General features: G+C 44.8%; 2 protein-coding genes across 4 annotated transcripts in view; one reads left to right on the top strand and one right to left on the bottom strand.

Annotated features, from left to right (window-relative positions):
* Window positions 1–17,886: 17,886 nt before the first annotated feature.
* On the top strand, window positions 17,887–55,420 carry scn1ba (sodium channel, voltage-gated, type I, beta a). 2 transcript variants are annotated; one of them, XM_063199496.1, is made up of 6 exons: window positions 17,887–20,657; window positions 33,747–33,913; window positions 36,841–37,087; window positions 50,336–50,477; window positions 51,331–51,404; window positions 51,824–55,420. In XM_063199496.1, exons 1-5 carry the CDS (start codon window positions 20,600–20,602, stop codon window positions 51,395–51,397), a joined length of 681 nt encoding a protein of 226 aa, XP_063055566.1. In that variant the 5' UTR covers window positions 17,887–20,599; the 3' UTR covers window positions 51,398–51,404; window positions 51,824–55,420. The 2 variants fall into 2 exon arrangements, with proteins under 2 accessions (XP_063055566.1, XP_063055567.1); XM_063199497.1 differs by lacking the exon at window positions 51,331–51,404.
* Window positions 55,421–60,833: 5,413 nt separating this feature from the next.
* gramd1a (GRAM domain containing 1A) overlaps window positions 60,834–72,089 on the bottom strand; it is a 58,440-nt gene continuing 47,184 nt past the window's right edge. For both annotated transcript variants that reach the window (XM_063199493.1, XM_063199492.1), the window contains exons 15-19: window positions 70,689–71,012; window positions 69,982–70,075; window positions 65,340–65,447; window positions 64,881–65,001; window positions 60,834–62,328 (exon numbers count right to left, since the gene is read on the bottom strand). In XM_063199493.1, the coding sequence (XP_063055563.1) occupies window positions 62,221–62,328; window positions 64,881–65,001; window positions 65,340–65,447; window positions 69,982–70,075; window positions 70,689–71,012 (755 nt within the window). In that variant the 3' untranslated portion in view covers window positions 60,834–62,220. The remainder of the gene's footprint in view (window positions 62,329–64,880; window positions 65,002–65,339; window positions 65,448–69,981; window positions 70,076–70,688; window positions 71,013–72,089) is intronic.

Below are 72,089 nucleotides of genomic sequence, written 5' to 3'. Positions count from 1 at the left end.
ATTGAAGTTGATTAATAAGTTCTGTGTAATTGTCTGTAATCCTAAACCGAGCCTCCTAATAAAATGGGCTGAGAAATGTAGCCATTTGAGGAGATGGCTTGGACAAGCCTAACAACATTATGGCTTATTGGTTAACCCTTAACTGAATCAGATGTGATGTTTAGAGAGAAATGATTAATTCCCCTCATTCTCGTTCTTGTTCTCTCTCTCTCTCTCTCTCTCTCTCTCTCTCTCTCTCTCTCTCTCTCTCTCTCTCTCTCTCTCTCTCTCTCTCTCTCTCTCTCTCTGTCTGTCTGTCTGTCTGTCTCTCTCTCTCTGCTCTAATTGGCGCACAGCGCAATCACACATGTCTCCCGAATTTCTCCTGAATTCCGTTTCAAAAAGAATTGTGTGTGTGTGTGTCAAAAGTAAGCTCCCCTAAGCATGGTTTTATGTAATTGTTGACCCTTAGTGTGTGCTGTGTTTTCATCCTTATTTATATGGTGTGTTTTGGTTTGCAGTGGGAATTCCTTTTGCTGTGTTTTCTGTATTTTGTTTATGACTTGCTGTGCCTTGTTTGCCGTGAAAATTATAATTTATAGGACATTGCATTTTTTAGTTGTGGGTCTACAATTGCGTGCAACCAGCTGATTACCACCATCAGCTGATTATCATCACCAGCTGACTCTCCCCTCTAATGAGCGATGCGGCGCTGAAACAACTGATTGACTGAATTAACAAATAGGTGTGCAGGTGCGGAAGAGAGGGAGGCCGGCAGACGAAGCAGAAGGCAGCGAGGTGCGGGTGGAAAGGACCGACTCCAGCAACTACAGAAACGCCGAGGCAGCTGGCCGGTCGAGACGTTCTGGACTGAAGTGGTTGGTGGAGTCAACTAACGCACCAACCCAAGTTAAGTACCCGGCCTTGCCTGCCTGCCTTGCCATTACTGTGCTTGTGTGTGTCTGCTGCCGATATATCACTGATCAAGGGCTGTTTTCTGCCGTAGTGGGAGCCTTCCTGCCAGAGTCACACGCTGCTGCAGAAGCGGCCCAACGCGCACCAGCGGACCCGCCTCTCTGGAACTGAAGGCGGCTTGCGGGAGCGGTAGTAGGCTCGATCAGCTTCATCCGACGCTCAGCTGGTTGCTGGGCTATCGTTTCGTGGACTGTGCGCGCTCCCTCTGGCTCAAGTACAATAGAGACTCGTGCGATTTTGGACACTTTGAACTGTTGCCGCTCTTGCATTCTTTTATGGACAAAGCCGACTGAACTTTGGGGGGTGGTTCTGTGTGGTATTTATTTGTGCTTTTTTTTATATTGTAATGATTGTTTATGTTGTGCTTATGGGTGGGGTGATTGGTTGTGGAGCGGGGAGGGAGCAGGGATAGCAGTGGGTGACTTAATGTCGTGCACCTGTGGGCTAATTGGGGACGCGCTGTGGATCATTAGAGGTGATGGTGGCGTTTGGGAGTGGAAAGGAGAGAAATAGAAGTGGGAAGCACACGGTAGTTGTGCTGGGAAGGAGCAGAACGCTTTCCACGTCGAGTCGCACTCGCTGTTGGGGGGTGGTTGCCGTTCGTAGTCGCTTAGGGCTACCGGCGGCGAAGATAGACAGCGGGCAGCGTGAGAGAGGGCCGAGCTGCTAGGAGTGGAAGCTAGCGTGTGCCCCACGCCGAGCTACGCTCGAGGTTGGGGGTGGGTGCCGTTCGTAGCCGGTTAGGGCTGCCGACGGTGAAGACAGTTATCGGGGTGCGAGGTGAGTAGGGCCGGGAATTGTAGGAGTGTGGACTCAACGGTGCGACTTCCCAGCCAGGAGTATTCTGGCCTCCCATTCACCACCAGAGCCTCCACTCGCTTCTCAGCGTCATACCCAGACCCCGGGGGAGGGTCTCGTTGCTCCACGGGACAGCTAAGTTTTAAAACGATATCGAGTGTGTGTGTGTGTGTGTGTGTGTGTGTGTGTGTGTGTGTGAGCGTGTGTTTTAATTATGGCCATGTGTGCGGGCGGGGAGAGTCGCGGGGAAACCAATGTCATGTTATAGCCCTAGCCTATTGTGTGTACTATTTTGCATGGTTTATGGTGTGCAATACCCTTGTGGGAAAGGTATGGGGTTTGATGGGTACGCATGTTTAGCTCCAGTACTGTAGTGGGGATTTTGCATGTCTCGTGTGTGCCTTAAACCTGCTAAAGTTTGATGTGTGCCAGCATTCGAATTTAGTACCGTAGTTGTGTGGTGTGAATCCAAGTGTGCCGTGCCTTGGGGTTAATGTATTGGGGTTAGATGTGTGTTGCCCGTCAAATTGTGTACTGTGTGGAGGTGTGTATTTAATAGACTAGCCTGCCATGGTTTGGCCGTGTGGGACTTTGTAGTGGTGTGTACAGCCGCTGTTCCATGTGTTGATTCGCCCGCGGGCTCTGACCCCGCTTCGTCACAGGCCCTTTTAAATGAATTTTTGTAATAAATAAAATTGCTGTTTTTCCTCTCCAAATTGTTGTCTGCCTAGTACTCTGTTCTCCGACTCACACTCAAGGTTTATTACACTGGTGGCAGCGGTGGGACTCTTCCCTTACGGAAGTGTTTCTTTTTTTTTCATAAAACCTAGTGAGTGTGGTAAATATGTCGGTGACGGAGGATAGGCCTAATGAGGTTAGACCTGCCGGGTCGGGCGCTGTGGGGCGGCCTAATGCTACTGCACGACCAGTGTTTATGCCCGAGACCTTCACTGGTGTTGGCCGTGAGTGGTCTGATTGGTCCGAACAATTTGACTTGGCTGCAGAGGTTAATGGTTGGGATGACGACTTAAAATTAAAATTCATGTCCCTTTTACTCTCAGGTCGCGCTAGGGATATTTATAGTGGCCTGTCTGGTGACGCAAAAGGAAATTATGGCTTGTTAAAAGCAGCTATGGCTAGATGTTTTGAGCCCTGTGACAGTACAGACTGGAGTCGGGCTGCTTTTACTGATCGCCGTCGTATGCATAATGAAACTGCTCGTGAATTTGGAAATGCCCTTCGCCGCCTTGCCTTAAAAGCTTACCCCGCTGCTGACAATTCCACTCGTGATATGTTAGCTAGAGACCAATTTCTCACACACTTTGCAACTGGTGATTTTCGTATTACACTGCGACGAGCCAAGCCTAAGACCTTAGAAGATGCCATTGATTTGGCTGCTGAAATTGAGCTGCTTAAAAATTTGGAACAAACCCACCTGACGGTTGATGCCAAAGTAAGGGGAGTAGAGAATAAACCAAAAAGTGATGAACCAATGACAATGGTGTTGGGGATGGTGGAGGAGTTGAGGCAAGAAGTGAAGTCCCTTAGCACCACAGTGGGTAACATGCAACAGTCTATGCGGAATACTACATCAGCTGGCCAGCTTTTTAGGGTGCCTGGGCAGAACCCTCGAAGTGGTGCTCCTGTGCCAGGGCCTGCAAATAAAGCCAGAGAGGCTGGGGATGGTTGTTGGGAATGTGGGTGTACCCGACATATTAAACGTGACTGTCCATACTTGCAGGGAAACTACAGGGGGCAGGTACCATAGGCCCACTGCCTGCCCCCATGAGAGTTGGTGCTTATGCGGCCTCTTCAAGTTACCAGGGTGGCTCAGGATACATTGAGGCCAAAATAGGTGGGTCCGAGTCTCTTCTTTTGATCGATAGTGGAGCTACTCTGTCAGTAATACCAAAACAAATATGGCTTGACATCACTAAGGGGGGATCCGAACTGACTGGGCATCATGGGGAGGTTTCTGCTGCCAATGGTGGGCTTATGGGAATTTTGGGAAAGTGGCAAACTATCTGCCAGTTTGACTCATTGGCGTTGATCACAGAATTTCTAGTAGCTGACGTGCCCTCACAAGATATTCTTTTGGGATTCGATTTTCTAAATAAACATGGAGTCATGGTAGATTTTGGAAAGAATGAATGTCGCATAATGGGTAAAATGTTTCCCCTAATTGTTCCAGCAGAAATGGATAAGCCCCGCCCTGTGACTGTCCCGGAAGACACTGTAATTCCCCCCCATAGTGAGGTGATCATTGCAGGCAAAGTGGATAACCTGCTGGGGCCCGGTCGTGAGGGTATGTTGGAACCTGTAGACACTTTATCCAACCAGTGTGATGTAATGATTGCTCGGGTTGTTTGTAGAGTGAATAAGGGAACACTACCAATTCGAGTAATTAATGTGACCGAGGATACGCTTACCTTGCAGGAGGGCATGAGGTTGGGCACTTTACATACGGATATTGAGGTGGGGTGTGGGGCGGAGCCGTTAGATGAGGAGGATGGCTCAAGCCAACAATGGACTGTCGATTCGCTTATGGCGCAGTTTGGGTTGGGGGATAAGAATTTTTCTCCATCCGAACTCTCATCCATTCGTGCTTTGTTGGAGAAAAATGTGTCCGTGTTCAGTGAAGGTGAGGGCGATCTGGGGAGGACCCACTTAACCTTACATCAGATTGACACAGGAGATGCGATGCCCATAAAATTACCACCCCGCCGTGTCCCACTTCATTTACAACAGGAAGTGTCTGACCATTTAAAACTCATGCTAGAAAATGACATCATCCAGCCGTCCTACAGTCCCTGGGCTGCGCCTGTAGTTTTGGTGCGCAAACGTGATGGTGGCCTCAGATTTTGTGTTGATTATCGCAAATTAAATGATGTCACCAGAAAAGATGCGTATCCGTTGCCCCGGATTGACGATGCCCTTGACAGTTTAAATAAAGCCTGTTGGTTCTCTACTCTTGATTTAGCCAGTGGCTACTGGCAAGTAGAGCTGGACCCTAGGGATAAACATAAAACTGCTTTTATTACTCGTCAGGGGCTGTTTGAATTTAATGTCCTCAGTTTTGGTCTTTGTAACAGCCCTAGTACGTTTCAACGACTGATGGATCTGGTGCTAGCAGATCTTCAGTGGACCACTTGCCTCGTTTATTTGGACGATATTATTACATTTGGGCGCACGTTCCAGGAACATTTAGGCCGTCTTGATGAAGTGTTGACAAAATTACGCCAAGCCAATCTCAAAGTCAAACCTGCAAAATGTAATTTGTTTGCCACAGAGGTGCAGTATTTGGGCCACATCATTTCCTCAGAAGGGGTTAAAGCTGATCCTGCTAAGGTGGAGGCTGTACGCCAGTGGCCAGTGCCAAAAACGCAGACCGAGGTCAGGAGTTTTGTAGGCTTGGCATCCTATTATCGAAGATTCGTGCGGGGGTTTGCTGAAATTGCTCGCCCCCTTCACCAGCTCACAGAAAAAGGCAGGCGTTTCAAGTGGACGGAGGCATGTCAGGCAGCCTTTGAGCACTTGAAACGTAGCTTAATGTCAGCCCCTATCCTAGGGTACCCTGACCCCTCCAAAACATTCATCTTGGACACTGACGCAAGTGATGCAGGAATTGGGGCGGTGTTGTCACAGGAGGGGGGTGAAGGTGAACATGTGATAGCCTATGCTAGCAGAGCATTGTCTAAGCCAGAAAGAAAGTATGCCACCACTAAAAAGGAGCTGTTGGCGATGGTTACTTTTATAAAACATTTTAAGCATTATTTGTTGGGTAAGGAGTTTATCCTGCGTACAGATCATGCCTCCCTGAGGTGGTTGCATAATTTTCAAGGGCTGGAGGGGCAGTTAGCCAGATGGGTGGAGCAGTTGGCTAGCTTTCAATATAAAATTGTGCATCGCCCAGGACGAAATCACAGTAACGCGGACCCCCTTTCGAGACTGCCTGCATACTTGTCCCCACCCCAGGACCCTGAACCATCCTCCTTGACCCAGGGAGTGTCAGTCATAGCTGCTGTACAAAGTGTGCCCGCCAAGGTAATGTTGGGAGGGGAGGGGGATGAATTGACTCTGGCTCAGAGAGCAGATGGTGAGCTCCAGGCGATCATTTCTCTCAAGACTGGGGGGGATGGTGGTTTGCAGCCTCCAGACGAACTGCAAAAGTATGCGCTGGTGTGGTCTCAATTAAGAATGCAGGGCTCCCGGTTGGTGAGAGTCCCTCCACCCAACTCTGATGCTGCAAACCAGGTACAGGTGGTGGTCCCCGCTGCAATGGTGTCAAAAATCTTAAAGCAGCTACACAATGATGCTACGGGTGGTCATTTGGGTATAGAGAAGTTGCAGGCCAAAGTAAAAGATCGCTTCTATTGGTTGGGTTGGTTTGGGGATGTGAAGCAATGGTGTCGTGAGTGTGTGGATTGTGGATCCCGCAAAGCTGTTGGGAAACAATGGCGGGCACCCCTCCAATCTGTGGTAGCCTCAAGGCCATATGAAAGAGTGGCATTAGATATCTTGGGGCCTCTCCCTGAAACCTCCAGGAACAGCAAATACATTGTAGTTATAGGTGATTACTTTTCAAAATGGACTGAGGCCTTTCCCTTGCCTAACCAGGAAGCTGAAACGGTGGCCAAATTGTTGGTGGAACAGTGGGTGTGCCGGTTTGGAACACCAAGGGTAATACATACGGACCAGGGTCGTAATTTTGAATCAAGGCTATTTAAGGAGGTATGCGAGCTGCTCAATATTCATAAGACCCGAACATCAGCGTATCACCCTCAATCAGATGGAATGATCGAAAGGTTTAACAGAACACTGGCATCTATGCTGTCCCTTTTTGTAGATGATAACCAAACCAATTGGGACCTACTGTTACCTTATGTGATGATGGCATACAGGAGCAGCGTTCACTCCAGTACTGGTTTCACACCGTACAAAGTTGTCTTCGGGCAGGAGATTGTCCTACCTGTGGATGTAATGCTTAATCTGGGGGATGGGGCACAATTTTCTTCTGCTTCTGAATATGTGGCCAGATTACTGCAGACATTGTCTACGGTGGTAGAGGCGGTTAAAGGTCATCAGTCTAGAGCCTCCGGGAGACAGAAGGAGGCTTATGATTTCAGAGCCCACTTCCAGTACTATTCAGCTGGGGAATTGGTATGGGTTCGGGGTAAAGCTAAGAAAAGGGGACTTTGCCCAAAATTGCAACGAAGATTTGTGGGGCCATTTAAGGTCCTGGAGAGGATAACAGAAGTGTTGTATCGGGTGATGCCCGTGGAAGGGGGGGCAGAAATGGTTGTTCATTTCAATAGACTCAAACCCTGTCTTTCTTCTGCCCCAGAAGCTTCTAACCACAGTGATGCAGACACCCGAGGGGCCACGGGTAGCAGGCCTGAGGGGACCCAGCCACATGCCTCTGCAGCCACGCCAGAGGGTATCCGGCCTGAGGGGACCCAGCCACATGCCTCTGCAGCCACGCCAGAGGGTATCCGGCCTGAGGGGACCCAGCCGCATGCCTCTGCAGCCACGCCAGAGGGTATCCGGCCTGAGGGGGACCAGCCGCAGACCTCTGTAGCCAGGCCAGAGGGTGCCGGACCTGAGGGGACCCAGCCACCGACTCCTGCCGCCACGCCAGGGGGTGTGCGGCCCAGCGTGGACGAGCTGCAGACCTCTGCAGCCATGCCAGGGGGTGTTCGGCCCAGGGAGGCCCATCCGCAGACCCCTGCAGCCATGCGAGGGGCCACGGGCATTCGGTCTGAGGTGACCCGGCAACAGACACCTGAGTTGTTGGGAGCTGGGGCTGGGGTGCCCCCAGTTACACGTTTGGCGGGAGAAAACGGTGTGCCAGGACACTGTGGTGCCGCACCGAAATCCCGCAGGCCAGGCTGGCCTGTGCCAGCCAGGGAGCACAGAGGTGGTCAGGAGCCATTACGCGCTAGACCTATGCAGGCAGAGACAATGAGCCACTCAGCCAGAGCCGGGGAGGCGCAACAAGGGGCATCGCTACCCCGGGACTCATGCCCAGGGCGACTGAGAAGGCCTCCTGTATGGTCTATGGACTATGAAATGTGATTTCGACTCGGGGCGAGTCTACCTGATGGGTGGGGGGAGTGTAATGATTGTTTATGTTGTGCTTATGGGTGGGGTGATTGGTTGTGGAGCGGGGAGGGAGCAGGGATAGCAGTGGGTGACTTAATGTCGTGCACCTGTGGGCTAATTGGGGACGCGCTGTGGATCATTAGAGGTGATGGTGGCGTTTGGGAGTGGAAAGGAGAGAAATAGAAGTGGGAAGCACACGGTAGTTGTGCTGGGAAGGAGCAGAACGCTTTCCACGTCGAGTCGCACTCGCTGTTGGGGGGTGGTTGCCGTTCGTAGTCGCTTAGGGCTACCGGCGGCGAAGATAGACAGCGGGCAGCGTGAGAGAGGGCCGGGCTGCTAGGAGTGGAAGCTAGCGTGTGCCTCACGCTGAGCTACACTCGAGGTTGGGGGGCGGGGGCCGTTCGTAGCCGGTTAGGGCTGCCGACGGTGAAGACAGTTATTGGGGTGCGAGGTGAGTAGGGCCGGGAATTGTAGGAGTGTGGACTCAACGGTGCGACTTCCCAGCCAGGAGTATTCTGGCCTCCCATTCACCACCAGAGCCTCCACTCGCTTCTCAGCGTCATACCCAGACCCCGGGGGAGGGTCTCGTTGCTCCACGGGACAGCTAAGTTTTAAAACGATATCGAGTGTGTGTGTGTGTGTGTGTGTGTGTGTGTGTGTGTGTGTGTGTGAGCGTGTGTTTTAATTATGGCCATGTGTGCGGGCGGGGAGAGTCGCGGGGAAAACCAATGTCATGTTATAGCCCTAGCCTATTGTGTGTACTATTTTGCATGGTTTATGGTGTGCAATACCCTTGTGGGAAAGGTATGGGGTTTGATGGGTACGCATGTTTAGCTCCAGTACTGTAGTGGGGATTTTGCATGTCTCGTGTGTGCCTTAAACCTGCTAAAGTTTGATGTGTGCCAGCATTCGAATTTAGTACCGTAGTTGTGTGGTGTGAATCCAAGTGTGCCGTGCCTTGGGGTTAATGTATTGGGGTTAGATGTGTGTTGCCCGTCAAATTGTGTACTGTGTGGAGGTGTGTATTTAATAGACTAGCCTGCCATGGTTTGGCCGTGTGGGACTTTGTAGTGGTGTGTACAGCCGCTGTTCCATGTGTTGATTCGCCCGCGGGCTCTGACCCCGCTTCGTCACAGGCCCTTTTAAATGAATTTTTGTAATAAATAAAATTGCTGTTTTTCCTCTCCAAATTGTTGTCTGCCTAGTACTCTGTTCTCCGACTCACACTCAAGGTTTATTACAATATGTTATTGCCCGGGCATTTTAGTCTTTTGTTATAGCAATAAATTTGTAAACCGAATTTTATCTTGGCTCTTCCATTCTTCCAACAGTGGTAACTAATTTATGCTGGTGTCCGAACCCCACACTTTGTGTGACATATTTTACTGGCGTAGTCGTGCAGGAAACCAGCCCACTGTTGGAAAATGAGCGAGCCACGAGAAAGTAGTAGTAACCAATCTGCTCCACAAGGTGGTACTAGCAACCAACCAATTACGGCACAGTTTATTATGCCATGGTTTATGGGAGCCGCTTGGATTCCAAAATTTGATGGGGATAAATCTAAATTTGAAGAATGGCGGGGTCAGGTGGAGGTGATGCTAAGGGCCCAAGGACTAAATCCAGAACAGCAAGCAGACTTCCTGCTAGGTGCCCTGGAAGGAGAGGCAAAGCGAGAGCTACATCTTGTTGAATCCGAAAATAAGAATACTGGACAGAAAGTTCTTGAAGCACTAAAAAAACTTTATTCCAAACCAACTACTAAGGCAAAGTTGAGGGCAAATTTTTTTAATTGTAAACAACGAAGTGATGAAAATGTAAATGCATTTATACTAAGATTGCGAGAACTTTTCTCTAGATGGCGAGAACAAGACACAGCCGGCACGGAACAGAGGGATGACTTCTTACTAGATCAGCTAATGGTGGGCCTGCGCACAGGGCCTATTAAACAAGAACTGAGCCGGCAGATCCGGAGAGATGCAACCATGACCTTCGCCACCGTCTGCAGTGAAGCACGGGCCCTAGAACGCGATTTACAGGAGGAAGAAGATGGCACCTTCTCTCATAGAGTCACCGCCCCCACAAACAGAGACACTAAAGCAGACCTAGAGTCATGGAAGGACCAGATTCGTGAGGATCTGCGACAGGGGCTAATAGGTGAAATGAAGGAACAGATGAAGGCATTGTCAGCTGACCTCATGGAGGAAATGAAAGCACAGTTGGCCACTAGGGAAGTGCCCCCAGCACCTCGGGCCCCTCCCAGAGATCGCACGGCTCGAGCACCAGCAGGGCAGATTCGAGAGCGGCAGACAGCTGCACCCTCCTACCAGTGGGATGCGCAGGGCCGCCCCATCTGTCGAGCGTGTGGCGAAGCAGGACATGTGCAGCGCCATTGTCCCCACCGACCATCAGGAAGGCGGGATTTTTAAGTTCCCCTACGGCTGAGGGCCAAGTAGTGGGGGTAGTCACCCAGGACACAGAGCCCATAGTGCAACACAAGTCTGCGTTGATCGGTGAGTGCCCATATGTTAACATAAAAATGAATGGACAGTGTATACCTTTTGTGCTTGACACTGGTTCGCAGGTAACCCTGTTGAGCCAACGACTGTTTAAGAAATATCTTGAAAACACCTGCCTGACAAATGTTGATGAGACCCCCTGGTTGACGCTTCGCGCAGCCAATGGCCTGAAGATCCCCTATGTGGGCTATGTGCTGGTTGACTGTATGGTGGGAATTATCCATGTCCCCAGTATGGGGGTAATTATAGTGAATGATGATTGCCTGGGGCCAGAACAGGGGATACTGGGGATGAACATTATTAAACCTGTGTGGTCTGCTCTTGCGCAGGGAAGCCACCCTGGACTGTCTGCCTTCAAGACCACCATACCACTACTCGAAGGCCAAGCCTGGTCCAAGGCATTCACAGAGTGCCACAGGATTACCACCAAGCCCCCAGCTCCCCACTTCCAGGGCATAGCAAAGTTGCCCAAACAACCACCAGTGGTCATCCCACCCCAGTCTGAAATGATCATGTGGACACAGGTACCTGACTACCCCCTTAATCAGTCCTGTAGTGTGATTGTAGAACCCCTCCCTGACAATGGCTTGGATTGGTGTGTGGCCCGCACTGTGACCACTCTACAGGGCGGCCAAGTGGCCTGTCGTGTATGCAATCCCAACCCCTACCCGGTGGAGGTCCCACAGCGGCAGCCTTTGGCAGAAGTGACTGAAGTGGAACCATCCGATATCCAAGGAGAGCGGGAGCTGATCATCCACAGTGTAGCGACTGACGTTGTGGAGGTAGAGGTGAGGCAAATTGGGATCACTGGGGAAAATGATGTCACTGCTTCACATCCTGTGTTGTCCTTGCAGGGAGAGGGGTTGACCGCTACACAACAAGGAGAGATGACTGGCCTACTACGGAAATGGGCGCAAGTGTTCGCCCGCCATGATGAAGACTTTGGTTGCACTGGCATCGTTAAACACCAAATACCAACCGGCTCTGCAGCCCCAAGCCGGGAGAGGTATCGTCCAGTTCCACCAAGCCTTTATACAGAGCTGAGAGCCCTACTGCAGAACATGCTGGACAGCGGTGTGGTGAGTGAGAGTGCAAGCCCTTGGGCCGCCCCTATTGTGCTTGTGAAAAAGAAAGATGGAAGCTGGCGATTTTGTGTAGATTATAGAAAGTTAAACTCACTCACCCACAAAGACGCTTACCCATTGCCCCGTATCGAGGAGTCATTGACTGGCCTTAAAGCTGCAAAATGGTACTCCACGCTGGATTTAGCAAGTGGCTGATGTGGTAATATTCTCTCCTGACTTCAATAGCCATCTACAGCACCTAGAAGAGGTCTTCCAGCGCCTCCACCAGCATGGCCTGAAACTGCAGCCCACCAAGTGCCACCTCTTCCAGCGCCAGGTAACCTACCTTGGACATGTCATCAGTGAGGAAGGGGTAGCCACTGATCCAGCTAAAACTGAAGCAGTGAGAGACTGGCCAATCCCTCAGAATATGAAGCAGGTGAGATCTTTCCTTGGCTTTGCTGGCTATTACCGCCGGTTCATACCTGCATTCTCAAAAATAGCTGCCCCTTTGCATGCCCTCACCCGTGGCACTGCCACTCACAACAAGACGGCCTCCATTGAATGGTCACCGTCCTGCCAGCAAGCTTTTGAACAGCTTAAAGAAGCCTTGCTTAGTGCGCCTATACTGGCTTATGCAGACTTCACTCAACCATTCAGACTGTACACTGATGCCAGTTTTGAGGGTCTTGGAGCCGTGCTGGCCCAAGTGCAAGGTGGCCAAGAAAGAGTAATTGCATATGCCAGTAGGAGTCTGCAACCAACTGAGCGTAATGATCAGAATTACAGTTCATTTAAGTTGGAGTTACTTGGCCTGAAATGGGCAGTCACTGAAAAATTCAAAGATTATCTGTATGGCGCTGAATTTACTGTGTTTACAGACAACAATCCCTTGGTGCACCTGGACACTGCTCGCCTGGGCGCAGTTGAGCAACGTTGGGTGGCGCAGCTGGCCAACTTCAAGTACACTTTGAAATACCGCCCAGGGGCCCACAACGGAAATGCGGATGGCTTGTCCCGCCGGGAACATGGTGACAACGCCACACCTACCCACGTCAACCAAGTAGCTGCAGACGACCACCGGACATGGGCAGAACGACAGGAACAAGACCCAGTGCTGAAACAGATGCGGCGATGGAAGGAGCAACAGGTCCCACCAGCAGAGTCAAGCGACCCGTTATCCCCATATGCAAAGCAGCTGTGTAGAGAATGGGACCAGATGGTAGTCCGAGATGGGGTCCTCGGAAGGCTGCATCAGGAGGCCGGTGTTGTGGAGAGCTTCCAAGTCATCATCCCGGAGAAGGCTGCCAAGGAGATCTGGGAGGCCTACCATCAGAGCATGGGCCATCCTAGTGCGGACAGGACCCTGAAAACCCTACAACTGCGCTGCTACTGGCCAGGGATGACCCAAGATGTGAAGGAATGGACTGCAACCTGCCCCCACTGTGTCCTGACCAAAACTGGCCCCGAAGTAAGAGCCCCCTTGGTCTCAATCACAACTACCTACCCGTTTGAGGTCGTTGGCATGGACTACCTTTCACTGGGGCGACAAGAGGACAGGTACCCATACATTTTAGTCATGACTGACCTATTTTCCAAATATGCTGTTGCAGTACCCACCAGAGACCAGTCAGCCAGTACGACTGCCCAAGCCATATATAGGCACCTGATTCAAGTCTTCGGCTGTCCCGAGCGAATCCTCACCGACCGGGGTGCAGCCTTTGAGTCGTCCCTTGTGAAGGAGCTTTGCCAACTATATGGCTGTCAAAAGAGTCGCACTACCCCTTACCATCCCCAGGGTAATGGTGCATGTGAGAGATTCAATCAGACTCTGCTAGGACTGCTTAACTCTCTGACCGAAACTGAACATTCCCAGTGGCCCAACCAGCTACCTGCCCTAGTCCAAGCATACAATAGCACCACTCACAGCACCACTGGGGTGACTCCCCATTACGTGGTCTTTGGGCGACATGCCAGACTCCCTGTTGACTGGGCGACTGGGTTGCAGCCGGTGGCAGGTTCCCACACCTTGACTGGGTGGGTAAAGAAACACCAAGAAGCACTCAGCCATGCGTATCAAACGGTCCAGACCCGAACCCAGCATAGACAAGAGCTAGATCAAACGAGATACAACAGGCGGGCCAAACCAGCAACCTTGTTGCCCGGGGAGCGAGTACTCATTCGTAACTTCCGCAGAAGGGACAGAGGAAAGCTGAACTACAAGTGGTCCCCTGAACCATATGTGGTGGTCAGCCAGCTGCGAGAACACCATCCAGTTTATGTCCTCCGCCCTGAAGGTAAAGATGGTCCTACCCGCACTGTACACCGCAATAACCTTCGACCTTGCCCCTTGAATTTGTTGCAGGACCACCAGGTACCAGATGATCCAGAGCCCAGGACTGTTGATCAGCCTCATACCATACCCCCTCCCACATGGTGGCTGCCAAGACTAACTGTTACCCACCCACAGCCAGCCGAGAATGCCAGGGTACCAGCATTGACTCCTCCACCTGATTCCCCCAGGGTACAGGCCCCCCTGCCCAATGACTTAGACGACCCCGGTGTGCGGCGTTCCCAAAGAACAAACTTAGGCCTACCACCTGCCAGGTACCGCTGCCAATAGATGGTCGGGACGACCTCCATTAAAGAGGGGGGGGTAATGTCAAAAGTAAGCTCCCCTAAGCATGGTTTTATGTAATTGTTGACCCTTAGTGTGTGCTGTGTTTTCATCCTTATTTATATGGTGTGTTTTGGTTTGCAGTGGGAATTCCTTTTGCTGTGTTTTCTGTATTTTGTTTATGACTTGCTGTGCCTTGTTTGCCGTGAAAATTATAATTTATAGGACATTGCTTTTTTTAGTTGTGGGTCTACAATTGCGTGCAACCAGCTGATTACCACCATCAGCTGATTATCATCACAGCTGACTCTCCCCTCTAATGAGCGACGCGGCGCTGAAACAACTGATTGACTGAATTAACAAATAGGTGTGCAGGTGCGGAAGAGAGGGAGGCCGGCAGACGAAGCAGAAGGCAGCGAGGTGCGGGTGGAAAGGACCGACTCCAGCAACTACAGAAACGCCGAGGCAGCTGGCCGGTCGAGACGTTCTGGACTGAAGTGGTTGGTGGAGTCAACTAACGCACCAACCCAAGTTAAGTACCCGGCCTTGCCTGCCTGCCTTGCCATTACTGTGCTTGTGTGTGTCTGCTGCCGATATATCACTGATCAAGGGCTGTTTTCTGCCGTAGTGGGAGCCTTCCTGCCAGAGTCACACGCTGCTGCAGAAGCGGCCCAACGCGCACCAGCGGACCCGCCTCTCTGGAACTGAAGGCGGCTTGCGGGAGCGGTAGTAGGCTCGATCAGCTTCATCCGACGCTCAGCTGGTTGCTGGGCTATCGTTTCGTGGACTGTGCGCGCTCCCTCTGGCTCAAGTACATTAGAGACTTGTGCGATTTTGGACACTTTGAACTGTTGCCGCTCTTGCATTCTTTTATGGACAAAGCCGACTGAACTTCGGGGGGGTGGTTCTGTGGGGTATTTATTTGTGTGTTTTTTATATGTTATTGCCCGGGCATTTTAGTCTTTTGTTATAGCAATAAATTTGTAAACCGAATTTTATCTTGGCTCTTCCATTCTTCCAACAGTGGTAACTAATTTATGCTGGTGTCCGAACCCCACACTTTGTGTGACATGTGTGTATGTGTGTGTGTGTGTGTGTGTGTGTGTGTGTGTGTGTGTGTGGGCGACCCCAGGTGTCTTAAAACTTTGCTGACAGAAATACAGACAGACAGACAGACAGGGGAGTCATGGCAATACCTGGCCCAAACCCTTCCATGTGTCCTGGTAATAAATAGCTGTAGTGCAAGGAGCATCGGCCCACTTGCAATTTTCCACACATGGAATGGCCGTACAGATGATAGACTTAATCACCCTTTACTTCAAAACACTCTAACATACGCTTTCACCTTTCAGGCGACCCTTGTTATACGGTCCTGAATGCTTCAGCCTGGATTAGGTCACAGGATGTCAGTCTGTCACAAAGCTGTCAGTTGAAACAACAGTGAAATTGGGAAAACATTGTTGACTTACTCCAAATCAATGCCATACCTTTATTGCAATGGTCATCACCTGATAAACAGTTCAAAGAAATGCAGTGTTAATTATATTATATACAGTATATCACGAAAGTGAATACACCCCTCACAGTTTTGCAGATTTTTGAGTATATCTTTTCATAGGAAAGCATTACAGAAATGTAACTTTGACACAATGATTAGTGACCTTTTAACAACATATTTAACCGCTTAAATTTCTTGTTCACTCAGAAAAAAACTAAATACAGCCATTAATGTTTGAACATGTACTCACAAAAGTGAGTACACCCCAGATTAAAATCCGGTAGAGAAGGGGCTATGTTGGCTCGAATCGTCTCGAAATGAAACGAAATGAAAAGGGATGACAAGGGAGGTCATCAGTGTGCGTTTCAACCTTTCTTTGCATTGAACCTTTACATTTTGAGTCTGCATCTGGCTTAAATAGATTGGTGTGAGATTTGAATGCAATCCTATGGAGAATATCATGATCTGCTTCAGTAGTCACAGTGCATGTTGACATGTATGTTTCTTTTAGGTGTATTTTAGATTGCCAATGTTGACAGCATTCATGCATCCCCAAACCATGTCAGTCCCACTACCATGCTTGGCTTATGAGAGGATACAACTTTTTTGTAAAACTCACTTGTTTACCACCACACATGCTTGACACCATCTAAAGCAAATTTGTTTATCTTGGTCTCAAGAGAGATGAACAGACCAAGGATATGGATCACTGGAACCATGTTGTGTGATCTGAAGAGACCAAGATAAAAAAAAATGACTTCAGATATTGTCAAGCATGTGTGGTGGTAAACAAGTGAGTTTTACAAAAAAGGTGTATCCTCTCATAAGCCAAGCATGGTAGTGGGACTGACATGGTTTGGGGATGCATGAATGCTGTCAACATTGGCAATCTGAAATACACCTAAAAGAAACATACATGTCAACATGCACTGTGACTACTGAAGCAGATCATGATATTCTCCATAGGATTGCATTCAACTCTCACACCAATCTATTTAAGCCAGATGCAGACTCAAAATGTAAAAGTTCAATGCAAAGAAAGGTTGAAACGCACACTGATGACCTCCCTTGTCATCCCTTTTCATTTCGTTTCATTTCGAGACGATTCGAGCCAACATAGCCCCTTCTCTACCGGATTTTAATCTGGGGTGTACTCACTTTTGTGAGTACATGTTCAAACATTAATGGCTGTATTTAGTTTTTTTCTGAGTGAACAAGAAATTTAAGCGGTTAAATATGTTGTTAAAAGGTCACTAATCATTGTGTCAAAGTTACATTTCTGTAATGCTTTCCTATGAAAAGATATACTCAAAAATCTGCAAAACTGTGAGGGGTGTATTCACTTTCGTGATATACTGTATAACTACTGTATATATAGGCCCTAGACAAGAAGATACTAAAATTGACATTAAGTGTTGAATTAACACTGCATCTTCTACTGTGTATACAAATATAGCCCTACAAAATCACTTGGAAAAAAACAACGGCTGTTGTCTTTCAGATTAAAATGCTTTTTATAAAATCAATACACATGATGAAAATAAATCGAATATTCGTCCCTCTTCAGACCTTTGTAAATCACAGACAAGCAGTGCCTTCTCTTGCCTTATTGTTTTCTATTGTTTTCCTCAACCAAAGCTTTGAAGCGATTATTGGCTTATGTTGAGGCTGAGGTAAAGTATTTAACATTTCATGGAGCATGATTCAGATTACTGTCCCAACAACAACCACAATTTCCCTACAAATCTCCTGCTTGCTGCTTGCAGGGCCGGATTAATGCACATGCTAGATATGGCAGGGGGTCCTTGATTGGCCAAAAGTGAAAAATCGCAGAATTGTGACAAGATTTATTAGGCCTACTGAAAATTGCATTGGTCAAGTTTAGTACAGTTGGTAGACATGCTGTCCTTTCTTCCTAGCTGATAATTATGACACTCCGGCCTGCAAACTGTAGCCTAGGGACTAGGATTTTGGCTTTACATCTTCTGCCCCTACCCACCTCGTCCAAGCATCCTAATAGGCAGGTGGGTGACATTTACGACTACCACTGGTTATAATTAGGCCTACGAAGGTTCCATTATAAGAATAGAAGCAGAGGATTCCAACTACTATTCCATACATTAGTAGGCTATATGGGCTACTATTATATGGCTACTTCATGGCGACACTTATTCTGCAGGTGGACCACTGGATAGACTGGACGTTACTATAACAACACCCATCTAACATCCCCTACCCCAAGCCCCCTCCATCCTGCTACCGCAATGCATCACTCTCTGTACTCCTCCCCCACGCCCTCTCCTCTCCGTATCCCAAAGGCTGATTAGATTAGCAGCATCCCCTGCACACCATTCGCGTTCACCGACGCACCCGTTTTTCCCCGAGCTGCGCGCATCCGTCACATGCCAAAGGAACGGCTTGCGCCTTCTGAGAGATTTCTTCCGTCTGTCGAGGGTGAACTACGGCTCCGGAATTTACTTCTCCTGTGCTAATGTGATAGGCCCTCGTTTCCCTGATATCGTGCTGCTCCGAGGGTGTTGTGCAGAGTGACTAACGGAATGATTTGACTGTCCTATCGGAGAGGTTATAGCCCAGTCTACGGCAGTTCCGGTCGAGAATCGGATGGAATAACGAGGAAAATGTGAAATGATTAATATGGAGAGGTTTCGGTGGCGGAATGCGGTCCTTTCGGTGACCAAAAGATAATGTGACGGGTAAGGGTTTAGGTCGATGGTGTTGAAATTGTGTATATTAGGTTATTTAGGCCTATCACACCTACGTTTAAACCATCTGACACCGATAACTTGGAAGTCTGTGCATTTTGAAAACAGTGGCACAGACTCTGAGCATCACGTAGTTGTCGACAGAGCAGTGGAGTAAACACCACCCTTTATGCCTATACATCGTATTGGTAAATGTAGGCTATATACTGGCTAAATGCCACTGCGTGGTGTAAGTAAATAGCCTAAATAGCCGTTAACATCTGTCCTCGGCACCCGTGAATGTCAGAGCTCCGCGCAATAAGATTGAAGCGTTCTAGCATCGAATAGCTTCGACAGCGCATGTGGTGCGTCGCCGTGTGTGGATAAATGTGGATTAAAAGCGGAAATTCACACTTGGATGTGCAACTGGCCAGTTCCCATTCCACGAGAGACAGGTACACTGTAGCTGGGACTTAACACCAGCAGATTTGCTTTCCTTTTCTCTTTTGTGTATATGCTCAAAGAAGACTGATATTGACATGTGTTGCATGCATTAGCTCTTTTATTATTATTATTGTATAACCTGACTATTATTCGATACAGGCGTAGTTAATCGATGTACATAGTAAAGAGCAATATGACCAGACAGCAGCAATAGTTTGGGATCTGTAATGCACGTCCTTATCCAAAGACACTAATTTCATGCTTCCATTTAGTCACAACTCACTCACTGTGAATTTCTTACTCGCCCAAGCTTTACACTCAGGTCAGTCACATTATCAAAGCTACAAATTGGAATAGAATCCACAAGAGATATAATAGAATAATATATATTTCAGAGGCCTATATATATTTCAAACCCATCGCCCATCTCTGGAAATTACAACACCATTGTCTTCCTCACTTTGCACAAACTCCATTGGACATTGATAGCACATTTAAATAATTTATTTTTGAACCATAAGCCTCATAAAGTAGTCTTCCTGTGCGTTATGTTGGTGCGATCATGTGAGAGGTGAGGCATTGAAAACAGACATTTTTAAAAAATAGACAAACTAAACAAAGAGTCTGGAGGGTTCTGGCCCATCACTGTCGTCTGTGATTATAAATAGATGAACAAAGGCTTAGAGAGCAGGTTGGCTGAAACCCGAGGACCGCACGCCTGCCTACCACTCCTTTTTTGTGTGTTCACGGAGCAATCAGACACCAAAGGGACAACCTAGAAGCACAACCATTGCCAAGACAGAACGAGACATACGGAACTGAGAACTGAGAGCCGAGGTCCAGAACTAAGAACTGAGTTCCAGTGCTGATAACTGAGATCCAGAACTGGGAACTGTCTCTGAAACCAAAACATCACAGGTGCATATGTACGGACCTTGAACTGGAACTAAGAATGACCAAGAACTGAGAACTGTATCTGTGACCAAAACAACACAGATGTACAGACTTTTTATCGGAACTAAGCACTGACATTTGAAAAGTAACAACTGTCAGTCGGAACCAAGAACTTAGGACTGTGTTTGTGACCAAAACCTCGAAGGTGTACAAAAAGAACTTTTATCGGAAGTAAAACACTGACGCCTGAACAGTAACAACTTAAATACGGAACCAAGAACAGACAAGAGAAAAGCGACAAAGGTGTAAAAAAAAAACAAAGAAATTGTCCAGTGGACTAAAAGCGCAGGCATCTTGGCAGTGTCATCCCACAGCGCAACTCCTCAACCCTCCAACCCTGCAACCCACACCAACTCACGGCACCCCCCCCGGCCCCACATCACTTGGCATCAGGGAGGACGAGAGTGTGAAGAAGGGAATAGGAAGAGGCTGAGACACTCCCTCCCTCCCTCCCTCCCTTTCTTTCCCCACACACAGAGACAGACTCCATCTTCCCCCACTCTCAACTCCTCCTTTCGCCGGCAATCAGGGGTCCCGTCGGGATCCACTTGTCTCCTCTTCCTTTCCTCTTCCTCTCCTCTTCCTCTCCTTTTCCCTTTCTTTGTGTTGTTGTGTTTGTTTGTTTGTTTGTTTGTTTGTTCTCAGCACATTTGGAGCGGGTCAGAGGCCCTCAAGACGGGCCTTACCTGGAGTGTTTGACCACTCACACGCTTACACGTGTGTGTGTGTGCGTATGAAAGCGTGAAAGAGTGTGTGTGTTCATATGTGTTTGCGCCTGTGAGATAGTCTGTGTGTGAAAAGAGAGTGTGTGTGTGAAGAAGTCTGGGAGTGTGGGAAAAAGGAGGGAGAACACGAAAGAGTGTGTTAGAGGGAGTGGAAGAGTGTGTGTCTGAGAGTGAAAGAGAGACAGACAGAGAGAAAGAGAGAGACATCTTTTCCTCTTCTCCGTAATGATGATGTCGTCTCTGCGGCTGCTGCTGATCCCCCTCGTTCTCTATGCGCTCCACGGTGAGTAGACTCCTTATGTTTATCACCACTGCTGTGGCATGCATGGGCCACCTCTCTCTCTCTCTCTCTCTCTCTCTCTCTCTCTCTCTCTCTCTCTCTCTCTCTCTCTCTCTCTCTGTAAGAGGTGTCAAAAGTAGTATGATTTTTTTTTTTTAAATGAAACATCACAGTTTCCTTCCAGTACAGGTAACTTATCTGAGTAACCAGTAGACCTGTGTACTTTGTGTACCTGAGTATAATGGAGTAAATGGTGTCACATCTATGTAATATCATGTGCCAGTGTACTTACACTATGACTTTTAGTTTTACTTATACCTTCTGACACCTCTGCTTTCTCTCTCTCTCTCTCTCTCTCTCTCTCTCTCTCTCTCTCTCTCTCTCTCTCTCTCTCTTTTTCTCTCTCTCTCGCTCTCTCGCTCGCTCTCTCTCTCACGCTCTCACGCTCTCTCACCCTGCCTCTGTTTCTCCTCCCATCTGTGTTGTGAAGTGTTCATAAAGTCTCTCTGTCTCTGTAAGTGTTTTTGACAGCTGCAAAACGTTTTCATGAAGTTGACTGAACATTTGATGGTGGTAAAACAGTTTTAAAACGAGCCTTTTGTGTGTGTGTGTGTGTGTGTGTGTGTGTGTGTGTGTGTGTGTGTGTGTGTGTGTGTGTGTGTGTGTGTGTGTGTGTGTGTGTGTGTGTGTTTCTTTATATACAGTACAGTAGAAACGTATATACAGTATTTGACAGGAAGCCACATGAGGTGTTGATGACTGAGGTGTTACCATTGTGTGTATTGGAGATGTTTGAAATGTGTTGAAATTTCTCTGGGTTGTCCATGCCGGAGATGAAGTATATCTTTGAAAGGAAGAATTGTTTGATGTTTATGAGGAACATTCGTGTGCATATTGCGTCTCATGGAGATGTGGTGATATACCAAGTCAGCGATCCATCTATTTATGGTGTGTGTGTGCGTGCGTGTGTGTGTTTTGCGTGTCACTGTCGCCCACCTTCCCAGATGGCCCAGTCTAAAGGGACGTAATGCAATAAGCCAGTGATTAGGTCCAATCACAAGATGTTGGCAAAATGGGGGACACGTACGGTAGACTGTGCCATTGGCAGAATGGCCAAACATGCAGACACACACACACACACAGGCACGCACGCACGCACGCACGCGCACACACACACACACACACACACACACACACACACACACACACACACACACACACACACACACACACACACACACACACACACATAGACACACACATACACACACACAAACAAATTTATGGCAACTCTCCCACTACACATGCCTTCATGATTCCCCCTCAAGTCTTGCGTCATGAAAGAAATATGTCAATGACAGCTTGTTGACAACATGTGTGAGGGTAAACACGGGGGAATGTGTGAGTGACAACTGTCAAACACTATATCTGCTCTCATTTAGGTACAATTAGGAGCTGGAAGCCAAAGGGGAACAATCAACCAACCATGTTTTCTACAACGAGGAAAATTGAGTGTTACTTTGAGTCGTGTTGTCTGTACAGTGATGTTCTTGTTTTCAGAGATGGTATGTGGGTTGTTTTCACAAGTACATGTATTTGGTTTTGAGTGGGAGTAAACTGTAAACCGTTCCTCACTTTGAAAGCTACACTGTCAGCATCAGAATGCAATCTTTTGGGAAGAACACCTAGGTGACTTTCTTAACATAAGACATAAGGAGAACCTTTGTTTCCTCTTCAAGAAAGGCAGGTTATGGGCACTTTCTTTGAAGGCCTAATGTTTTGCTGACCACAGACCCTAAGGGACCATTGTATTATACAGTGTTGCCATACGCCTGCCCATCTTGCTGGCACTGATAAATGATGTAATGGACATGTCATTTGTCATCAAGATGAGACGAGCAGTGAGAGGAGGGAATGAGGACGACGTCTCGCAGAGAGACTCTAAGGGACTGGACTGCTATGTCAGACAGGGATCCGGGTTCGATTCCGGTCCGGGTCATATGCCGATCCTTTTCCATCTCTCTTTCCCCAACTTGCTTTTTGTCTCTCCTCCCCTCTCCTATCTCGAAAAAGAAAGGCTCAAAAGCCTTTTAAAAGAGGACCTCTGAGGGAACGTTTCTGTCATCCCTACTACTGCACTTGTGATCCCTTCTCCTTGTGAATCTTCACTGGACTGGATCCGTGCCAAATCCCAAAGGCTGCTGCAGATAGACCCAAAAGTCTCCTGCTTTTGTCAGGTTACGCCGGGGGATACAGATAGAAATGTAGAGAGTGTTTGAGATGTCACACTGGCAATTTTTGGCAAGAGTGTGAGAAAAGCTCTGTAATAAAAATGGATTGCATAATATAGAACGGTCCTGCAAGGCATTCATTGCATTATTTTGTAATTGGTCGAGTTGTCTTTGCCTTCTTTGGTCTATGAGATTGTGAGGTTATCTTGTGAGAACAGGTTTTTTTCCTACCAATAAAATACCCAAAAACATTGTCACTGCAATGTGGTTGACTGAGCAGTGTGAAAACTTTCCTCAATTGTGAAGTTGACAATTTACATCCATTTCTAAATTAACATTCTTACTGCCCTTTGCCTTTGTAGAGAATTGTTGTAATAATAATAATAATACTTCTGTTTTGTATAGTTCTTTTCATGGCCTGTAGGCCTGTGCTTTAAGGATGAATTGAGTTTAGTCTTGGCTGGAACAGACATGGCCGCTGTGCAACAAACTTCCCCATCACCCCATTTTACAGTACAGTACAGTACAGTACAGTTGGAGGTATAGTATATGTGTGCCCATATTTGTCTGTGTGCAGGGCACAGACAGTGATTGCTATTGTAGCTCTCTATAGCTGTAAGAGTGTCTGGATGGATGCATTGAAATTGATGTAGCAATTCTTCCTAAGTGTTTTTTTATCACCATGTGCCTTTTTGAACACGAGTAATGAGATTGGGCGCTTGATCGATGGCAAGGGGGAGGATCAGTGGCCAGCCCTGACCTGAGATCAGCTCACAGGGACGGGGGACACTTTCAACCTAATGAAGGAAGACCTTCCAGTGACATTTCGTTCAATATGTGTCCCTAACTGTATTGCGTTGTTGTTTACGTAAGTGCAAGTCCATGTCCATGTCCCAAGACCTTGAAAATGACAGGTGTTACTAAGCACAGTTCCATGCCGAGGAGCGGAATATTCAGATTTTATTTCTGATATTGAAACAAGTTCAATTTAATGCAAATGAGGAGAACATTTTGCCAGTGACGACCAATCAAATCCACAACATGAATGTTTCAATTGATTTGATTTACTCGCTGCTTTGACTTGTTGAGTGGTCAGAATGAAACATTGAATTTTGACTTGTTTTGCTTTGCTCATCGCCATGTGTCCATGGCGTAATAATATAGGCTAAGTGTTGATTAAACACTGCACATTTTGCTGTGCGATATGTAATAGGACAAACATGTTTAAGTCAACCTGACAGGGATATCTGGTTGGACCCCCCCCTGTTGAGCTCCGTGTGCTGTTCTCTGAGAATTATCTCATGTAATTTTTTTAATGGCTGTTGGATTAAAAACAAAACAACCTGGATATCAAACAGGATATTTCCAGCAGGGGCGGACAGATAATCTCTGAGCTCTCAGGTCCTCTCCTCTCCTCTCTGCCCTCTCCTATCCTCCCCACTTTCATCCTCTCCTCTCCTCTCCTCTCATGTAAGTTACCTTCTCTTCTCTCTTTTCCTCCCCTCCCCTCCCCTCCCCTCCCTTCCTTCCCTCCACACTCATGTCTTCTCCTCTCAAGTCTCCTCCTCTCCTCTTTCCTCCTCTCCTCTCCTCTCCTCTCCTCTCTTCTCCTCTCCTCTTTCCTCTACTGCCCTGCCCCTTTGTCAAGGTCATATATCCAATAGCTATTCACATGGATGTTTGTGGATGTGATTGCGGAGGTGTGCTTCACAAAAGACTGCCTGGCAGATGGGTCGTATGTATGTATGTGTGTGTGTGTGTGTGTGTGTGTGTGTGTGTGTGTGTGTGTGTGTGTGTGTGTGTGTGTGTGTGTGTGTGTGTGTGTGTGTGTGTGTGTGTGTGTGCATGTGTCCGTCCGTGCGTCTGTGCATGCCTCAGTGCCTGTTTGTGTGTGTGTGTGTGTGTGTGTGTGTGTGTGTGTGTGTGTGTGTGTGTGTGTGTGTGTGTGTGTGTGTGTGTGTGTGTGTTGGGGTGGGGGGGGTGGTGCCTAAAGATAATATACCTTGCTGATCCAGTCTTTCTGCAATATGCCTGTTGGTGTTGCATGTTAAGTATGAGAGGCAGACCTGTGTATCCAGAAAATCCTTTTAATTATATACATGTATGGAAGCGTGTGTTTGTTAATGGTTATTATACCAGAATTCTTATTTTGGTCTGTTTTGTGTTGTCTTGTTCTTTTATGTATATTTTTTATTCATTTCATTGTCTGGGTCAAAATGATGAAGTCATCTTGTCCTGTTGTCTGTCCATACAGTACTGTTACACAGTGGAAATCACCAGTCAGCACACATCACTCATCAATCAGCGTGCATCTGTGTGTGTGCGTGCGTGCGCGTGTGCGTGTGTGCGCACGCGTGCGTGCGTGCGTGTGTGTGTGTGTGTGTGCTTTGAGGGGTTCTCAGTGTGAATGACTGCCCAATGATGTCATGGCGTTTTCACACACCAGCTCCCACTGGGCTTGCACAGCATGGAAAACACAAACGCACGCACACACACACACACACACACACACACACACACACACACACACACACACACACACACACACACACACACATAGAGTTTTTCCACTAACCCTAACTGTATAATGTGTTATTATTTCTCCCCTTATGAACACATAGGCTTCATGATGGAAAATGTAGGCCTTATGACTTGTGAGTTTATTCAGTTGTTTGTTTGGGTTTGTTATCTTAATTTCATGCATGTGTGTGCCTTTGTGTGTGCATGCCTTATTTTGGGGTGTGTGTGCGTGCGTGTGTGCGTGTGTGTGTGTGTGTGTGTGTGTGTGTGCGTGCGTGTGTGCGTGTGTGTGTGTGTGTGTGTGTGTGTGTGTGTGCACTTATATGTTTTATGAGGATGTATCGCTGTCCATTGAGTGTAGTTGACATCCGCTGCTGCTCAGCATTTCTGAAGCAGCTGTCTGTTTGCTGTGGTGTGTGTGTGTGGGGGGGGGAGGTGTTAAAGGTATTTGAGGAAGGACCGTACAGTGTTTTTTTCTCTGTAGGTTTGTGTGTGTGTGTGCGTGTGCTTGTGCGTGTACTGTTTTACAAAAACTCAGTTAAGTTTATTTCTTTGGAGCTTATTCCACAGAAATTCCTACCAGAAATTCACTCAAATAAGTTCCGGAAGTGATTGCCTGTACCCGTCTTTTCATACGACTCTGCATGATAATGATAGACAGAAATCCCAACGCATCTCTTTAATATTGTCAGTGTACATTAGAGACAGCGAGTAAAAAGACAGTGAAGGAGTAAAAGGGTATAGGTGTACAAATGGAGAGTGTGCCTAGTATAGAGCAGAGGACAAAGGACAAACAGCAACAATGCAAGCAGTCTGTTTCTTGCACTGCAATTTGAGAAAGCATCTAAAAAAAGAGACTTTTGCAAAGAAATCTCAGCCTTCATTTTAGAGGGATTAGGGGGCACAGCACAGCTGCAATTTTTTAGGGGCCAAGCAGCGAAGCTGGCGAAGGCCCCTACTGTTTTAGCTGGTATTCTTATTATGTCACCTTTCCTCTCCTTAGCAAGTCTATGGCAGCCCATAGAACCGTACGTAGGAAAATGCTGTAAATCGGCACACACATTCGGGCCCGGCTCAGCATTACCCACAGCAATTTATAGGTCCCCAGCCCCAACGCTCTAGCGCCACCAACAGGTCAAAGTTGCAGGTACATTTCTGCTTGTAACTTTTGAACCGCTGGGCCAATTTTCATAAACTTGGTATCCCTGGAATCCTTGAGCCAAGACGAATCCAACGCAATGATCCATTTCCCGCCATTTTGAATTTTGTAAAATTCAATAAAAATGCAATTTTTCCCGCAATTTTTGACCAATTCACATGAAACTTGGTATATAGTATCTCTGGACTGAGCTACACACGGGGTCTCAAGGAATATTAGATATCTTTTATCGTTTTGCCGTGACAGCCAATCAAAATTGTCGTAAAAGTGGTGAAACAGGAAGTGAGGTCATATCTCAGCAACTGTTTGTTGAATTAGGTTGGGATTTTGTGCACACATAGTACTCCATCCCATGACCTACCACAAAAAAAAATCAGAACCCCAGCTCAAACTCTGTAGCGCCACCAGCAGGTCAAAATTTTAGCTACATTTTTGCCTGTAGCTTTTAAACCATATGCACGATGTACAATATATTATTATCACTAGAATCCTTGGGCCAAGCCGAATTCAACGCACTATATGAAGTTATGTCAACGCAGAAGGGAAATTCCGCCATTTTGAATTTTGTAAAATTCAATAAAATGCTACTTGTCACACAATTTTTGTCAAAGATTTGTTGATACCTCTTATCATTTGGAGGTGACAGCCAATCAAAATTGTCGTAAAAGTGGCAAAACAGGAAGTGAGGTCATATCTCAGCAAACGTTTGTCAGATTCTTTTAGCTATTTTTTGCATTCACATAAACTTGGTTCATGTGAGCACACTCCCCTCCAAGGAATGCACACCAACATTGGCGAGATTTGGACCAAAGGGGGCGCTGCAGTTCCTTCTGTTGCCGTGGCGACTTTGGCAAGTTTACTGCTTGGCCCCGCATTGCTGCTTGCAGCTATATTTGGCATTGTTTTGTTGTACCGGCTAAGGTAGTGTTTCTTAACGGGGGCGGTACAGACCCCCAGGGGGCGTTTGGGAGCCCCAGGGGGGCGTTGAGAAGGATGCAGCTGAGTGGGGGCAGGTCTTAGTTCCCACAGGGGGGCATTAGTCTATTTTTTATTTTTATTTTTTTTTAAATACTTTATTGTGTTCATTCAAAGTTCATTCAAGTTCATTCAAGTTCAGAACAATCATTCATTTATAAACACATTTTCAGTTTTTCTTTTTTTTTTTCCCCACTTGTGATTATTTCAAAACAGACATAAGAAAACGGTACATAGAAAAAATAAATAAATAAATTGATTAATTAAAAAAAATTTAAATAAATAAAAACCACACACACACTGTTTCATGTACTCCACCCCACCCACCCTTTTAACCCTTCTTTTTGCTCCCATCTGCAGGTCTACATCCATCCATCCTCACAAACCCCACATTCACTCCCCCACTCACATCAGCACACATTCATCCATCCAACCATATATCCACACCCACCAACTTTCATCCACCTAAATACCCATACCTATTTTTTATTTTTCAATACTAAGGGGGGCATTGGCAGGCTTATGATGAGGTCAAGGAGGTGTTAGGAGGCTTGTGATGAGGCCCAGGGGGTGTTTGTTCAAAAAAGCTTGAGAACCACTGGTCTAAGGCATCAATGATTGTTTGCCACTCACCACCCCTTGTGTTTTGAGACAGGCTAAGCCTTAGTGCCACAGCTGGAGTGTTAACCCAAAATAGCCAACACACAAACACAAAAAAACAAACAAACAAATGAATGGATAGATAAATAAATACATGTGTAGATGTGGAGCGAAAGACATAGAAGGCTGTTTTTGAAACTGAGCCGTGTGTCCATTCGTCGAGACACAGAGGAAATGTGTCCATGAATCATTTAAGAGTAGGGAGGGTAAAGCTAAAAGAAAGGACATGTGTAACAGAGAGCGGGGAAAGAGAGTGAGAGAGAGTGAGGGAAAGAGAGAGAGCAAGAGAGAGCGAGAGCGAGAGAGAGAAAAGGATGGAGAAGGAGAGTCAACCACTTGGAGACATGCATAGCCAATAAGATCACAACGACTCCTAATGTATTTCTTTTTATCTCCAGCTAGAAATATCACTCCAGTGTACTCATATGGCTGCGGTGATGTTATGTGAATTGAGGTTTGGTATGGTCCGCTGTGCAATACCCCTGGATGGTTGTAGACATCTGTGTTTGTTGTTGCACATGTGGTGATTTCTGGTGATTTGTTTTTTGTTTGTTTTTTTACAGTAAAACATCATGACAGATGAGAGAGAGAGAGAGAGAGAGAGAGAGAGAGAGAGAGAGAGAGAGAGAGAGAGAGAGAGAGAGAGAGAAAACGAGAGAACATTTAATCAGTAGATAATATCATTTCTGCATTCTGGACGTATTATGAAATATTCATTTGACTGAAGGACTGAAGCAGATGTGAAACAAAAAGAGAGATGATGGGACGCGGATAAAGGATGACGGGATGTGAATAACACACATACTCTCTCTCTCTCTCTCTCCCTCTCTCCCTCTCTCTTTCCTTTTTCAGACTTCTATCTCTGAAATATGTAAATCTGTTAGAGTTTGAATATCACTCAACTACCAGCGCCAACAATCCAATTTATACACCGATCCGAGAAGATACCTAGGTGCCCTGAGGCTGTGTCTTCGGCTTTGGCATTTGACTCTGCGTGCGTGCGTGCGTGCGTGCGTGCGCGTGTGCGTGCATGACTTTTGTCGTTGATGTTTATCTTGAGCAAAATAGGAGGCATTGCACTTGCATGGAAAATACAGTGCTTCCCTAGAGGGCGTGTCACGGAGGCTTGGCATTTCCCCTGGATACTGCTCTGGTCTCTCTGTACATCTGTCAGGTGACGAGCGGAAAAAGAAAAGAAAGAAAGGTTGGCCATGGGAGCCATACATACGTCGGCTGGCCTGCCTTGTGCTGTTGCCATGTGGTTGCTGTGTCGTCTGCTGTGGTCCTGAGGGAGGTATTGCAGGAAGGGCGTTTTATGGTAGTGACTAACCCACTACAGTATGGTATATACTAGGCTCATGGAAGTCACACAGTGTACACATAGAATGGGATAAAATATGTGGCTCTTATTATAGGATTTTGTTACTTTTCCGGAGCCATTCTCTGCGAATACCAGGAGGTTGCCATGAGACTCCCGAGGTGTTGATGTGTGGATGATAACCCCTTAAAACGTATCTTTATACATTTGTTGTTACCAGTATGGTAATGACCAAGTCGTGTTGCATTACTGATGGGCCTGTGTTGTGTCATAGTATTGTAGTGCTATGGTAGTTACAATTCAATGACTATTACAGCGCACCACTGGACGTACAGCGTGCATTAAGGGGTTAATGGACATTGCCCAGGCCATGCAAGGGCTTTACATTATGCAGTCAAGAAAACACAAGTACAGAGTCAGTGGGTCCTACTGTACATTGGTTCAGAATAACTATCACAGTGCATCTTCGTCTACGTCTAATCAGACCAGTCCTGTTGCTTCTTCATCCTATGAATTTGAAGGGGTTTTGGTTATGGTCGATTGTGTGTAATCCAACAACAGATACAGTATGTGTTACAGATATCAAGTTTTTTAAACTGAATATCACTTCAGCCAAACCCAGTCCTGACACATTATACATACATATTTTTTTTAATCTGTGAGTAGTCGAAAGTAGCACCTCATTAAAAATGTCAGAAAGTGTTTCCCCAATCACGTGCAAGGATTTTTTGACAACACTTTATTTTAGGGATACATCTATTAGCACTAATACTGTACATACAATGTTAATGCCAGCAGAAGTACCTTGTAAGGCATGTACTAAGCAAACGCTAAGGCATACTAGGTCCTTAGGTTAAATTGGTAATAAATCCCTTATTGTGCATGAACAAGACATTTGCGAATACATGCCTAACAAATGTTTGATTTTGCTATGTACATGCCTTATAAATTACTTATACAGGCACATTGTATGTATTAGTGCTAATAGATGTATTCCTAAAATAAAGTGTTACCTTTTCTTTTAATAAAGCCACCTTAGTAGACAGACCTATGCATATGGCGTAGCTCCAGATGAATGTACGTGGAGCAAGGCGGACCCCATTCATCTAGCAGGACTCAGGTTAGGTAACACCAGCTATAACAAACTTTCAGCTCACATGGAAAAAAACTGTAGGTTGGTAACCATGCTTGTTTTTTAAAATACCACCTTAGTTCACGTCAGGCTTCAAGCCTCTTGATGAAATGTACTGCTGCTTGGGTAGTGATGCATTGTACAGACCATTGTTTCCAACACAAACAGCCTTGTCAGTGAGGGTAGTTGATTACTGGACCTCTTTTCAGGCAGGCAGGCAAGCATGTAGGCAGCCAAACTTGAGGCCATTTTTTGGTGTGTTAAACGGGTGCTGCCGCGTCAACCCGATGTCATGGATTAAAGGTCACCAGATTACGAGTTTCTGCCTCTGCCACATAATCTGGTCCTTTTGGGACAGATGTGTTGTGATGATAACGTAATCTGTCCCCGCTCGCATTAGGGGATGAGTGTGTCGTGTGTGATTGTTCACTTACTGTACCACAGAGGCCAAAGAGAAGGCTGGTGGTGGGTGACATCAGGCCTTCGCATGCATTTGGGATGCCTCATGTTTTTTGGAAACACGTTTACTGGCATGGTCTACATACGGGTGTAGTGTAACCAGCATAAGAACAACATGACACCTGTCAGGAACATTAATTGAGGACACATTATTGATATATTTATGAGTGTTATATCACAATGTGTCATTCCGTTTTTTTGGAATATCAAATTCACGTTGTTTGGATATCATGACATTCCGAAAATCGAATGACATATTTTGACAACAGTCATTAACATCACTAATGTGCCATTAATGTTCCTCACATGTCGTGTCATTCGGTTACATGATGACACCCTTTTGTAGATCACGTCAAAGTGTTACCATTTTTATGGCCTATTCTGAAATTAAGAAAGTATCAATAGCATGCAAACATCAAGTCAAAAATCTCGGGCAGGCCAATATGGAAAACTGGGTTCAAGTTACTCGGGAAACTCTTCAGTTGTGCAGACCTTTTCAAAGTAAACTATTTAATTCATCTCAAGGCACAATTCTAAAAATGGGCTACCACTGTTGACCGCAGTGTTGTATACCGGTAGGCCTATGCAAAGCGAAATTGACAGAATGGTGTAAGGTAAAAGAATGGAGCAACATGTTGTACAGTATTCTGTAGTAGGCACTATTTTCTTCCTTCCTTATTTTGTCGTCTCATGATGTGTCTCTGTCTGTCCATCCTCTTTGTCATCTCTTCACATGGCTGACTCTAAACAATATGGTCCTCTGTCTACAATGCTGTTTATTTTCACTGTCCTTGTTCTCTGTGTGTTTTCAGTGTTAACTTCACTGTACAATGTTCTACGTATGTGCCCTGTCCTCTGCTGTTGCTGTTGTCTTTTACGTGTTTCTGTGTCCTGTGTGTGTTTTGTTCATACGACATCTCTAATATCAGAGGTTCCAGTTGTGGTTTTCTGTGTGCACTCACCGTGTATGCTCCTGTCTCTCTCTCTCTGTCTCTTTTCCCTCTGAATTCATGCAGGCTCTCTCCTTCTTTTTTCCAGCATTCTGTGACTGTGAGCTAGACGATGTTGTAGTTTTGTTTGTAACTCTTTTCCTGTCTTCCTTTCCTTTCCCCCCTTTTCTCTCCTTTTCTCTCCCCACCCCTGCCTACCTTCTTTGTCTCTGATTGGAGCACCTCAATTGAGACAATATTTACTCTTTTTTTGTCTTGAGTTTCCCTGCATCTATTCAGCTTGGTATTATGCAACTGTTAGTGAGAAGTGCTACATGGTCATTCCAATTCTAAATAACTATCCGTTTTTGTGCTTTCCTTTCCCCCTGTGTCCCTCTGTTTCTCTCCTTCTACTCTCCCAAACTGCCTCAGAAGAGTTGCGCAACAACTTTAACTCTTGTTTAATCCCGCCCCTCTTTCATCCCTTCCCCTGAATGTTGTGTAGAATTCAGAAATACTTACATGTTATTCAGTTCCCGTGAATTCCATTGGTTGTTCAGTTCAGTGCAAAGAGATGAAGGCTATGGATGATTGTGTCAGCAGTGTGATTGTGTAACAGAGATGCAATTTGTGTGCTTCTATTGTGATCCTGACAAGTGACAACACATCAGCAATCACAGATGTTCATACACTAAGACTCTGAGTTAAACTACAGTAAGAGGACATTTAGTAGTTTAGTGTTCCTGTTAAATATGTTTGCAGCAATGCAGGGGCCACCAGTCGAAACTGCAGAGTGCGTTGTGAGAGGCACCTGGACGCACAGGTGTGTTACACTCTGCCGATGATGTGTGTGTCTTCTTAATGGCATATATAGACCCAGGCGTCTATATATGATTGTAGATAAGTTACACATCCAGGCTAAGAGACTGCAAGAGACTATACAAATCAAGCATTGGCCAGCTATATTTATTTCCCCTCAAGAAGGAAACGTGGCTTTCATTGCTAAATAATTGGCAGTATTTCAAAGCAAATCATCACTGGTTGTGTTGACGCACAGCACAGTTTGATTGGGAACTAAAAAGAGATGTCGCCTTCTGTATATGAGTGGAAATAAACTATGCCAGACTAAAACATGGCTTGATATGAGCTCCCAGAACCACGACTAAAAGCAGCCAAAAAAGAGAACACAAACACGTAAAGAGCATGCGAATGTAAGCGATGGGAATGCGCACGCAAATGAGCAGCAGAAGACTAACGTCTGAAGTTTCTGTTTTGTCTCATGGCCCCATTGCGAACATTGAATATACAGTAGATGTGAAGTGCTTGCAGCAAAATAAGGTCAAACCTCTTTCAAACAAACAAACCTTTTACAGTAAGCCAGTCACATGCAGAAAAACTAAAATAACCCCATAGTATATGACCACAATGGTAGATAACCCTGGTAAGTTGAAAATAATGAGACAACGATGGTGTGTGATGCTAAAAAAGGGTCAAGTTTTCTATACTGGAATGCAGACTAGTCTCGGACTAACTTTTGACTGCAGAGAAGAGAGAAACGGTCACACGCTGTCACACTTTAGTCCCGAACTAGTCCAGAAGTCCACTGCAGGAGACTGGGCCCTGCCCTAAATGAGCAGCCCGCGGAGGGCATTGAGTGTCGGTAGTAACCACTCTGTACGGGTCTATGGTCTTCCCCCTCTCTCCCTCAGCTCCCCTGGGGAAGTCGGCGTGCGTGGAGGTGGACTCGGACACGGAGGCGGTGGCGGGCTCGGGCTTCAAGCTGGGCTGCATCTCCTGCAAGATGAGGGGAGAGGTGGAGGCCCGCGCCACCGTCAGCTGGTACTTCGTGCCCAAGGGGGAGAGTGAGTTCTCGCCGGTGAGTAGGCTACACCAGTGGTCCCCAACCTTATTCTTAAAGGTGTAATGTATAGGATTGTGGCCAGAGTAGGTATTGCAACTATGCTGCTCATTGAAACTGTGCGGCCAATTGCCAAATTTGATCATTTCATGAATATTTACCAAGTAATAAGATAATATTTACTAGTATGACCAAAGTACAGCAAGTTTTGTAGCTAAAAAGGCCTATTTCTGAAAAATCAAAATGGTGGACATGAAGTTCCCCCTTTTGCATGTATAAAAAGTGCAATTTTCCCAGTCATAATGCATACTTAGAATTTGACGTATATGTAAAAAAGGTAACATTTGTGAACGCGCAGCATGAATTCTGGAAAGAAACTACTAAAATATTACACAGTGCACGTTAAAGGACCCCCCCTCACATCACCAACTTACTTCATGTTTTGGACCTATGTTTTGGATGCATCTGCTATTTTCTGTCGTAATGTTTTCTCCTATTGCACTCCCGAGAAAGGATCGAGTTACTAAGCACATTTTTATGCATCGAATGGTGTGATCCGAACAGTGTAATGAAACCACCGCCCATACAGTATGTCTGTAATAATGATCAGTGAGTCTGTCTATCTCTGTGCCGGCCCGAGCCCAGAGCATGAGCCCTTGAGTGTGTGAGTTGAGAGTCCATTAAGCCTCCCGGTCAGCAGCCACATTAGTGCAATACATCTCTCACAAAAGAGCAGGCGCATGCATTTTTTATGATGACAAGCTTTTTTTTCCTCTGTCTTGACTCTTGGCTGACATTGCACCGCCATAATGGCTTGAGGCCATTAGGACAATGCCGGGACTCTGTGTTAAGTAAATAGCTAGGCTTTTGCAATCTCAAAGTTTTATCGACAGACTTTTTTTTCACTGTGTTTTTTTCACTGTGTCAAGGATCTCTGTCTGTCGTCTAGCTTAGATCACATTGCATGAAATGGATGACCCGTGTCAGGGTATGCAACAATGATACCCCATTGCCAGTTTAAGGTCATTGGTTTGGGTCAAGGAGAATTGCTTAACATCTAACGGTGACATAACTTGTGATAATGCTCCATCACCATCCAAGGTCTTAGTTGACAAGCTTGTGCTGTTCCAAGGATGTTGTGTAGTAGCTCCCTTATTTGTCTCTGCCATAGCAGACACACGGTATGTCACATGTGGAATTAATTAATACACACAAATGGTAGATGGGTTCAAGATCCTTGAATGTCACCTCTCTGACATTTTGTATTCTAACACAGGGTTACTCTGTCAAAGCCCCATTTGTGCGGAGCCTCTGTTATAACATTAGCCTACTGTCACAAGAAAAGGTTAAGACAATGTCTTAACCCAGTGGTTCTCAACCTTTTTTGAACAAACGCCCCCTTGCCCTCATCATAAGCCTTACAACGCCCCCTTGACCTCATCATAAGCCAGCCAACGCCCCCCATAGTATTATAAAGTAAAATAAAATAGACTAATGGGAACTAATCCCCGCCCCCACTCAGCTGTATCCTTCTCAACGCCCACCTGGGGCTGCCCAACGCCCTCTGGCGGGCTGTAGCTCCCCCGTTGAGAAACACTATCTTAACTGAAGACTCTCTGTATTCTCATAGCAATGGTGTTAGGATGTAGTTGAGTTTTTGAGACTAGGCCCATCTGCATGGTGAGGATACAGGAAGGTCGACCCCCCCCCCCCCCCCCCCCCGTATGATGTATAGAAGAAGACAATAGTTCAGAATGGAATAGAATGCCTTCATTTTCATTATACTGTACAAGGATAATGAGATTCAAGACTTCACCATGAAGTGCACTCATACATAAACATACATAAACATGTGCTCAATGGAAACTAATATAGAAGTATAAAAACTAATGTAGAATTATATGTACATGACTGTGTAGTTACCTACCTTTCTACTTGAGTTCTGCGGCCAACATTCGTTTTGTAATTTGATTCTGCTCAAGGGAATGTGAAGGCCACATGCTCAGGTAATGGAGTACATAGACAAGGGTTTAACCTTTGAACCCCATTTGCCTATTCTGAGTCTAGTCAGGGCAGGGCAGGGGTCACACAGTTTTGCGGATGGCCTGACGCGACATGCTGTCCTGGATCAACTCCATTTTCAGCCTTGGCGTCTGAACACCAAGGGTCACTGCTTGTGTGAACAGCTGAACAGCATTCGACTGACAAATGTTTTTGCAAAAGGTTTACAAGAGGGTGCAGCAAGCTTGTGATGGTTAATTGACCTATGCATTTTTTGGAAGAACACCCCCGTTACATACAGACAGACATCGACATAAAGGGGAAAGACACTGAAAAAAGAAACAAAGACAAAAAAACATAGATCATATCTTTGTTTTTATTATGCCTTTGGGGTTTTTATGCCTTTATTCGGACAGGACAGTCAGAGAATGAGTGGACGAGAGAGATGGGGAAGGACCGTGAAATGACCTTGAGCCACACCCAGGTTCATGGTACAGTGCCTTAGCCCACTGATCCATGGCACTCCCACTTACTATATCTAAAATATTTTCTGCTGGGGGGCGCTGTGGCGCACCGCGCTAAGCCCCCCACATTTGGGCTTGCATGCCCACCCACGGGGACCCTGGTTCGAGTCCGGCCGGGGTCATTTCCCGATCCTCCCCTGTCTCTCTGTCCCATTCGCTTCCTGTCACCATCTTCGACTGTCCTGTCAAATAAAAAAAAAATATATATATATATTTAAAAAAAATCTGCTTGGCCCTACCGTAGGGCACTGGGCTACTACGCCGGCGTCCCGGGTTCGATTCAGGCCCGCGTCATTTGCTGATCCTTACCCGTCTCTCTCTCCCCACTCATTTACTGTCTCTCCTCTACAGTCCTGTCAGAAATAAAGGCAAAAAAGCCCTAAAAAAAATCGAAAATATTTTCTGCTTGCCCCCGTCCAGATCTACGTGTACGACCCGAGTCAGCAGCAGCCCCCCAGCATCCTGGACGAGCGCTTCGTGGATCGCCTGGACTGGAACGGCAGCAAGAACACGGTGGACGTGCAGGACGGTTCCATCTACATCCTCAACGTCACCTTCAACGACACCGGAACTTTCCGCTGCTACTTCGACCGCTGGCTCACCTATCCCAACTATGAGTTCCAGACCAACGCCACCAAGGACATCAACCTCAAAGTGGTGCCCAGGGGTAAGGAGAAAAAACACTCCCAAGAACACAGACAACACAGAAATGCACTCAGAGAGCTCCGCCAAGGAAGCTGTTGATAGAACATTGCCCCGGGGTAAGGAGAAAAACACTCACTCCCAAAAACACGAGACAATTACTATCAAGCAGGAGAAACCTCAGACCAGTTTATAGAATGTTTCACGACGCAAACAGTAACAAATCTCCAACGCTTTTGAGTCGAGACATGTTTCTTGGCAAAAAAAAATGAGAAAGGGCCCTGTTGTTCTATGGTTGGGTGCTCACTGCTCACATAGACCTGGCACAGTGAGGTGGCTTTCAGTATAGTCACGTCCAGTATTGTCATTCTTTTTTTTAATATTAATTGTCATTTTATTTTGTTGAGATATACATATAGTCCAGCGGATTGGTGAATTGATCATGCACTTTTGAGTAAAAGCATGAAAATTGGTACACATATACCTCTTCCTATGCTTATTAATATAAGCGTTGGAGGCGTCGCGAAAAACGAAGAATTTTCAAGATGGCCGCCAAATCCAATATGGCCAACCCAAATTAATGAAACTACCTGACACGTTGTTATAAAAGCATGAAAATGGGTACACATGTCCTTCTTAATATGCTGATCAATGTTATTGTTGGAGGCGCCGCGAAAAATGCTGTATTTTCAAGATGGCCGCCAAATCCAATATGGCCAACCCATATTAGTGAGAAACCATCATGCACTGCGTCATAAATGCCTGAAATTTGGTAAATACATACTCTATGATGTAACTATTAATGTTAGAAATGGAATTGTTGCGTAAAACCAAAATTGAAATGTTCAAAATGGCCACCAAATGAAATATGACCGACCCATATAACAGGAATTGTATAGTAGATGAGTGAATCCATTATGCACGTAGTGAAAGCATTTCCTTCTTTTTCAGCTGATTATTAGATGTGAAAAACACAGAATTTTCAAAATGGCCGCCAAATCCAATATGGCCAACCCATATTAACTACCGGGCACTTTGTGGTAAAAGCATGATAATTGGTAGCCTACACAGTTACATCTTTATGTGCAGATTAATATTAGGAATGGAGGTATGAAAAAAATCTGAATTTTCCAGAAAAATCAAACATGTTTGACCCATATTAGTGAAACCACCATGCACTTTGTAGCAGGAGCATGCAATCAGCACACATATACTTATTGATTAGCCTAGCGAGCCAGACCCGTACAGCAAAAAGCTGTACCAGGGTCTAGGAGGGCTGGGCAGCAGTGTGGGCGGGATAAACGGTTGCTTCAGCACTCAACGCCACGCAATTGGATGGCAAACAACCAATCCCCACACACTTCTGTGTAACGTCACAGCTGTCTAGTGAAGCGGCAATTCCGAGCCGTCGTAGCAGTGAATGCGTGTGATCACCACAGCCACAAACAAGTTTCCTAATAAATCGTGTTTTCACTTACATAGTTCAAAAATGCCTCGTTTTCAACCACACGGCCCTTCTTGATCATCCAGCGAAATGTTGAGCAATTTGGGGCTTGTTAAATGGTTATATTTATGATTGTTGTCAACATGGCATGTTCGGTGTTAGCTAGCTAGCTAGCTGTATACCCATAACTAATACACGGCTGGATATTAGCTCTGTGTAATTGACGACAGATTGGCTAGCCGCTAGCTCGGTAGACTCTAGGTGTCATTCCCATCTATTTAGTAAGCGACTTACAGACTTTCAAAGCTCCCAAATGTCTCGTTTTTAATGACATGGATCTTATTAGAATTTGGGGCAGGCATATAATACAAGGCTGGATACCTAGCTCTGTGTTATTGGCGACAGGTTAGCTAGCCAGCGAGGGCCCCTTTAGGTGGAGCGGCAAATTCGAGCCGTCGTAGCAGTGAATGCATGTGATGACCACAGCCACAAACAAGTGTCCTAATAAATCGTGTTTTCACTTATACAGTTCAAAAATGCCTCGTTTTCAACCACATGGCCCTCCTTGATCAACCAGCGAAATGTTGAGCCATTTGGGGCTTGTTAAATGGTTATATTAAGACTGGATACCTAGCTCTGTGTTATTGACGACAGGTTAGCTAGCCACTAGCTTGGTAGACTATGCCATTCCCATCTATTTAGTAAGCTACTCAAAGACTTTCAAAGCTCCCAAATGTCTCGTTTTTAATGGCATGTGTCTTATTAGAAATTGGGGCAGCAATTTCATTCTACACCTACAGTAGTGGTCTGATAATAGCGTGTGACTATCTGGTCCTGTAAAATGCTCAACTTAGCTTACCGAGCTAGTTTAAAACATCGAATGATCAAATGGTATTGTGATCTATTTGTGTCCGATAAGTTCATGGTGTATTATTACATCAGTCCATGTCAGACACGAAATGTATTATCATCCAGGCTTTTTAAATTAAGTGCACTTTCGTGCTGTACGTAGCACGGACGGACACCATGCTTCTTCTTAGAAAGTTTCCTGTTTACTAAGTAGCCCGGCCCCCCTCGCGATTTGATTGGCCCTGTCATCGGATAACTTTCAGCCTCGCAAAACGACCGGGGTCCGCTAGACTGCCCCCGGGAGCAAATTCAATTTGCGGTCGCTAGGGGCGTCTAGATTTCTAGGCTACTTATTGATATGTATAGTAATGTAGAAGGGTTCACGTGAGAAGTGCGTGCACACACACAGACACACACACACACAAGTAATAGTCGTAAAAAAGATTACTCTAGAAGTGATCCTAACATAGCCTAATTTCGAAACATCAAACCCTACCCTACTAATGTTAAATATAAATATGTAGTGTGTTACATATTGTGTTACAGGGCACAATTTGCTGCGAAAGCATGAAAACACATGCATCTTCAAAAAATCAAAAGAATGTTCAAGAGGGCCCCACATCAAATATGGCCAACCCATAGATGTATAAATGGGCATAAAATATCCTATATTTATCTCAGTATAAATTTCTCTGTACTTGTAGTAGAAACATATTTGTAGTCTTTGATGAGTCAATAAATATCTTAGTCACTTTTTCAATGGATTTGAGCAATAAATGTGCACAACCTTCATTCAAGTACTGTACAGTAGGTAACAAAACAAAATCTTGTCCCCCCTCAACATGGTGGTTAAATCAAATCAACTTCACCTTGCATATGATGCATAGTTTGCATACCTTGAACTACAAATACAGAAATGGGGGTTCACCATAAGCCAAATCTTGCACACTATTATTATAATGAATCCTAATACTGTACAAGTAAACATTCACTCACGGTTTCTCAAATGTACATACCCAGAGTTGACTTTGCACCAACTGTGCCATTCACCATTTATTCAAAGTTTGTGCATCTTTTAATTAGGCTTTGTTGGCAGTTTGATTAATGTTGGCCATAGGATATACCACGACCTGGGGAATCCCATGCTGCTTTGCACAATCGTTCTGATCTGAAAGACAGCATGGATTCCATCCCTCAGCAAAGGTACCAGATCTTAGGCTCCATTTATTTGCTATGCCTCCATTTCAAATATTAATCAGCATATCAAGAGGTAAATGTGTACCATTTTTCATGCTTTTACTACAAAGTGGGTGTTAAATTCATCAATGGTTTCATTAATATGGGTTGGCTAGATTTGATTTGGCGGCCATTTTGAAAATTCAACTTTCTTGCAATGCCTCTATTTCTTTTATTAATCAGAATATAAAGAAGTAACTGTGCATCCATTTTCATGGCTTTACAAAAAAGTTTCAGGTACAGTAGCTTCATTAATATGGGTTGGCCATATTGGATGTGGCGGCCATCTTGAAAATACAGCATTTTTCGTGGCGCCTCCAACAATAACATTGATCAGCATATTAAGAAGGACATGTGTCCCAATTTTCAGGCCTTTACTACAAAGTGTCTGGTAGTTTCATTAATATGGGTTGGCCATATTGGATTTGGCGGCCATCTTGAAAATTCAAAAGTTTTCACAGCGCCTGCAATGCTAACATTAATCAGCATATCAAGAAGGATATATGTACCAATTTTCATGCTTTTACATCAACGTGTCAGGTAGTTTCATTAATTTGGGTTGGCCATATTGGATTTGGCGGCCATCTTGAAAATTCTTCATTTTTCGCGACGCCTCCAACGCTAATATTAATCAGCATATGGAGAAGGATATGTGTACCAATTTTCATGCTTTTACTCAAAAGTGCACGATTAGGCCCTTTTGTGTGTCTAATCCGCCGGACTAATACATTTTGAGCCAACTATACTCCAAAGACATCACCGCCAAACTGGTGCCCAGACAAAGACAAAGACAAAGACTCCCTTCCCAAAGCCCAGTCGGTTATAGTCAAGCATGGCAGACCTCAGCCCAGTCCTGTATAACCAGCCGGGTTTTATTGCCTTTTCATTAAGCTGACTGGGTGGGGGCACAAAGGGTCAGTTGTCTTGGGCCCAGGGAGACAAGAGGCCCAGAATTGGGTCATCATTGCACTGCATGTATTGGGAAGGGGACCCTTTCTGATGACTTTGTCCTGGGCTCTTTGTCCTGACTAACTATATAATTTAGTTATAATATAATATTCCAATCACCATCAAAGTGGTGTCCAAAGGTAATAAGGGGACAACAACTGTGATTGAGAGTATGCGCACATCCAGCACTTTACAGATGCAGGGTAAAAAGTCCCACGGATAATACAGAAAAAGCATGCACACTGGCTGCTGCTTGTGCTCCCTGTGTTTTTATTCAGTAAACGTTTCGACCATGAAGAGGGACAAAAAAACTCCCTCCCAAAAGCCCAGTCATGTCAAGTCAAATCAAGTCAATTGTATTTATTAAGCACTTTAAAATACAACAGAGGTAGCTAGTGGGTTTCTATTGGCCAAGTGGGTATTTATTGTCATTTCAATCATACAGTACCTACCTGTATTTCGCTTGGCAAAATGGGTGCTAGTGCTACACAGAAACTATTATTAGAAGAATGGAGATGCACTACGGTGGACCTAGCCAAGAAGGGATTATGAGAAGGGGATTTTGCCATCACCGTCACATGTATAATTTGAATGTTCATTTTCATAACGACGTACAAGTTAAGTGCTCATCTGAAGTGCGTGCATAACAAAGCCACAGCAAGAAATAGGGAACTAATGTCATGACACACCCTTGGCAGACTCAAACTGTGCTCTCAGTGAAGATAATACGGCACAAACACAATAGACATGTGCTCCTCTAAGCAAACATGATTCATAATTGGCTAGAGGGGAATTCATATATAGTATATATATAATATAATATATAATATTAAATTAAAGGCCATTGGGAAACAGCACACAAGTGAACACTGCACACTGCACACAACGAAATTGCATTTATGCCTCACCCATGCAAGGGGGCAGCCCTCAGTGGCGCCCCATGGGGAGCAGTGCGGTGGGACGGTACCATGCTCAGGGTACCTCAGTCATGGAGGAGGATGGGGGAGAGCACTGGTTGATTACTCCCCCCACCAACCTGGCGGGTCGGGAGTCGAACCGACAACCTTTGGGATGCAAGTCTGACGCCCTAACCGCTCACCCATGACTGCCCATGTAGTAGTAGGACTGCCCATATATAGTAGGGATGCAAATTATAGATTAATTCTTTAATTGTTAGTTGATTGACCTTATCGATCGACTTACAATAACCCACCCCCCCCCCCCTCAGAAAAAAACATTAAATAATTAAAAAAGAGATAAAATGCTAAATGCACATTTATTTCAATCCAAATGTGATTGAAATGATCCCATTCTTCACACCCCTCTTTAGGCTAGTGACAATGGGCCCAAAAAGGCCTTCGTTTTCGAGATACCCCAACCGGAGGTAGAACAAAACCCAATAATGTTTTTCCTCATCTCTAAGGTGTCCCATACATGAAAATGATTCTTGGCCAAAGTGATTTTAATGCTAAGCCTAAAAATTTTACACATTTCCATATGCACCTCCAAACAAAAAAAGCACCCAAAATGTGACTTCTCCGTATGGGAGTAGATATACAAAAAATCATGCAGAAAATTACCAGAAGCTCTGAGAGCTTTGAGAATTGGTATGCTTGTGCCCAGGGGCTACCTGCACCAGATAGAAGTGGTTGAATTTGACCATCTTGATGTATGAAGGAGATATAAGCATTTAATCACACATCTAAAATAGGCGGAAAATGACAAAAAAAGATATTTATACAGAATGTCATCACTTACATTGTAATTGCTTTGCCAGGGTATGTCATATGCACACATATGATATCTTGATGGAAAGGTGAGATTGTTCTGAATCCAGCAATACCTCATATGTATATATTTTCTGAATATTAAAGATGGCATATCGTTCAATGTATGAGGTGCCCAGAATGAAAAAAATCGAAAAGGAGTTACAGGACCTATTTCAATACACTTTAGTGGTGACAGGAATGCTCACAATTGTATTACAGTATATTACTTCAAATAAACGTATTATTGTTGTGCGGTGCTATAGATTATGCTTGAATGAAGAAATGAAGAATCAAATTAGGATCAAAATATATTTATCACTAGTGTATATATATATACAGTAGTATATATATCATTTCTTGCACATCTGTAGGTATTGTTAAGCTAAAATGCAGTGACTCAACCTACTTCCAATGCCTTGCAACTAGCTCATCCGAATATTGCATCACTCCTTTCAGGTAGATATGATAGAGGAAGGGGAAATATGTTATTCAGTTTGTTCAGAAATCTTTTATCTTCCACGAAGTGGAGGTCTCCAGTTCTTCCATGAAAGAGCTAGCTTTCCTTATCAGTCTTTCAAGACACCCAATACCCCCTCTTCATTGTGCTCCCTCCCCAGCACACCACTGCATAGAAAAGGACACATACTGGCTTCAACAGTCTCATAGAACATATTAAGGAGTTTATAGCAGACAAGTATAGCCAATACTGTATTTTTTTCTAAAATGCATCTTTGGCTGACCAGTCCAGTTTGTTGTCTTGTTATACGCTGAAATACTTAGATGTGCTTACAATCTCCACTTCATCAACCTCAATGGAGATTGGTTGCAGAGCGGGCTTAGACCTCCAAAAGTCCACCTTCATCTGCTTGGTCTTAGTGTTGAGTTTAGGTGCATTACACCACTGCAAAGCCCTGTACTCCTGTATTCCCTCCTGCCTTAATACAGCCTACAATTGTATTATCATCCAAGAATGTCTGCATGTGGTATGTGCCTGTGTTGAAAATATGTTAAGTCCGATGTGTACAAAGTGAACAGGAGAGGAGGGAGCACAGTTCCCCAGGCTGCTTTAGTACCACATACTACAGTGTCCAAGAGGCAATCTTCCAGTTTGACAAACTGTGGCTACTCTGTTAGGTAGTCCCTGATCAAGTGCACAAGGAGGGCATCCAAACCCAGGAGCCTCTCTCCCAATGGAGGGTTGGATGTTGTAGAAAGCGCTGGAAAAGTACTTGTAAAGGAACATGACTATATGTCCTGTGCAATAGGTATGTGATGGCATCATCCACTCCAACCTTCTCCTGGTATGAAAACTGTACTAGATCCAGTGCACGACTTACTGCAGTCTGAGTGTATGTAACAGCATTGTCTTCATTACATTACATTATATTACACTTAGCTGACGCTTTCATTTTATTCAAAGCGACTTACATTTATTATTTGTCAGGGTATTGGTTACAGTCCCTGGAGCAATGTAGGGTTAGGTGCCTTGCTCAAGGTCACTTCTGCCATGGAGATGTAGGGAGAGGTCAGCTGGGATTTGAACCTGCAACCCTCAGATTTAAAGACCAACTCTCTAACCACTAGGCCACGGTTGCCCCACGGCTGAGTTCATGCTGTGTGAAGGGAGGGCCTCTCGGTTTAAGTCGTTTATCTCTTTTGGATGTGGCTTTTTGGGGACCAGGATAAGGCATAATGTGTTCAGAGTTGGTGCCTTACTAAGATGTACACTCGGCTGAATAAATATTCCAGCAGCTCAGCCACTTCAGCACCACAGGTCTTTAGCAGTCTTGGTGATGTCCTATCCAGTTAATGGGCTTTAACCAGGTCTGCTGTGATTATAGAGAGGAGGGAGGGAGGAGGTGCTGGGTGGTGGTAGTGTGATAAATAAAGACTGCTCCTGGAAGGAGCAATGCTTTATGTTTACATACAAATGGTATGTGTATTACCAAAGCCTGACAGCAGGAAGCAAAGGCCTTTTATTTCATGAGCCTACTGAAATAAACAGGGAGGGGAATAGCAAACATATTCAGTGAATTCAAAAGTTCATAGATCCATGCACAGCTTCTTCATTAGGTTCACTCAGGCATTACCTGAAATAACTCAGGTGTGGCTTAATACCATCATGTAGGAGCGGGAAAGGATCTGCACACTGCTTGCAAAAGACTTCATTTATTTGGAGCAACGTTTCGAACATAGATCTAAAGAAGTTTTTTGATTTGGCACCTGCTGATGCTTTTCTGCTGGATGTGCGCGCTTTCCACTACACTCTTAATACCATCATGTCACATGTTAGTGAATTGAATTCAGTGAATTATTTGTTTCATAGCTTTTATTTTAAATTGATTAACCCACTTTCTGCCATTAAATGTTAGTGAAGTCATAAAGCACCATATCTGTAGACTACTGTTGACATTTCACTTAACTTATCCATGTCATCTGATGACTATATGGCTGGATTGACCAAGTAAAGAACTATGTTGTCTCACACTTTTCTTCATTCGGTAGCAGATCGTTTTATTTTTACAATATCATTTTGGCAAATCATTTTTGGCAAATAGGCGGAAAGGTAAGGTTCGTTAAACTAAGGGAAATAACAGTGTGTCAAATACACTAGACTTCAATCCAGCAACCACATCATATTCTACAGCTAAGTAAATTGTTTGGCTGGACCTGGAAGAAAGGGCCAACCAAAGTGCAAGTCAGAAGAGTAATGACGTTATCTATCCTGGTCCATTTGCTAAATGTAGGCTTAATACAATTAATTGGGAACAAGGCATCGGAGGTAGATCACACTGGGCATTCCTTTAATGTGCCATGGTCAAGACCCCTGAACTCAAATCCTCTCAGGGGTACCAAGGTTCTGTGCTAGGCCCCCCTGTCTTTGCCATCTTTATCTCATCTCACTGGGCAATGTTGTCCACTCACCCTGCTCCCTGCTATGTTGAGGATAAACACCTGTCTGTCCAGTGAGATAACTCCGCATAGTTTCTGCATGTACACTACAAACGTTTCAGAACATTTCTTTCACCTCTAGATGTATAATTACCTTTGTACCATTTCAAGCTATGCATTCAATGTCTACAACTTGAATTACAATAAATAGCTGGGAAAATTAAGGTGTTATAATGCTCTAATGCATTGTCTTGGTTTCGCCTTTTTGCAATGTCTATGTATCTATCTGCCTGTCTCTCAGACCTGGCCACATGGATGAAGCAACACCACCATCATCTGCCATTATATCAAGCAAGACATGAGGTCAACCACTGTTACCCCAGAAAACGCTACATAAACCTGGGTGTTATTATTTATGACTGCCCATCATTTCTGAAAACACCACTTAAATTACTGATGCTCTTTTTGCACTGTTCAATATACAGAAAATCAGACTGTACCTGACCCAATATGCCACTCAGGTTCTGTACCTTGAGTGCAATTCTCTCCTGGAAGGAGCTGTTTCATTTTATCTGAGGCTGTACTAAAACGTAATGTTGCTTCGCAATACTGTAACACCAACAGTCTGGCCTTGGCCTCTGACAAGGTAATCCCAATGGTCTGACAAGTTACCAGCTGATACAAGAGTTTGGTCATCCCCCTCAACTTTTAAGAAGCTGAAAACACACATATCACACATATCATACACATATCTTCTAGGAGTATTTATCTTCATGCTCAACTCTTATAACCCTATATACAGTATAAGCCTGCACTCTGTATTTTCCACACACACTGAATGTAGCCATTGGATAAAAGAGTCAGGGAAATGTAATGAACTTAAATTCCCTATACTGACCAGATCTAGACAGGGTGAGATGGCATTTAGTCATTATGCAAAATGCTGGAACCAGCTTCCTGTCCAAATTAGAACTGCCCCGATAGTATCTTATTTTAAAAAGAAATGTGAAAAGGTTTATTCTCATCTGCCTTAAGTGATACAGTACAGTACACAATGCATTCTTTCTTCTCTTTTCTCTTTCTCTAATCGTTAGGACATTGAATGGCAATTTTGTATCATGATGTACTTTGATTGATTGATCGATTTTATTGATTTAGGTTTATCAATGCCATTACGATACCTGTATACATCAGTGGTATGTTGGTGCAGTGTATCTGGTACACTATATTATTGTAAGGAAGTTTTAAGAACAAATATCCTTATACCATATAGTTCCCTCACTGTGTTGTGTTGGTTAATAATATTATACTTAAATATATACTAGGCTTCAGAGCACCACTACGGTTAATTAATGAACCAGCCTTTGAACTTTTATATCTATGGAATGGACTGGTTCATTTTCTTTCTTTTTTGGACTCAATAAGTATTGAATGGTGTACCATCATCAATGTTGAGAATATATATTAGGTAATGTTAGATTCAGCACAATCTCATCTTTCCCAGCTTTACAATTGCCTACAGATGCAAGAAGTATATAAATATATATATAGCTGGCTCTTTCATGGGAGAAGAACTGGAGAGCTTCACTTCGTGGAAGATAAAAGATCTCTGAACAAATTGAATAACATCCACTCTATTTCCCCTTCCTCTATCATATCTACCTGAAAGGAGTGATGCAATATTCTGATGAGCTAGTTGCAAGGCATTGGAAGTAGGTGGAGTCACTGCATTTTCCAGCTTAACAATACCTACAGATGTGCAAGAAATGATATATATATACTACTGTATATATATATATATATATATATATATATATATATATATATATATATACACTAGTGATAAATATATTTCCACCCTAATCTGATTCTTCATTCAAGCATAATCTCTAGCACCACACACTATTAATAAGCTTATTTGAAGTAATATAGCCTACTGTAATACAATTGTGAGCATTCCTGTCACCACTTAAGTGCATTGAAATAGGTCCTGTAACTCCCTTTCGATTTTTTTCATTCTGGACACCTCATACATTGAACAATATGCCATCTTTAATATTCAGAAAATATATACATATGAGATATTGCTGGATTCAGAACGATCTCACCTTTCCATCGAGATATCATATGTGTGCATATGACATTCCCTGACAAAGCAATTACAATGTAAATGATGACATTCTGTATAAATATCACTTTTTTCATTTTCCGCCTATTTTAGGTGTGTGATTAAATGCCTATATCTCCTTCATACATCAAGATGGTCAAATTCAACCACTTCTATCTGGTGCAGGTAGCCCCTGGGCACAAGCATACCAATTCTCAAAGCTCTCAGAGCTTCTGGTAATTTTCTGCATGATTTTTTGTATATCTACTCCCATACGGAGAAGTCACATTTTGGGTGCTTTTTTTGTTTGGAGGTGCATATGGAAATGTGTAAAATTTTTAGGCTTAGCATTAAAATCACTTTGGCCAAGAATCATTTTCATGTATGGGACACCTTAGAGATGAGGAAAAACATTATTGGGTTTTGTTCTACCTCCGGTTGGGGTGTCTCCAAATTTTGAGGCCATTGTCACTAGCCTACTTCACACGCACTCCGTCATGCCCATTTCACATGGGTCTCCCGCCGATAAAGTCAATTAATTTTTGACATACTAGTAGATACAGTACAGTATTTGCTGTATACCATGTAGTGACTAAGTGTGTACTTATTGAGAGAGGCAGAAAATGTGGCATGAATAATAATTAAGTTTGAAGTGTTTGAAGTGTGTTTAAGGAAGTTTGAAGTGCATGAATTAGACACCAAACGTTTTATTTTACCAAGCCTTCTGGTTTCCTCAGATGATTTGTGTAATATAGTCTATTAGATCGGAGAAAAAGACAAAGACAGACTTATTCTGTGCAAGGAAAGCAGATGTCAGATGGACAGACCTCCAAAGGTTACACACACACACACACACACGTTTGCTCACTGCCCTCTGATCTTAATAGATCATGTAGTTGCACACTGAATGGCCCTATTACATGTGTCTGATTGAAGATGTTAGAATCAAGGACACTCGCTGCTATCGAGAGCGACTCACAATTGAAGTGATTTGTGTAGCCAAGGCCACAGTATCAAGTAGGCATTCATCTGGGTGCTGGTGCCCTGGCAGGTGAATCATTGTTAGCTCATGAATGTTTTGGGGATGGAAATCACATGCTTCACATGGTCATGGAACCAAACAGTCACACTGTCTGTGCGAGAAGAAATGTCTCTCCCATACCAATAGAATTCTGGTCAGAGGTTTATAACATAGAAGTAGATGAGATCTTAGTGATGTATTTACAACACTAGTGCACGATTTCACATGGTTTATACTAGTTATCCCACTGATGTAACGTCATATGACAGCATTAGAAGGAAACATTTGTTTTTGTGTGCATGTGTGTGTGTGTGTGTGTGTGTGTTTTTGGTTTTGTTGTGAAGTTGCTTTTTAAACAGTACCCTCATGTGGTCATTTGTATGCATTGCATGTGATTTCCAATCTCACAAGAGTGACATGGATTGACCCGATGTCAGTGTTGAATTACTAAGCTTAACAGAAGTGCATCGCTGTTTGGAAGCTGGCCGTACGATTCCTCGCAGAGTACCTATTTATATCGCCATGTACTGCTCCCTCACCACACACACACACACACACACACACACACACACACACACACACACACACACACACACACACACACACACACACACACACACACACACACACACACACACACACACACACACACACACAATTGCAAAACGTAACTCACCAACCATTTGTGTCCATTTGCTGCCTCAAAAAACACAAAACGTGCATGTGCACACACACACACACCACACACACCTGCATTACTTTGTAATTCGCCCCCTATTTATGTCTCCATTTTCTCCAATTACCCCCCACCACAGACACACGCACACGCACACACACACACACACACACACACACACACACACACACACACACACACACACACACACACACACACACACACACACACACACACACACACACACACACACACACACAGACACACACCTGCATAACTTTGTGACTCCCTCTCCTCTGCTCTCCTCTCTCCATCTTGGTCTTGGTTTCAGCCACCCGTGGCTTGGCGTCCATCTTGTCGGAGATAATGATGTACGTATCGATCATTGGCCTGCAGCTGTGGCTGGTGGTGGAGATGGTGTACTGTTACCGGAAGATAGCGGCGGCCGGAGAGGAAGCACTGAGAGAGAGCGCGTAAGTAGCCCTTCTCTTGGCTCCTCTGTATCTCCTCCATCACACACACACACACACACACACACACACACACACACACACACACACACACACACACACACACACACACACACACACACACACACACACACACACACACACACACACACACACACACACACACACACACACGCCATGCCTGCTTCTCACCAAATGCACTTTCCACCAACTCAAGTAATGGAGTGGAAGTCTCCATTAAGCTATTGACCCTTAGTGTCATCATGCATCATTAGGTAATTCTGAAGGGCCCGAGCTTTTATCTGCTCTGTAGTGGTATTTCATCCCGTTCGAAGTTTGTTATCTGTAAGTGGCGAAAATCCGGATGGTTCCATTTCCTACTACAGTGCATGACTTCCTTACTGTATTCTGTCTCTTCGTGCCACCTTGCTTCCCTTCCGGCATCCTTTTAGAGTCTGTTTACACGTACCGTATATGGATCTTTTTGAAAACGCATTGGTTTTGGGCTTCCGTTTTTACACGTAAACAGAGTTTTAAAATCTGCATGTCAAAAATCCAGCTTTGAAAAATATTCCATTTAGGGGGCTAAAACGGACCTGTTACAATGCCGTTTTTATTTTTAGCCACATGTTGCGTTTACATGAAAACAGATGGAAAAAAAAAGCCTACCCGGATACGTTTAAACAGCACTGTAGAGTGAGTGTACTCTGGCGCTGTGTGTACTCTTTCTGCCTAATTTTCTAATTCTACTCCTTCTCCTTCCACTCCCGATCTTTTACTTTTCTGTCTTTCAACATTTCTGCCCTCTCCTCTGCCCTCTCCTCCTTTCCCCCTACTCCATCCCTCTCTCTTTCAGGGCGGAGTATGTAGCCATAGCTTCGGAGAGTAAGGATAGCTGTGCAGGGGTTCAGGTGGCAGAGTAACCCACAGGTAAGGTTTGACTCTGCCTCCTCTACCCTCACAGGCTCACAGTGAAAAAAACAAAACAGAACAGGTCTTCTGTCTGAGCTAGCTCTCCTGTTCTGTCTCTGTCCTCGCTTCTCGAGCTTATCTTGCTATCTTAGTACATCTTAGCTTGATCACTGATGTGTTCATAGAGCAAATTTAGCTTGAAATGTTCTATACCATCAGGACATACAGTACACGTGTTTATCCATACAATTATTTGTTGTTGTTGTTGTTGTTGTTGTTGTTGTTGTTATTATATATACTATAAAATGTAGTATTAAAGAATATAACATATTTCAGATGGCATAGAGCGGCAAAAATGTTTTCAAAAGGAAATAATACTGTATATTACAAGTTCTGATCTGTGTTCTGCGCTAACTGTCCACTTCTCATGATTACAGGTTAAAAAAGCCCCTCCAGCATCAGGTCTAAGTGTCCAGATCCCCACTGCCACCGTTTACAAGAACAACAGTTTCTACTGCCTGGATCAGAAGCAGCTCTTTACACAGTACACACCGTTCTTCTCCTCAGCCAGCCAACCAGCCCACCCCCCACCCTACTCCGTCAGGACAGAAGACCACTTTAATCAGGAGCTAAGCTAACAGGACAGAAGACCACTTCAGGAGCTAAGCTAACCTCATTATGCTCCCTGGCAATCACAGGACGGCCATCACAGCGCTCTCTCTTGTCACTTTACACCAACGTCAGGAAGATGCAGCCGTGCTTTCCACTTCTAGATAGGTCGGACGATAAGGCGATGCGCTACAAATGGACTAAAATGGATTTTTAGTGAGGAACTTAAAGCGACACTATGCAGCATTTTCGCGGAGCATGAAAGTGAGGAGGGACTCTTTAACGGGATGGATGAATGGTCCATAGACAGCCCCAGTGAAATGCATTGGGGGAGGGAAAAGTGGACTGTTTTAGGGCAACACCCTGGAAAGAAAAGCAACGGAAAGTTGCATGGTGTCGCAACGGATTGAATGAATGACATTGCTGTTACTGTTTTTGTTGACAATGAGAGAAATGGAGTAATTATTATATCTATGTGAATATGATAATAAAGTGGGCTGATGTATACACTAAGAGCTCTTTGTATGAGCTCCATAGACTAGTCACCCTAGACATGTATAGGCTACTGTACAACAGAGTATTGAAACGCCTGTCTACAGGCACAACTAGAAATCAGATTTATGAAGAAATATCAACAACATGAATCTACATTCTATAAATACATTAATACATTAATTTTAAACATCAGATCTACTTGATAGAGATGCACAGTGTGTTGTACATACAAAGGTGGCACGTTGATAAGAAGGGAAAAAAGTGAAACTAAAAATGTTTGAGTTGTTTTTCTATGGGGCAAACTGAGGACACCCCATAGAAGTAAGCATGAACTTTTCAGCTGACGAGATAGTGCTTTATCACAGCAGGCAGCTGATGCTGGTTGTGGTTGATGAACTGATGATGAGAGATTTCTTTTTGAATTGTGTTGAGAAAAACAGAGCTTCCGTCTGAAAGCATGCATGTTTTTTATGCAGTGACATAAATTGTACATGCTTATAGCCTCCCTGTTTCCAATCCTATACAAAATATACATTCCTCATTTGTATAACTGTCTAAAAGCACACCATTGCCAGGTAGCCGTGAACACATACAGTAGTTACTGCTCATCTGTAGGCCTACTCACAGCATTCTTATCCATGTAACATTCCTCACTTGTATATACATATAATGTATTATTATTAATCAATGCAATTGAAGCACACATGGCAACTGGGCGGTTTTGATATGGTTTTATTTGATTTTACTTTTTGTTTAAAAAAAAAATGTCTCTAACTCTCGTTACACTAACACTGTAATCTTCAAGAAAGGTTATCCCCATGTGAACTGAGCATGCATTTTAAGATTTTAAAACTTTGTAGCATTTCTTTCTCTCTAGATTCTACTTAAAAAGAAATCCAAAACGTAACATAGGGTCTTCTCAGCGATGCTGTGAAATCAAGTGTTAAAGGCATGATGTGAAAGCAAAGGCATATGAGGCACACCATGATGTGGGTGTGTTGCTGTTGTTAAAAACGTACAAGTTGATGTCTTAGCAGCAGTGTTTCCGGATGTCAATTTTCCTTGCCAGGTGCCTGCCCAGTGCCCACATCTAAAAACTGTCTTGTTTATTCCTTGAAAATGTTTTCTCTCTGCCTTGAACCCTAAAGTTAAAGAAAGAAATTGGGCTTTTTTAAAATGAATTCGCCTTTTTCCTTCTTTCGACTAAAAGGGCTACATGCAGTTTTTCTATCATTCGGCTTTGGTGAGCAGAGCAATCTCCACGTTCGGGATGGCATGTTAAAAAAAAGAAAGAAAAGAAATGACTCACATGTGCCTGATGAGGAACCTGTTTTTTCCACAGCCTCCAATAAAAATGAAATATAGGGCCTTTGGGGCATGCAGACCTAATGCACAGAGAAAAGAATACCCCAAACTCCGCTGTCTCGGGCCCAGGAAGGGGAGGGCCCAAATGTGGGTCCTCAGTATGCATTGGGGGGGATTTTTTAGAGGAGTTTGTCCTGGGCCCACTGAAAGCTGTCAGCGGCCCTGACAGGGTGCACTGAGGTAGTGCGGCCTTGCCTTGCCATACATACATTTCCGGTCAATTCACATTCCCCTCCAGTTGGTATGAGGACATTAGCCTGGTGAAATAGTCCAAACCCTACATGTAGAGTATGATTTTTGCCTGGTGGGTTGGTCTGGCCTTGCTAGTTTTGGGTAGGGTGCGCACATCCAAAGACACTTGTTGCAGGTGCCAGACAAAAAGTCAGACAGTTTGAAAAAGGTAGGTCTGCACACTGCCAATCAACTCAAAAAATAAACTTTATTATTCAAAAAGCAACGTTTCGATCAAGCTGGATCTTCATCAGTGATCGGCAGTGTGCAGACCTACCTTTTTCAACTGGTCTGGCCTTGCACCATTGGGGATAATCAAAGCTGGGCCATTAATCTTGCCCGGCTCTGTACTCTGTGTAGCAATCCATTGGGATGGGCTTAGCGGTTATTTTGCCTATGGTGTGAGCCCAGACTATACATTTCATTTACTGGTAAGACCAAGGTGACGAAGTCTGTGGCATTTAAGTTGTTCCTCTCTCTTCGCCTCCATTTTAGCGCCCCCGGCCGGCAACGAACACTTCACTCGTCTTGCCAATTGGAGGCAGCTTAACACTGCCAAGCCACCCTGCCATGATTAGGCCTATGACTCCTTTTTCAGGAGGCGACTTTTTAAAAGAAAACTTTTATTCTCAAAGTACCTATGGGCACAACTTTTGTTACATTGTTTGACATATTGCACCTTGGAATAACATTGGGTAAAAGATTTTTACTGCATGCCTTTGCAAATGTAAGATGACTTAGGGTTAGTGGTTAGCTTGTTCACTTGAAACTTGGGAGGTTGAACTTGATCTGGCTGGGGGCCTGTGGCCCTGTGGCCGAATTTTAACACTTTAAGAACATCAGTGGTGCAGTGTCTGTGCACCTCCATGTTAGCTACAGTTACTAAAAAAGTATTAAAAACCTACGGCTCCACCGCACTTGGTAACCTCAGTAGTGACACATTTGTTGCATATCAGTAGTCTTCTCTGGTATGGTCACTATCCCCTGCTCTTTTCACCACTTAGAGTTATTGTGTCTTTTCGGCATCTAGCCATTCCAAAACTCTCCTTTTTCTGGTTCTGTTTTTGACTGAATGTTCAGTTTATTTGACTAGGTCATGTCTCTCCCACCATGACAGATAACACAGAGTCTGTCCACATAAACTCTGAAGGGGGCAAAAGCTACAAAGTATGCATTTCATGTGTATGTGAAGATGTTGCTTGCCAAATGAAGTATGAAAAGGATGTGATTTGGTATGATTAAAAATCTTACAAAAATGTGTTTTTTGTGTTCTGTACTGAACATTTGTTTGTTTGTTTTTACCTGTGAAGAAATAATAGCTCGAAATGTAGGCTGCCCAGTCGCAAATTGCATATTTTTTCATGAATATTTACTGCAAATTAACTGATCTGACTTGTGTAGGTAGTTAATTACTGGTCTGGCCAGTGTAGGTTTTGCAGCCAAAGATGTTTATAACCTGTAATTCAAAATGGATTTACACAGAGAGAGAATTCACCTGTTCGTGTATGAGAATTGTTTACAGAAAATTGAATACAAATGAAGGGATGATAGTATTCATGAAAAGGATATATTTGAATGGGCAGCGTAATATTTGTAACTAATCTCTAAAGAAACACACACCGGCCCTGTAATAGTGGTTTATTACACCAATATGATGTCAGGTTAGAATCTTATTTACTGGCCCTGCCGTGGCCTGACGGTAAGGCACTGGGTTACCATGTCTGTGACCTGGGTTCGAGTCATTTGAACATAATTCCCCGTCTCTCTCTCCCCCCACTCATTTCCTGTCTCTCCTCACTGTCCTGTCAAAAATAAAGGCAAAAATATATTTATATTTAGATATTAAGATATCCTGTACCAACTACAGCTGCATATTAAAAGGAATAAAACAAAAGACACCAGGTTTATCTTGCGTATAAAGGCAATGTATGAGCAATATTTCCAGGCAAGAACACGGTAAGAGCTTGTTTGGACTGTTTATCACTAACGCTTTCATCAAGAGAATATGGAAAGATCAAAAGGTTCTCTGCAGCGGATCCATCAGATAATGAGGAGTCAATTATATTGTTTCCTAGCCTGATTATCATCGACGCTCAAATCTCTTCGAGACTTGGTCTGACCTAGAGCATAACAATTAACGTGTCCCAAACGGCATGGTTAACCCACCTCCCTTGGTTTGCTGCTGGTCGAGGCCAGAAAAGGCTGTGTTTTAGTTTAAATCAAACATTTTCTTAGTCCCAATAGAACGTCACTGCTTTGAACACGGCTCTACCCAGGGCTGTTGGAGCTGCTCAAAGTTGATTGCTCCCTGACAAAGTGGGTGGAGTTCCCGAGTTCTCCGGAGCTCAGAAAGTACTTGCATTGCTCTTGACCTGACTAGCAGCAACTCCTAAGGTGTTGCGTCACTAGGAGGGCGCGGCCTGGCTAGTTGTTGCCCAGCAACATTGCTCCAAAACTTGCCCAGTGTACCATTTCCCTTTACACTGCAAATACCAATTGAGAGCTGGCACCTGTGGTGGCTTTGGGCAGTGTACAGTCCTAATGAAAGCAATGACCTTTTTCCTGATTCACCACTATATTCAGCCTATGCTTCGAACAAAAGAGGGGACTTCCCATCACGACTTGACAAAAGCAACACTGTTTGTCAAGCAAATAAATGTAATTCATTCACTGGACCTTGTTCTTCCTAAGTGCAGTCAGACTTCAACAATACGTATGAACACAGTGTCTGCCTTTACAAGGTACACGTAAATTGAGATAAACAGAGGCCCTACCTACCATGCTGTGCTTTTAAACATTGGCAGAAAACAGTATCTACAGTGCCCTCCGCAATTATTGGCACCCCTGGTTGAGATGTGTTTTTTAGCTTCCAATTATTTATTTATTTTTCTAAATAATATGGGACCTTAATGGAAAAAAAGAGAAAAATCCAACCTTCAATACAAGTGCATTTATTCAGTGGGGAAAAAATCCCACATAAAGAAATAATTATTTGACATCAAATAATGTGTGTCACAATTATTAGCACCCCTGGTGTTAATATTTTGTACAACCCCCTTTTGCCAACAAAACAGCACCTAATCTTCTCCTATAATGTTTCACAAGATGGGAAAAGACAGAAAGAGGGATCTTCAGCCATTCCTCTTTGCAGAATCTCTCTAAATCATCCAGAGACCTGGGTCCTCTCCTCTGTACTCACCCCACAGGTTCTCAATGGGGTTGAGGTCAGGGGACTGAGATGGCCATGGGAGGAGCTTGATTTTGTGTCTGGTGAACCATTTCTGTGTAGATTTGGCCATATGTTTAGGGTCATTGTCTTGCTGAAAGACCCAGTGACGACCCAGCTTCAGCTTTCGGGCAGAGGGCAACAGATTTTGATTTAAAATGTCCTGGTATTTCAAAGCATTCATGATGCCATGCACCCTAACAAGGTTCCCAGGGCCTTTGGAAGCGAAACAGCCCCACAGCATCACTGACCCACCCCCATACTTCACAGTGGGTATGAGGTGCTTTTCAGCATGCGCATCTTTCGTGGTACGCCAGACCCACTTAGAGTGTTTGTTGCCAAAAGCTCAATCTTGGTCTCATCTGACCAAAGCACACGGTCCCAGTTGAAGCCCCAATACCGCTTGGCCAACTCCAGACGCTTGCGTTTATGATTGTGAGTGAGGAAAGGTTTTCTCCGTGCATGCCTCCCAAACAGCTTGTTGGCGTGTAGACAGCGCCTGATGGTTGATTTGGAGACTTTGTGACCCCAGGATGCTACCATTTGTTGTAATTCTGTAACAGTGAGCTTTGGAGATCTTTTGATTTCTCTTGCCATCCTCCTCACTGTGCGTGGTGGCAAAATAAACTTGGGTCCTCGTCCAGGCTTGTTTACCACTGTTCCAGTTGTTTTGAACTTCTTAATCATTCCTCTCACTGTGGATATGGGCAGCTGCAGTTGAGTGGCAATCTTCTTGTAGCCTCTGCCTGACCTGTGAAGGTCGACGCACATCTGCCTCACTTGTATGCTGTGTTCCTTTGTCTTTCCCATGTTTAAGAGTGGATAAGAGAAATGGCCTCGGTGTCACGTCATATTTATACCCCAGGGAAACAGGAAGTGATGAATTACTAATTAAATGTTCCTACATACTCTGGTAAACTTTGTAAACTACTGTAGAAATGACAGAAATGCTTCAATTATATTTATTTCCTGGGAATTGTTATGGGTGCCAATAATTGTGGAACAGGTGATTTAATGAAAAATAATTATTTTTTAGTCAGGGATTTTTTTATTTTCTTACAATTCATTTGAGTTGAAGGCTACATTTTCCTAAAATTTTCAGTGTGACAGTATTCTTCTGCAATAAACACTGAATTTATTTCAAGGCTTTTAACACATCTCAACCAGGGGTGCCAATAATTATGGAGGGCACTGTATATATCTCTCTCTCTCACACACACACAGACACACACTAAATAAACGAGGCATGAGATGTGCACATGGTTGCATATTTCAGTTCTTATTTCTCCATGTCATCTGGCGTGTACAATCAAATCTTTTACAGTACATTCACCCCTCCCCCTCATAACCCCACATCCCTCCATCGCAAACACTCAGTACTCCCCACACACCTCTCTTTTCCCCCATTCCATCTCCTCCTCTCCCTCCTCCTCCTCCTCAACTCCCCCATCCCTAAATAAATAGCGCATCCTTTCATTAATTACAAGGGCTGTGCCCAGCAAAGCCCACACGCATACACCGCTGACAGACAAGGGCAGGAGAGAGGAGACAGGAGACCGGAGAGAGAGCGGGATAGATAGAGAGAGAGAGAGAGAGAGAGAGAGAGAGAGAGAGAGAGAGAGAGAATATCTTTTAAGGGGGTAAAGCTAAGAGAACAACGTGGAAAAGAAGGTGACAAAAGACACGCGGAGAGATTAAACGAGTGAGAGATAAGAGACAGAATGCAAAATAAGAAGACACTGGCGGGTGAACACAACTAAATAAAAACTCACAACATAATAATACATCAGAATATAAAATCGTGAAAACACAATGAAATGTTCATCTGAAAAACAAAAACAAAGCAAACAAAAAAAAAGAGACCAAAACAGAAATAATCATAATCATAATAACACACGCACGCACGCACGCACGCACGCACGCACGGACGCACGCACGGACGCACACACACACACACACGCTAACACTCGTCACAAATACTGCGTTATACAAGTTCCCTTTTTTGTTTTCATTCGGGCCTCAGAAAGTTCTGGTTGGTCCTTTTATTGTGCAGCTGACTGACCTACGGTGAAAAACTGAAGATAGACTGAATATTTTTTTATACGCTCCACTGGTAAAGAGTCCAATACAGTAAACCTTCAGAGTTCAAGTCAAGTTCTAGGTGTTCCAAGAACATGGTTTAAGTGATGAAAGTTAACCCACGAGATGTGGTAAACCTGCTAATAGATATCCCACAGATGCCATTTAGTCAAGCAAAGAGAACTCCAGGCTCTTCTATTAGATGATTTACCACTACCTCGAGGTTAACTTAACCTGGTTTACTACTGAGCAAGGTACTTGGAATACCCCCCCCTGGTGGATGATAAGAGAATCCACACATGACCCGATAACTTCAGGCCAGTAACAGCAGGCAAAGGGATGGATGATGTTTCTGTCATCCATGAGAGAGGATCAACGACACTGGGGAGGGAGCTTGTCTCACTTACCCACACTCACACACGCACGCACAAAATTAAGGGTATTTCAAGATGGGGAATAAGTGAAGAACTCACTCAGGGGTTATTCCAAGACGACGGTTTTGTAATGAACCCAGAATAGTCAAGAGAGCAAAAAATAAGTCTCTAAGACAATAGTCCTTTCTTTTATCACATTAAAGCTGGAGGACAGTTCCATCGCTAGATTTACTGTTCAGCGCCTATACAGAGCCACAAAGCTCTACTGTCAGGATGCTAACCACTTGAGTTAAATTATCTGGCTTGGTTCAGGAATAACCCCCCTCCATCCCCCAGATGAATTCAAGACACAATGGACAAACAAACAATACAAAAAACAAAACAAAACAAAACAAATCAACGATTAGCTTTAAGATCATTCTCTGTCCGTCCGTTGCCTCTTTCCGCACTCCGTTCAAGTTTTAGTTCCGTTCCTGTCGTCTGTCCGACCGTCCGTCCTCATTATTGCTTTTGGACTGCCATCAGCGGGAGCACAAGCCACACCCCTTTAACCTTTCACCCCCTTCCCCCTTGACCTCTCAACCCTGACCTCTGAAGCCCGCCTTGGTCCATGTAGAGAGCTCTAATACAGAGTGCAGTACATTACTACACACAGGGACACAAAGAGTTACAGTGACTTTTTTTTCCTTTACAATAAATACTGAGGGTCAAGAGAAACACTTTTTTCACACTCGCTCTTTCAATATGGTTTTGAGTCACACACACACACACACACGCATATGCATAATATGCATACATACATACATACATACTTTGAAAAGTAGCATCAGTCGTGGTTCTCATATGAGTCTGACATGACTTCTAATTATTTAACGCCCGTCAAAACACACACTCAGAGAGGTACTAAGGTGACCAAAGAGTCAACAAAAAAATTAAGGAGAATTCATACCAATAATAATATTTAAAAAAACAAAAACGCAGCATGGGGTCCACTATTGTTCATCTACAGACCACCACCCCCACACCCGAGCCCACACCACCCTCCCCTCCCCTCCCCCCAACATGCAGCCGGCAGGCAGGCAGGTAGGACCATGACCCTCCCATGGAAGCAGTGCAAGGTCACCTCTCCATACCAAGTCAATACCCTGCCTCCAGTCTTTTCAAGTAGTCCTCTAGCTAGGTTGCTTGCTTGTTGTATTGAGAAAAGGAGCACGGGGTACCAACACAGAGGAACGAATTGGCATTGGAGAAGAAGAGTGGATGTGCAGATGCAGAGGTTGCTGCTTCCATGTTAAGTTGGGCTTTGGGGATGTGAGGGAGTTCACTGGCGAGAGTGGGGGGTAGTGGTGGTGGTGCTGCTGCATCTTTTTAAGTCTGCTTGAAGTCTTAACGTCTGAGAAGGGTGCAGCCTTCCTCCAGGAAGCACCTGAGACGGGGGAGGGACTGAACTGGCGAGTGAGAGAGTGAGAGATGGAGGGAGGGAGGGAGGGAGAGGAGGATGTAGCACTAGTAAAAGGAGACAAGTGGCTCAAGGTGCAGCACAGTCACTGGAGGGAACCGTTCCAAGGTAGGTGAAGCTTTGCAGTTCAAAAATAAAAACAAAGCAGAAAACCAAAAGGGAAGAAATGTTTGTCACAATGTTTGTCCCCCCCACACCCCCTCAAAACTGATCAAGCCCAGCTTGTCTTTTTGTTTTGTTTTACATGTCGTTTTCATATTATGGTTGTTGGATATGGTGTTCATCTTCACCAGAGATGGAGGGTTATTGCTGTAAGTCAATCAAGCAGAGCGAATTGTACGCATTTGGTGACCTCTTACGTGTGGACGTGGCGGGGGGATGATGTAGGGTTGAAATGCAGGACTTCTTGAAGAACACGCTTAAGGTACACTTACCAAAAACAAGAAGTGTACTGTACATAGTTGCCCTCTGAAGGGGGATACAGTCTCTCTCTCATTTTTTTACCCCCATTGTGTTCAGCTTTGATAAGGAAGGGATTTCCATGATATATTGTTTGTTAATACATATATTGCCGATACTACCATCTCCCCCCACCCCCGTTCCCTCAATGTTTACGCGCATAGTGTTGGGCGCCGCCAACCACCACCCCGCAATGTCCCATGACTCCCTCCCTCTGTGCTGTTTCCCAGGGTTCAACAGCACTCCAGGCAGGGCCGATGACAGCTTTGGCCGCGCCCAGGACATAGTCATCCGAAAGCCCCACCCCAAATACATACAATGTACTGAGGGCCTAATTCTGAGCCCACTCTCCCTGGGTCCAGGACAACTGACCCCTTTGTGCGCCCAGTTGCCCTGACCCCAGGGGGAGCTGTGGCTTGGCGGGCTGAGGAGGAGGCAGGGAGGCAGACGAGGGGTCTGGATGGGTGGATGGAGAGGTGGTTGGTTGAGGTCTTCTGGAGTTTCACACGCATATATGTGTGTGTGTGTGTGGGGGGGTCAGTGGTCAGGAAGCGTGTCTGAGGGGGGGTCTTCATCAGGGAGGTCCTCTTGGGCTGGTTCTTCGGTGACGATGCCTCGATGGAGCTTCTCCAGCGACTGCTTCATCTGCAGGATAACAACCACACACGCACACACGCACACACACACGCACACAGAGAGAGAAAAAAAAACACTTAAGCACTTGTCTTTGATCTCTCTCTCAAACACACACACTCCCTCTCCTTCTACCCCCCTCACACACACACACACACACACACACACACACACACACACACACACACACACACACACACACACACACACACACACACACACACACACACACACACACACACACACACACACACACACACTTTGCAGGTGCTTGCAATATTATGACAGTAGTGACACGTGTGTGTGTGTGTGTGTGTGTGTGTGTGTGTGTGTGTGTGTGTGTGTGTGTGTGTGTGTGTGTGTGTGTGTGTGTGTGTGTGTGTGTGTGTGTGTGTGAGTGAGTGAACAGTTGTCAGCCAGCTGGCTAATCAGAAGCACACAGCTGTCAAGTGGAACAGCACACACACACACACACACACACACACACACACACACACACACACACACACACACACACACACACACACACACACACACACACACACACACACACACACACACACACACACACACACACACACACACACACACACACACACACACACACACTCTTTTACTGTACATGCACGCCTACACACACACACTTCTACATACACTCATGCACACACCCGCCATGTGCATTACCTTCATGCCTCCCCTAAACACACACACACACACACACACACACACACACACACACAAACACACACACACACACACACACGGTCCTCGTTCACACACCAATGGTATGTACTGCTCATGAGCATGCATGAGCAGTCAACAGCTGTGTACTGCAGTGGCACAGAGTGGTCCAGTTACCACAGAGTGGTACAGTTAAGACTTAAGTACAGTAAGCCGAGATCTCTCTCTCTCGCTCTCGCTCTCTCTCGCTCTCTCTCTCTCAACCTGATCTGTGCCTGCACTTTGCTAGCCTTACGGACCGTGAACATGAGATGACCTAGCCTGTATGTGGGTTCCTCTCTTTTAAACACGCACACATACATACTACACATGGACACTCACACAGTAAGAAGATAAATGGTGTCACTCTGCAGCTGGATATTGCCTCACAGGCAGCACACTGGTCTAGGATGTCCCAGGTGTAAACAAAGCTTGTGAGGTGACGGAAGAGACAAGTATCTCTTCAAACAAAAGGGTAATTCCTCTCGCTTCTGCTTTATCATCTGGTGCATCGACGGGAGAGAGGCAGGGAATCTTCACTTGAAGGACAACACCGGAGCAGCACAGATGTAATTCTTTGTGATTTTTATTCTTTAAGTGCACAACATGACTAACGTTTCGATGGTTAGACCATCTTCTGGACTCTGATGAAGATGGTCTAACCGTCGAAGCGTTAGTCATGTTGTGCACTTAGAGAATAAAAATCACAAAGAATTACATCTGTGCTGCTCCGGTGTTGTCCTTCAAGTGAAGACAAATATCTCTATCAGGGTGACCAGATGAGATTTGCTATGTTTTGTTTGGGGGGAAACAGCCTAAAGGAATTATTATTACAGAAGGACATTTTGTTTAAAAGACATTGTGTCTTACTTTTCCCACAGCAGCGCTGCCTGCAGTTTATGTCCTCAGTGTCATATCGCCATTGCGGCTGCACCCCCTCAAACTTTTTTTTAGGTAAATTGGGTTTTAGTAGTCGTGCACGTCAGGGTGGTGCAACGATCCTATTGTATGGATTTTTTTTTTTAAATGTATCAAAGAAGCACATTAATAACCAATTGCTAAATAATTTCTACTCATTAGCTGCGTGTTGAGATTCTAAGCTACACCACCCATATCAAATGAATTAGCTCACAGTCAGCGCAAGAGTGAGCTTGTCAGTGCATACTCAGGCCTGCTTTTATTCTCATGACCATCTCATTCAGATGGCTTCATTTAGAATAACTGTACTGGACTCAATATCTCCACAAACAGTTTTAAAGGTTTATCAGACAAAATAGTTTTTTTCTATTCATTTCTTTTCATTCTAACTTTTGGGACATTTGGGGCAGATGCAGGATTTGGGACAAAACCATCTTAAAACTTACTTTTTGTCGCCAGAAACTATAGAAGTTTACGGACAGTATTTATTCAGTGACTTGAGCAACCTAATGAACAACCTAATTCAATAGCTGAGGAGAGCACGTATACAAGGCTGAATAACTCAATGTACTAAGTACACACAGTACGCCTCATCCAGAGTTCAAATTGAGTCCCCCTTGGAGCTCATCTCCACCTTCTCAATTCAGAAATATACTGCACTGTAGCCAGATGAAGCAGACCTCTGAAAAGATATTTAGAGAAATCCAGTGGAAAAACAATGGCCATAGCAAACACACACACACACATTACAAACACACAATGTATGCATGTGTGTAAGTCCTCTGAGGACTTCAGTATCGGCTTGCTGAGGTGTGCGTGTGTGTGTGTGTGTGTGTGTGTGTGTGTGTGTGTGTGTGTGTGTGTGTGTGTGTGTGTGTGTGTGTGTGTGTGTGTGTGTGTGTGTGTGTGTGTGTGTAATACTGTACCTGGTCTAGTAGTGTGACTGAGGACTGCAGTATGTGCTGCCACTTGCTGAGCTGGGCCTGGTGGAACTGCCTCTGGAGCTGCAGCACCTGCGCCCACTCACCCGCAGACTGGGGAAGAGGACTGCAGACACACGGGCACGCAGGCACACACACACGCGCACACGCACAGAAAAGCAACAGAAACAAGTCAGATAATTTGCCATATAGCTCTGCTTGCACAAGTACCACAAGTGGGTAATTCAGAGCGAGAGAGAGAAAGAGAACTGTGTGTTTTCTCTCTTGAGGTGAAAATCTGTATATCAATGTATATGCGTGATATACTGTATGCTGCCAGTCATCTTGATTTTCATAAGATGATTAAGCATTGATTCTGTATTCAAACATGCACGCCACAATGCAGTGAATAGGAACGTGTGTGACGGTGCAGGTGCTGGAGTGTGACAGCAGGGGGCGCCTCACCTGTCTGTGAGGGAGTAGGAGTGCCAGGTCTCCAGCGTATGGGCCGCCCGCTCCAGCGCCCACAGCTTGTAGAACAGCAACATGTTCAGGGCTACCAGCACCACCAGACTACAGAGACAGAGAGAGAGAGAGAGAGAGAGAGAGAGAGAGAGAGAGAGAGAGAGAGAGAGAGAGAGAGAGAGAGAGAGAGAATAACAGAGAAAATGGAGGAGAGAAGATATATGGAGAGAGAGGAAAAAAAGAGAGAAAGAGGGGTGGAGAGAGAAAGAGAGAAAGAGAGAAAGAGAAAGTAAGAGAGAGGGGGGTGGAAAGAGAGACAGAAGACACATGAGTCTCCCATTATCCGCAATGCAAATCTCCGTCATTACAAGGCAAACTGGGAGGTCGGTTGGGGAGACACAGGTGCGCGGAGCTGCAGCCATTCCAGTGTCTAGCTCTGGTCATTAATCTGATATGGTTCCACATGTCACTGGCACCTAGGCTCCACCACTAGGGACAGGAACGTTTGTGTGTGCGTGCGTGTGTGTGTGCTAGAGAGAGAGAGAGAGAGAGAGAGAGAGAGAGAGAGAGAGAGAGAGAGAGAGAGAGAGAGAGAGAGAGAGAGAGAGAGAGAGAGAGAGAGAGAGAGAGAGAGAGAGAGTATGTGTGTGTGTCAGAAAGAGAGAGTGTATGTGCCCGTGTGTGTGTGTGTGTGTGGCTGGATTAACAGGATGCAGGTGACAACTTTGAATATATTTACATCAGGAAGGAGACACATCAGCAAGCACAAACAAATATAGTGGTTGGGTTTAGGGGTGAGGGTGAGGGTGCGTGTCAGAGAGAGAGAGAGAGCGAGAGAGAGAGAGAGAGAGAGAGAGAGAGAGAGAGAGAGAGAGAGAGAGAGAGAGAGAGAGAGAGAGAGAGAGAGAGAGAGAGAGAGAGCGAGAGCGAGAGCGAGAGCACAAAGATGAGACACTGGAGTGAAAATAGAGTGCTTCTTAAGTGCAGGGTGTGAATTTAAACGTGGGCCTAACTTTTGGCCGACCTTCACACACGCACACGCACACACAACCAGGGGGCGGGAGTATTTCCAAGAACATGGTTAAGTCATCATCCTTGTTAGGTTAACCTACAAGGACTGGCAAACCTGCTAATAGATAACCCAGAGGTGTCATTTAGTTGAGAAAATGAGCACTCCAGGCTCTTCTATTAGATGATTTACCACTTTCCTCAGGTTAAGTTCCCCTGGTTTACTCCTGAGTAGGGCTGCACAATTAATCGTAAATAATCGAAAATCGTGATAAATTAGTGAAATCGAAGTCGAAATTCTAATTGTGATTTATCGTTAGCCTGGTGAACCAGCGCCACCCGCTGGACGGCAAAATGTTTTGTCTACGGGTGGGTCTGGCCTCGCATAATGATTCAATGAAGCCAGAATGCCATGAATCTGGCAAACCAATTACAACGCAAAGATGTGTTTTGAATCAAAGCGGGCAGGGTTTTGAGGGAAGGTTGTTCTCATCAACAATCTTCGGATGTATTATGCATCGAGGCCAGACTAAATTAGACATCCACATTTAGTCTGGTTTATCAGGCTAATTTATCGTGGCAATAGTGACCTACCTTTGAGAGCGTCCTTGAAGCCAGAACATACTGACAGGCTGGTGTTTCTGGCCAGAAATCTGTCCACCTAAGTTTCATGCTATTGCCTTTACATAATTATTACAATTCACTTTATTTTGCTCATCCCGTATGTAATTCATTCTTGGTTATATTTCATGTTGTTATAATTTTCAAAAAAATCTGCAAAAAATCAATAATCGTGATTAATAATCGTGATTATGATTTTAACCAAAATAATCGTGATTATGATTTTTTTTCCATAATTGTGCAGCCCTACTCCTGAGCCAGGTTCTTGGAGAACTCCCCTGGGGGGGGGGGGGTCATAAAACTCAGTGTGTTTGTCTTCACACACGCAAGTACTGTAGTGTGATCACTTCAGAGGTCACAAACACACAGACAGTCGGAGGAGGAGATACTTTACCTGACACAGATCCTGTAGGAGAAGTAGCAGAAGGGAAGCAAGAAAGAAGAGGAGGAATGCAGGAGAGAGAGAGAGAGAGAGAGGAAGAGGGCGAGAGGTAGAGATAGAGAGATCAAGACAGAGGAAGAGGGAAAGAGAGAGAGAGAGAGAGAGAGAGAGAGAGAGAGAGAGAGAGAGAGAGAGAGAGAGAGAGAGAGAGAGAGAGTAAGCGGGACAACGAAAAAGAAGAGGGAGAGTAAGAAAGAGGAACATGAAAAGGGGTGAGAGGAAGAGAGAAAGAGAGAGTGACAGAGATAAAGAGAGTGTGAGAGAGAAAGATAGATTGAGAGAAAGAGAGAGAGTGAGAGAGAGAGAGTGAGAGAGAGAGAGAGAGAGAGAGAGAGAGAGAGAGAGAGAGAGAGAGAGAAAGAGAAAGAGAAAGAGAGAGAAAAAGAGAGTGAGGGAGAGGAAAGTAGGATAAAAAAGAGAGGTAGCAGGAAGCAATTAGTAAGTAGAGGAGATTGTGTTTCACATGAAGTCACTAAAAAGCTATAACACGCAATTATTAACAAAGTTATTCACAGCAATTTCCCATTCATCTCGATGGGAGACTTGAAACAATGCATCTCCTTGCCAATTCTTGCTGAGTCTACTCTATTTTGTGCAAACAGTAGTTTGTCGTCCGTTTCAAACAAGCCACATTTTTTTTTCGGGCTGACCCTTTATTTTAGAGAGCTTTTGAAATTGTTTAAATTACCGTACCAATGAGCATTGATGGACAGTTAGAATTCTTTTAGAATTCTTTAGATTGACAGTCAAATGCAACTGTCATCCTATCAGTGCTTGTTCTCAGCGTTGCTAAGGTATGACTCCGGAAATTTAGGGCGGAAGAATCAAAACCGTTGAATGGAATACAATAGAAGCCCGCAGTCCATGTAGAATATACTGTACGTCAGTGGGCTGACCCAGTGTTTGGAACCATTGCACTGAGAAATCTCAGACACTTACTGGTAGCCTTGCTAGCAATAAAGGCCGGCCAAAAATTCACAACGGACAGCCTTATCAGCCATTATCACACAGAAGTTTAAGTTAGCCACTGAAGCTTGTGTCATTGTTATTTTTGTACTGATGTTTTGGTGACGGTGAAAGTGTCATAGAAAACATCAAGACGGTAAAGGAGATTGATAGTCAGCCAACAGACAAACAGATTGCTAAAACTCTCCCAAAACGGTCAACATCAGGTGAAGATTCTGTCGAGGAGAAAAAGTATGTACTGTACGTATATCCCTGCTCAAGGTGCAGGACAGAGGCTGATTGAGATGTTTTGAGTAAGACGTCCACACAGTTACTGATGTAAATGCATTAAAACGTCTCACTACATTACATTATGTATTAAACTATAAAGGAATATAATGTTTTCCCTATGATCATCCAATAACAAATTATCATCACCCAATGTACAGCATTTTGGAGTACTAACTAACACATTATTTGGGAGAACTCTGAAAACTGAGAAAAAAATAATGCCTCTGCTACGCCATTTTGAGGCCACTGCTAACACCCACTGTCGTCCCTGAGGTACAGTGTGAGAGAAAAAAAACAAACAAAAAACGAAAGGATTTGTCCCTTTGGAGCTGAAGGGCTGAAAGGCTGAGCAGGATGGTATTAATCTCCTGTTTTCACTGCGGCCTGGGCAACATCCAAGGCCAAAAACCTGATCCTCACTCCCCTTAGGCATAGGAGCCATCTGAACTATCTGAGGGTTAGCTGGCGCGCGCGCGCGCGCGTGTGTGTGTGTGTGTGTGTGTGTGTGTGTGTGTGTGTGTGTGTGTGTGTGTGTGTGTGTGTGTGTGAGAGAGAGAGAGAGAGAGAGAGAGAGAGAGAGAGAGAGAGAGAGAGAGAGAGAGACAGAGACAGAGAAAGAGACAGACAGACAGACAGACACAGAGAAAGAGAGAGACAGAGAGACAGACAGAATGAGAGAGAGAATGAGAGAGAGAGAGAGAGAGAGAGAGAGAGAGAGGAAGAGAGAGAGAGAGAGGAAGAGAGAGCAGAAGAGAGAGAGAGAGAGAGAGGAAGAGTGAGAGAGAGAGGAAGAGAGAGAGAGAGAGAGAGAATGGTAGACTATGGTCTTGGTGGTGACATGGCACAGCTGTTTTAGTGCCTCACTGGCCTGCTAGGCTCAGCTGACAAGCACGAGCATGTGGATCACAAAACTAGCTGCCACGCACATGGAAACAACACACGCGCACACACACACACACGCGCGCACAAACACACACACACGTGCACACACACACACGCACGCAGGCACACGCGCGCGCAAACACACACACACGAGCACACACACAAACACACACACACACACACATACGCACGCACGCACGCACGCAGGCACACGCGCACGCAGGCACACGCGCACGCAGGCACACACATCCGTGCGCGCACACACGAGCGCACACACACGCCCGTAGTGACAGATATAGTGAAAGAGTAAATCAATGTTGTCTCATACGTACATGACCACACATGAGATGCAGATAGGTTATCAAAACACCAACAGGATACTCAGATCCAAATGTTTCGCAATCAGCACAAAACACGGTGCAACTCTCCCACACACACATACTCTGTACTCACATGAAGCTGACGATGAGCAGCACAGTGGAGATGGTGCCTCCATTATTGCCACTGACCCCACGAGACCTTTCACCCAGCTTCAGGAACACACCACCTGAGGGGGAGAGAGAGAGAGAGACGGAGAGAGAGAGAGAGAGAGAGAGAGAGAGAGAGAGAGAGAGAGGGAGGGGGAGAGAGAGAGAGGGAGGGGGAGAGAGAGAGAGAGAGAGAGAGAGAGAGAGAGAGAGAGAGAGAGAGAGATGGAAAAGACAGAAAGAGAGAGGGACAGAGATGTTAGGGAGACAAGGTCAACATTCCTGTGCCATGAGCAAAACAAGCAAAAATGTTTTCGAGCAACTGACTGACAAGGTGTCTTACAAAGTAATTTGTATGTGACTAAAAAACATGCTTGGTCTTCTATTTAACACTACCAGAAATGAACACTAGATGTCAGGTTACTTAAAAAACTAAACAGCCAGCAGTGTATTTTGCCCAAGAGAAAAACAGAGGAAAAGAGGACAATGTATGAAAATAGTGAGGATGGCCTGTGCTTGTGTGTGATAGAGAAAAAGCTGGAGGAAGGCCAGAAAAAGAGAGAGAAAGAGAGAGCGGACTAAGAAGACAGATCGAGGCCAGTGTGTCTGTGAGTAGCATGTCTGTGTGTGTGAGTGTGTGCCAATTCTCTTGGCAACGTCCGGTCTCCAGATTGTTCCCACTGTGCGACTCACCCATCTCCCGCCGCTCCCTCCTCTCCTCCGCCAGCATCCCTCGTTCCGAGCGATCGCCCAGCAGCACTCCTCCGCCTCCTCCTCCTGCTCCCCCCAGCCCTCCACCTCCTCCTCCGCCCGCCAGGCCCCCCGCCGAGTCTCTGTCCCGCTCTCCGGCCCGCCGCGACAGGTTGCGCTTGCGGCGCCGCAGCAAGGGCGGAGTCTTGGCCGAGTCGCCCAGGGCCGCCCCCACCCCAACCCCTGCCATGGCCGCTGCCGCCTCGCTCGACGTCACCACGGTAACCTCCGACTGCAGCAGCGTCTCCAGCTTACACACCTCCGTCTCTGAGGACAGAAAAACATGGTTGCCATTAAGATTGGAGCTTAGTGGTATGATATACAGTACTATACAAGAAGAATAAGATAAAGGATACAAACAAACAACATTTATTTGTATAGTCTACTACAGCCAAGTATAAAAGGCAATAAAACTTGGATGAATGAATTAAAACGTTAAACTCATCATTTACTATTTGTCTGCAGAGGAGCACAATACATTACGATAAAGGTCACTCTACAGTACACTGTGTTATCGTATTGCTCCATACATTTCATTTTTATGAGGCGGACGGTTGGGCTGAGCAAAAGTAGACAGTTAGACCAGCCGCTAGTACTTATTCATTTTGTTTGGTGGGTCGGCGATTTAGTTCCAGTGACCTTTGATTCCCTGAAAAAATTCTCATGTTAATTTTGATCAAATAGTGGAAGTCGTAATATTTTTTACAAAGACAGAAGACGAAGAGGAGATGGTGGCACATTAGACACCTAGTCAGATTTCCATACATTTGAATAAGGTGGATTTGAGCTCAAGCAGAAGCTTCATCTAGGACAGTGGTTCTCCACTTTTTTGGAACAAAAGCGCCCTTGACCACATCATAAGGCCCCCCTCTGAACACATCATAAGCCTGCCAACGCCCCCGTTAGTATTAAAAACATCAGTCACTACTAAACACTAAAAAGAGTAGAGTAGTGATCATAACAACAGAAGCAAAAAGTACAGTAATGCATACCTTTACTAGTAGTGTTTATTAACATACTGGAGTACAGCTTTTTTTGACACAACCCATTTTCATGCTCATTCAAATACAATAGCAGTACCTATTCAGCTACATTCAAATTCACTTTCACTTTTGACTAGCACACTCACACTGGCATTTACCCTGGCTGGATTTTACATCACTCATTGGCCAACAGCAATACATTTGAGTGCAGACCGAAAGGGGGGGATATGATATTACATTCATGTTCCACTTGGGCTCTAGATTTGTCCTTTACTTATCCTGAGCCTATAGCCTGAGGCAATTGACACCTTGAAGATAACATGTTCCTGGAGCACTGGCTAGACCAAAAGCACTTACGCTC

Source organism: Engraulis encrasicolus, chromosome 5 (assembly GCF_034702125.1).
Source record: "Engraulis encrasicolus isolate BLACKSEA-1 chromosome 5, IST_EnEncr_1.0, whole genome shotgun sequence".
Lineage (NCBI taxonomy): Eukaryota > Metazoa > Chordata > Actinopteri > Clupeiformes > Engraulidae > Engraulis > Engraulis encrasicolus.
This window is presented reverse-complemented; position numbering and strand designations above follow the sequence as displayed.

Excerpts from the sequence above, each read along its gene's own strand:
- scn1ba (XM_063199496.1), top strand. The coding sequence starts at position 20,600 with ATGATGATGTCGTCTCTGCGGCTGCTGCTGATCCCCCTCGTTCTCTAT. Across the intron at positions 20,658-33,746 it reads CGTTCTCTATGCGCTCCACG|CTCCCCTGGGGAAGTCGGCG; the intron begins GTGAGTAGACTC and ends TCTCTCCCTCAG. Across the intron at positions 50,478-51,330 it reads GAAGCACTGAGAGAGAGCGC|GGCGGAGTATGTAGCCATAG; the intron begins GTAAGTAGCCCT and ends TCTCTCTTTCAG.